General features: G+C 42.1%; 3 protein-coding genes and 1 long non-coding RNA gene across 7 annotated transcripts; 3 read left to right on the forward strand and 1 right to left on the reverse strand.

Annotated features, from left to right (window-relative positions):
* Positions 1 to 1,750: 1,750 nt before the first annotated feature.
* ZBTB48 (zinc finger and BTB domain containing 48) lies at positions 1,751 to 13,289 on the forward strand. 2 transcript variants are annotated; one of them, XR_011856477.1, is made up of 12 exons: positions 1,751 to 1,871; positions 3,855 to 4,553; positions 5,584 to 5,858; positions 6,016 to 6,127; positions 8,504 to 8,596; positions 9,512 to 9,598; positions 10,210 to 10,364; positions 11,307 to 11,443; positions 11,696 to 11,860; positions 12,292 to 12,380; positions 12,509 to 12,861; positions 12,994 to 13,289. XR_011856477.1 is itself a non-coding variant. In XM_072156275.1 (11 exons), the coding sequence occupies exons 2-11, from the start codon at positions 3,858 to 3,860 to the stop codon at positions 12,806 to 12,808; spliced, it is 2,109 nt and encodes a 702-aa protein (XP_072012376.1). In that variant the 5' UTR covers positions 1,751 to 1,871; positions 3,855 to 3,857; the 3' UTR covers positions 12,809 to 13,289. The 2 variants fall into 2 exon arrangements, 1 of the variants encoding a protein (XP_072012376.1); XM_072156275.1 differs by having other exon boundaries at positions 12,509 to 13,289.
* A 174-nt stretch (positions 13,290 to 13,463) lies between these two features.
* Positions 13,464 to 41,565, reverse strand: KLHL21 (kelch like family member 21). Of its 3 annotated transcripts, none has more exons than XM_072156279.1 (5): positions 41,432 to 41,565; positions 23,263 to 24,333; positions 19,810 to 20,215; positions 18,015 to 18,087; positions 13,464 to 16,572 (listed from the first exon to the last, which is right to left on the reverse strand). In XM_072156279.1, the coding sequence occupies exons 2-5, from the start codon at positions 24,314 to 24,316 to the stop codon at positions 16,255 to 16,257; spliced, it is 1,851 nt and encodes a 616-aa protein (XP_072012380.1). In that variant the 5' UTR covers positions 24,317 to 24,333; positions 41,432 to 41,565; the 3' UTR covers positions 13,464 to 16,254. The 3 variants fall into 3 exon arrangements, with proteins under 3 accessions (XP_072012380.1, XP_072012379.1, XP_072012377.1); XM_072156278.1 differs by lacking the exon at positions 41,432 to 41,565 and adding an exon at positions 26,690 to 26,834; XM_072156276.1 differs by lacking the exon at positions 41,432 to 41,565 and having other exon boundaries at positions 23,263 to 24,428.
* On the forward strand, positions 26,991 to 33,033 carry LOC140135161 (uncharacterized). The gene is made up of 3 exons (XR_011856478.1): positions 26,991 to 27,113; positions 31,512 to 31,567; positions 31,681 to 33,033. It is a non-coding gene; the product is annotated as an uncharacterized lncRNA (long non-coding RNA).
* Positions 41,566 to 57,986: 16,421 nt separating the features above from the next.
* PHF13 (PHD finger protein 13) lies at positions 57,987 to 68,828 on the forward strand. Its single transcript, XM_072156280.1, has 4 exons — positions 57,987 to 58,580; positions 64,397 to 64,498; positions 65,056 to 65,644; positions 66,894 to 68,828. Exons 1-4 carry the CDS (start codon positions 58,545 to 58,547, stop codon positions 67,118 to 67,120), a joined length of 954 nt encoding a protein of 317 aa, XP_072012381.1. The 5' UTR covers positions 57,987 to 58,544; the 3' UTR covers positions 67,121 to 68,828.
* Positions 68,829 to 72,089: the final 3,261 nt, after the last annotated feature.

The raw sequence follows: 72,089 nt of genomic DNA on the forward strand, positions 1-72,089 counted from the left end.
ATGTTGTAAATGCAAGGAGAAAAACTGAGATATTATCCACATGTTTTGGAACTGTAAGCCAATTATGGCTTTTTGGGAAGAGGTACATGTTAGGATAAGAGAGATTACACAGATTGATAAACCAGATACCCCTGATGTAATGATCCTCAGCAACTTGTCTGATGTAAAGGGTGCCTTATATAAAATGAAATGGATAGTAAGGGCGCTATAATAGCAAGGTATGTAATAGTCAGAAAATGGATACTTAAAGCACCGCCAAAAATGAAGAAGTGGGAACTTGGAAGTATAAAAAAATTTGAAGAGATTAAATATTGTAATATGGGTAAAATGCAGATATGGAACCAAAGATGGCTCTTAGAAAAAGAAATTGTTGAAAAAGATTTTTTATTTTGTTTTGGACCGTGCCTGGAGGGAGGGGTGGGGGTTAATTGGGGGGGATAAACAATGTTTACTGATATGTAATCAATATTTGTAAAATGTGTTTAACTTTTGAAAGAAACGAAAGAAGAGATTTAAAAAAAAAAGAGAAAATAGAAAAAAAAGAGAAAAAAAAGGCAGTTTGTATGATCTGGGACACCAAACTATCCATATTGAACTGCTTCCAGGCACTCAAATATGCCCTAGAATGGTATCTGGCACGTGACCGTGGCAGCTACGGAGCACCGCACCAGGTAATTTTTAGTGCACCAACAGAATTTACAGGAGGCAGCCTCTGGCACCCATTAGCTGGTGCTGGGTGGTTGCCTCCCAAAGAACAAAGACTGTTCCGCACAGACATATAGCATGGGCCTCACATGTGAGAGACTGTACCACACAGATATACAGCATAGTCCCCCAAGTGACAGACTAAAGACATACAGCATGGACACCCCCCCCCCTCCACCACCCCATATAGCAAACTGTACCCCACGCACATACAGCATGGACCCCACCCCCATATAGCAAACTGTACCCCACACACATACAGCATGGACACCCCCATGAGACAGACTGCACCCCACACAGACATATAGCATGAATCCCACATGTGACAGACTGTACCCCACAGACATAGAGCATAGACTGCGTATGTAACCGAATGTACCCCACAGACGTACAGCATGGACCCCACATGTGACAGACTGTACCCCACAGATACATAGAATGGACCCCACAGATACATAGAATGGATCCGACATGTGACAGACTGTACCCAACAGACATACAGCATAGACTGCATATGTAACGGACTGTTCCCCACAGACATACAGAATGGACCCCCCCATGTGACAAACTGTACCCCACAGACATACAGCATGGACCCCCCATATGGCAGACTGTACCCCACACACATACAGCATAGACACCCCCCATGTGACAGACTGTACCCCACACACATACAGCATAGACATCCCCCATGTGACAGGCTGTACCCCACACACATACAGCCACTGCAGGCATTAGGCCCCTTAAGATTCTCCCCCACCACAACCACAGCCTGCACCTGACACATGTACACCAGGCTTTTCTATGTTCCATAGCGCCCCCTTTGGAGCCCCGAGTGTTCTGCATGTGACCCTCCACCGCCCTCGCTTGCAGGCTGCAGTGCAGACACATATGTGAAGAATATAGCCCCCGCACACACAGCTCCACAGAGCAGATGTACTCACCACCATATTCTCTCTACACACAGCAGTGACAAGCTGCACACCAGACCCCCTCTACACACTGCATGCGGCAGGAAACAGGAAGCCCTGCCCACATAACATCGGTCACATGATCTCCAGTGACACGTGACCAGTGACATCACACCTACTTCTGGTAACTCCATTCTATCATCTTCCATCGTCCTGTGTATTGCGGCTGCTGGAGCTGCGGGGACGGGAGAGCAGGTAACGCATCGTCTTATCCTGAGAGGCGGCCCCCACATCATACCAGTACCCTGGGGAACTACAAGTACCAGCAGGCCGCAGCTCCACCTTCTGATCCCTTATACGGGACATAATGCACCCATGTACGCCCCATCTCTAACATATATAATGTATATGCATGCACACTCATATGCAGCACACATAGGAGCATCCTGATCATATACTTGTCTATAACAGCAGGCTGCTATGTGCCATACACTACACTATCCCACACATAGATCTATACAGTAATTGTATAATGGGGTTTACATGACATAACAGTGGGATTCTATTAGTGACATATTTGTTTGTAGGGGCTTCACTCTTCTTTCTGTGGTACAGCTCTGACCCTCATGTGAACAGGGTCTTATATTAAACATATATAATATAACAACTCATAGGAAAAGCTGTGTCTAAGCGTGGGTTCCCTACACGGCACTAAGGGGCAGTAACTTCTATCCATCTTTACTTTGCAATGTGCAAAGGGTTTGCACAGTGCACAATTTCTCATGGATTGCAAGCTCCTGCGAGCAAGGTATCACCCCTATTCTTCCATAGGACTAGTTTTTTACTCTGTAATGTCTTATTTTATTTGTTTATGTCGTTGACACTTTGTAAAGCACTACAGAATATGATGGCGCTATATAAAAAAAAAAATTATTGTAATAAGGGGTTAAAAGGTTTTTTTGGGTTATCTTTTTTTTTTTTTGCTCCAAATCATTAAAACAACACCCAGCAGGTATCCAGCACTGTAGCTCCGAGTGCAGTTGTCTAGGTGCCTCCCACACCATGACAGAGAACAGGAGCCACAGTCCTGGTTTTCCCTGGCTAAAACAAGGGAAATATGCAAATACCGTATATATACCCAAGTATAAGCCGAAGTAACTGATTTTAACACAAAAAACTGTGAAAACCTATTGACTCGAATATAAACCTAGGGTGGGAAATGCATTGGTCAAAGCCTCCAGCCAGTATATAGCTAACCAGTCCCCTTCCCCCCAGTATATAACTAGCCAGCGAATCACCCAGTATATATTAATAGTCCCCAGCCCCCCAAGTATATAGCTAGTCAGTCCCCTTCACCCCCCCCCCCCCACTTTATAGCTAGCCAGGACCCTCCCCCCCCCCCCAGTATATAACTAGCCAGCCCATAACCACAGAATATAAGCAGCCACCCCCCTGCCCCCCCCCCCACTATGTATAGCTAGCCTGTCCCATTGCCTCCTAGTATATAGCAAGCCAGCCCATGCCCTCTAGCATATAGCAATATATAACCCAGCCAGTCCATACCCCCCAGTTCTTCCGGTCTTAGGGTCCCTGTGCTGCCGGCACACAAACTATGATGTCAGTCGCTTGCCAATGTCATTCTGTGTGCGCTGCTAGCACCTCAGTCTTTATAGACTTGAGTATAAGCCGAGTTAGGTTTTTTTTTAGCACATTTTTTATGCTGAAAAACTTGGCTTATACTGAAGTATATACAGAATGTTTTTCAGGATGGGATAAGGGTAGCATTGCCTCATAGCTATCTTTTAAGGCAGCCCCCCTTGGCATCAAGCATGATTTGTTACAAAGTTGACATGATGCAGGATAATAGCCAAGCCAGGATATCTATTCTATAAGGAACCGATTCCCAGTAGATGTACTGGTTTGGCTATTATCCCACATAATATCATTAGACTTTCTTAGTAGTGAATCCAGGGTGTGCTACGCCGGCTTAAATTGCAGCATCACACAGGTGGCAAGAGCTCTGCACTGAGGTGAGTATAAACCTTATATTTTTAGTGTGCCCACGACAGAGCTTATATAGGTTGATTTGGGACACTAAACCACTGGTCCATATGAGCCTGTGGGTGTTTTAGTGTCCCAAATCAACAGATCCCATTAAAAAAAATTAGAACCCGGAGAAGCCCTGTAAGATATTATACAGTGCATCCCTGATACCTGTAATGTGCTTCCTTCCTGCAGACCATGGACAATGCCTTTATCCAGCACAGTGTTAAAGTCCTCCAGGCACTCAATAAGCAAAGGGAAGATGGCCGATACTGTGATGTCACGCTAGTCGTAGGCAATCTCCAGTTCAAAGCCCATTGGAGCATACTGGCTTGTAGCAGTCACTTCTTTCAGAGCCTGTATGGGGATGGAGGTTCCCCCAGCATCATCCTCCATGAACGCTTCTCTGAGGTTATTGGTCTTCTCCTGGACTTCCTTTACACTGGAGAGTTGGGTCTTTCACAGAACAATGTGGAGAAAGTTCTCCAGGCATCCAAGGAACTTGCCATGTTTGAAGCGGTTGAAGCCTGTGAGAGGTTCCAGCCGAAGTGTTTCCAAAGTGAAGATTATTTTCAAGGGTCTGGTACAATGGAGACCTTAAATGGACACCTGAAGGAGGCAGGGGAGTCTGACGGGGAGGAGGCTTTAAAGGGAATCTCTGAACTCACTAATGACTTGGCTGATACAGGCCCCACTGAACAAAATAATGGTCGGGACAGTGGTCTGTCCCTGCTGCAGGAGACTGTGGAGACAACACCACCTTCCCCGTTCCAGGATGCAGTCTTAAAAAATCCAGATATAAACACAGACAATGTGGAAAGGAGAGAGTTCAAACGACCAAAAAGAGGGCAGAAGAGTGAGCAGTGTGTCAGTGCCGAAGGAGGATGCATGACGGTAGTATGATATGTCTTCACCATTTGTATAGATCCAGAGGTTTCCAATAAAGCCTCCAAGTGTGCAGGTTGTCACATCTGATGAAAGTGCAGCAATTTTCTCCAAGATTACAGTTTTGCACCAATTTTAAAATCTCAGATTTACTTATGTACTGAAAGCTGCGGGTTTGTCATATTCTACACCACACGCTGGACTGTCAGTGGAGACACTTGACTTGCAAAGATACGATGTAGTAAACTATTACTACTTCAGTCTCACTCCTCTTGTAGTAGTGTGCTATAAGGTATCACAGTAGGTGAAATATATCAGGGTGAATTCATACGATGCGTGGCGTTTTTGACGCATTCCACTGACCTCAGCCTTGATTACATGCTAAGGTTACATTGGGTTTTAGCAGATGCAGTGGAAATCAAGGCTGAAGCCAGTGGCATGCGCCCTCAGTCTGAAGTCAAGACTGTTTTTTTAACTACTAGCTCCCTCAGGTAGGTTATGAAATTTTCTTTTCTAGAATTCCTTGTTTTAGGTGAAATGATACCCGTTACCTTTAAAAAAAAAAAAAAAACTCCTCCAAAGGCATGTGAGCAGAGAAGAGTCATGTTTTACCTGACATGAGTCAAGTTTAGAGACTGGAATTCAGATGCCTTTATCTTCAGTCCTAAAGTATCCTAATACTTTTTTGGTGTCATATTAAAGATAAGAATCTCATATTTCAGATCTCATCAGGCTTGTAATTTGGAATAATCAGGCGCCTCAAGCAAAATATGACACTATTCTGCACAATTTCATATGACTATGAAGGGGATTTTTTTTATACGTTTACGGGTGAAACTTTACATACTTACAAAGGGAATTCTAGAAGGAACATTTCATACCCTTCCTAAGGGGGCCAGTAGTTTAATTGGGAACCTGTCACCAGATTTTACCTTTTAATGCTGGCTAAGCTGCTGCCTCTTCTGTATTGGAAGATTGAACAGTTTAGATCATGAATATGGTTGGGAACTAAAAACAAGTGTCATTTATTCTGTTGTAGTGGGATTTGGAGGTGGACCATATCCATGATGTAATAACAGAGGAGACTGATTACATTGAGAATGATCTAGATGAAGACTATGTCCTAGAGAAAAAGACCCCAAACCCAAAGAAGAACTGTGTGCTCAAGAAGATCATTCCCTTAGAATCCACTGCTAATGACTCTGCACTGGATGAGGGAGATTTGAAGAGCAAGAAAAATGTCAACGCACCTGTGGAATGTCCTATATGTCACAAGAAATTTCTTAGCAAATACTATTTGAAGGTCCACAACAGGTAAAAATGGGGCATGTCCCAAAATCCCCCAAAAAATGGGGCATGTCCGTGTGAATAGTCTACTATTGGGATGCTATCAATAAAAAGGGGGTCACTGAATGGACTGGAGCAGACATACTATCATTAAGTCAAATGTCTTCTATCCATATTCCTGCAGGAAGCACACAGGAGAGAAGCCATTTGAATGTCAAAAGTGTGGCAAATGTTACTTCAGAAAAGAGAACTTAGTGGAGCATCAGGCCCGAAACTGTATGAGCCGCTCAGAGCAGGTAAGCCCAAACCAGTCCTTGTGAGAATGTGATGTCCTAGAATGACTTAATACACCTCACATATCTCCTGTGGCTCCCATTCTAACCTTGAGTTAGCCCCCTATGGTCTCTGATTTGTGATTGCTCTTCACAAACAGGACATGACATAAAGCAGGTTACTGCTTACATACTTTTGTATGCTGAAGGGGACCCGGAAGACATGAGAAAATGAGTTATGTCATTCTGAGTCCATTAAAAAATAAAATAAATATGGTTTGGACTGTGGCTGTGGATTGGGTAAGTGTTAGGGATTTTTATGCAGGGCCCCAACAGCCCTCTTGACTTTTTGTAAGGTGAGTCCTAATTAACCCTTTCATGATTGAACATAAAGACCAAGACATACGTCAATCTCTTAGTCAAGATCTTCCCTCCTTTAATAATCAAAATGCATAATATATAACAGAAGAATCATCAAAGAGGCGTGAATAGTATACTCCAAAGCTATTGGTCATCAGCACATTCTGGGAAAAACAATTAATTAATTGTGCTCAGTTCTCAGAGACCTTGTACACAGATATTGTTTATACTGATGCTGAGAAGAAGGTGATAAGTGGCTCCAGAATCCTAATATCATGCAGCATCGAGGACAGACTGGCTTCTCATTAAATGCCACAGGGTATTAGCTGACAGGCGAGCAAACAGGTTACATAAAATGAAGTTTGAATCATGACATTAACTTGACAATGGTCAGGGAACATGGCCGCTGTATCTAAGATGGCGGACAGTAGTCAAGATGGCGTCCGAAACCAGTGCCACCTCCTTAACAGTAAGCCAAACTGCCTCCTCATTTTCCATAACCTCGACACAGATAGCTCCATAAAAATGTGCAGTCCTGTCTTCCTGGTCTAGCAGTGCTGATATAACTTGCAGACCTTTCTTCGCAGTTCCTGATTTCTCTGGTCTATAACAGAGGAGCTTCACTGCTGAGCATATACATATAGTGCAGCACACATTCATCTCAACTACAAGAGTGATCAGGGGTGCACAACCTGCACTCACAGGTCACATGCAGCATGTGAAGCCATGAGTTGCGCTCAACACCTTGCTGACAGCCATAATCAAATAGGTTCTTCAATAACTGATGGAAGCATTCATTGGTGCAGTAGGCTGGGTAGGGGTGATTGTAGCTGAAAAGCCCTCACTCCTCCCTGGTCCTCTCCCCCCGGTCCACTCGTGTGTCCCGACTCCTTATTCTGGCTGTTCCTTAAGGGAACAGAGTAGAACAGCTTCAGGATAGGAGCAAGGAGTGTTAAGTACTTGCCAGCTGTACTGATCCAGGGTCCTCTCCAGTTCCTGGGGTTGCTGTGCCCCGGGTCCTGATGCCAGCGCATACAATAGGCACAGGACACAGAGCAGAGCACCACATGGAGGAGAGAAGAAGCTGCACTGTGCTGCAGGAAGAAGAGGAGCCTGGAAACTAGAGGATTTTTTAAATCTGGTCTTGGGGCTTCGCTATTATTATTAGGTTTTTCCTCTAAGGGTCTCCAGTATTATCTGTTGTGGGGTTCTACATTATTAGTTTTTGTTTACTCTGGGGGTCTCCAATATTTTTGTTATGCTATAGGGTCTCCACTTTATCTTTCACCAAAGAAAAAGACTTGGGTCAAATCAATGTAATTTTTTTGTGCGGAATCTGAATCTGCAATAAAAAAAAATGCGGATTTAAGATTGTAAATTTAGCAAGTTTGGCATTATTGGAAAATATATTCCACCAACCCGACCTTTTTGTTAAATCCCTGTATATTTATTAACTAATATGTCCAGTATGTTGCATGGTTTTTGTTTTAGCATTTTTGGGAGTTTAAATTCTTGTTGAGGTTGAGTATTGTGGTAAATATATCTGCTCACTTATTATTTTTACATCCCTATATGTGTTTAAATCTTCGCTTTCATGTGAGTTTCATGTGAAAATGTATGATTTCATGTAACTTATTTTAATAATTTGTGTTACAAAGTTACATGATGGTGGTACGGGTTGTCAATTTTTAATAAAGACATATACAATCCCTAGGTTGTCTGCTTTAAATATATAATATATATATATATATATATATATATATATATATATATATATATATATATATATATATATATTTGGGTTACATTTTCTGTGATCAACGTCAGTTTTTATTAATTTTTTTTTTACAAAATTTTACACTCAAAATTGCATGTAAACAAAAATGGCTGCTGTAAAAACCTGATGTGGTTGTTAAAGGATATTTTACATTAACTTTTAATATTTTATATTTAGCATCATCAGCTGCATTGATGCCTCCCTTTACAGGTTACAGATTTGAAGAGGCTTCTGAATATCTGATATTTTGATATTTTTTTAAGGTTTTCAACTGTCCTTCTTGCAATGAGGTTTTCAAAAGAAAGATGGAGCTGCGGTTACATTTGGTGTCACACACAGGAGTAATGCCTTATAGGGTAAGTGGACATATAATAAAATGCTTGGCTCTGATATGCTGGTGTATAGGCTAGGACAGTGATGGCGAACCTTTTGGAGACAGAGTGCCCAAGCTACAACCGAAACCCACTTATATGTCGCAAAGTGTCAACATGACAATTTAAGCAGTAACTTATTGATCCCAGCTGTAAGGGTTTTAATCGTATTGGCATCCTGAGTTCACCAATACAATAGAAAGATGGAGAAATTTCAGTGTCCCCTGAAGGGGAAGGATCAGGGGACCCAGAGCAGGAACTCCAATGACAATCCATCTCTATCCACAACTTCTGGCTCCTCCTGTAGTCCTGGCAGCAAATGATGTTGCTTTAAAATAGTGCTGAGCATGGCGCGTCCTGGGCTGTATTGGAACACAGAAGAAAGCCTTGAGTCTTAGCTTGCAAACTATGTGTTGGGGTGAAAGCCTGAGTGCCCACAGAAAGGGCTCTGAGTGCCACCTCTGGCACCCGTGCCATAGGATCGCCACCACTGGGCTAGGATAATTCATGCCAGGATTCCTAATGACATGTACTATTATAATGTATGTTAGTACCGCTGGTTCCCCAGTAGATGGCACTAGTGCTATTGTTGTTTATGATGTTTGTCATATTGTAGTGCTTGTGTCAAAGACAGCTAAAAGTTGGAAAGAATGTACAGTATAACATGGGCCACAAGGAATGGAGCAGCTATGTGTCATCGACATGTGAGGTCGGTTCTTAGGCCGATGACAGTAGAAATAGGACCTGCTCTGAGTTTTGGGGTTCAGGTATCAGTCATGGGCATGAAAACACACTGTTTCTAGGAAGTTGCTTCAAGAATGATATTTCCAGACTGTAATTATCAATTTATTTTCAGTTAACCCTTTTTTTTTAATCTAATGTATTCTCTCTTTTTATCAGTGCACAACATGTCCTCAACAGTTTATGCAGAAGAAGCATCTTCAAAGCCACATGATAAAAATGCACGGAGAACCCAAACCACATGCAGTGAGTACAGTAGTGTGATATTATTTTTCACCATCAGAAAAATATGCAGTAACCTGCAGATCACAATGAGGTCCCTGATATCAGGCGCTTGATTATGATCTCCAAAAACAGATCACTGGGTGCTATGGCTCAAGTAAATTGTAGGGCATGTGTGTTGTGTAGATGTCAGAAAAGCCATCTAGAATTATAGAAAGCGCTCGAGGTGTTCTCATGATAGGAGAATTAATCCAGTTGTAATCCTGATTATGGATGTAAACTTCATACACGGCCTGCTTTGTATTCAATATTGTACAGCTCAGTCCTTGAAACTGCTGCATTCACTCTGTAGGCTATGGTTACACGGTTATCCTCACTCATGATTGTCTCCTTATATGGCAAAGTAAATGTAGGTTTCCAAAACTGTGATTCTACAAGCACAGTTCACCAGAGGGCAGCAGTGAGCACCATCTGAAAACCAGTTCAGAAACTCTTATGTAGTTATTCATGGCATAACTCCTTGCAACCTGACCAAGTTTGCTGGGAGTAGTAATTAAACCACAGGTTGGAGTCACTGCCATGTATCATAGTCTATACGGTTGAAAAATGTGATTAAGGTTTTGCTTCTGTTGTAGTGTCCAACTTGCGGCAAATGCTTCTTCACACGGACAGAACTGCGCCTGCATGAAGCCTTTAAGCATCGGGGGGAGAAGCTTTTTGTCTGTGAAGAGTGTGGTCATCGAGCCTCAAGCAGAAGTGGATTACAGATGCATATCAAAGCCAAACACAGGTCAGCATGCTTATAGTGGCTTATGGTAATGTACAGGACAGTCTAATACAAGTATTCCTAGCTTAGTAGTGTCTACCTTGGCCAGATAATATAATGGGAACATGCTTTACAGAGGTTGCCCAAGTATCTAAGTAATGTTATATCAATAAGATAGGGATAACTAGCAAATTGGTGATGTCCGACTGCTGGCAAGCCTACTAATCACAAGAATGGGAATCCCGTTCTCACCACTGGGCAGGACAAGCACTTGTCCCGCCACTTCATTTAATGATATGGGAATGATGGAACCATAGACAGTGAGCAGAGCAGGAGGGTGCATGCTTGTTCTGCTTCTCCCATCACTGAGAATGCGATCCCCGTTCTCTGGAGAGATGGGGGTCCCATTTGTATGATCCATGGGCGTGCCAACAGTCAGACCCTCAAACAGGTAGTTATCCCCAATCGTAAGGATAGGGTAAAAAAAAATATTTGGCACAACCCCTTTTTGACATGGAAAGAACTAATTAATATGTTCTTTTGCTGGTAAAAGTGCCAAATACAAGGTGATTCTCATGCATGTTAGGAAGTAGGTTTACACAGCTGCTTATTTTACATGTTGACCCAATACAACATCACCACTGGGAAACTGCTTCTATCTATAGAACATGTGTTTAAGGACCCCCTCCCCATAGTCACCGTATGGAGAGGTGGCAGCACATGCACTTTTCTATCCATCCATTTCTATTGGAGTTATGAAAACTGGACCCAGAGGTTGAAAATGCAATAAACTTCTTAAACTACTTTAAAGGGACATGATGAACTGAATACATTGGTTCTTGATGGACTGGTGGTCATTCCCAACCCCTAATCTAGAAAAAACAGCAGCATTGTATATAGCAGTATTCTAAATGGGTATATAAGATATTGCTGGTCTATTAAAGCTTCTTCTCCTCTTTACTATAGAAACGAACGGCCATTTGTATGTGAATTTTGTCACCATGCCTTCACGCAGAAAACCAACTTAAACATGCACCTGAAGACACACACCGGGGAGAAGCCTTTCCAGTGTCACCTGTGCGGCAAGACGTTCAGAACACAAGGTATTAGGAGACAGACTGAGACGGAAGCCACTGCTTTTTGTTTTTGGCAGGATGTTATGAGTTTGGTGGAAACTGCACATCCCAGTTTGCCAAAGCTGGCAGTAGTAGTTTTACATCAGGCGGTGAGCAGCTGGTTGCAGTCCCTTTTTCTATATGTTTACTTTTCCTTACGTTATAGAAACAGATACTTTGATATCATGCAGCATAGTAATTATGCACTGTGTTTTCTTTTTTTATACTTTGTGCCTTAAGCCAGTCTACTAAAGCACAACCGGACACACACAGGGGAGCGACCATTCAGTTGTGAGTTCTGTGACCAACGCTTTACAGATAAGACTCCGCTCTTACGGCATATCGCCAGTCGGCACCAAGAAGGGAGACCGTACTACTGCCAAGTGTGTGGCAAGACATTTAAAGGTAAAATTACAATAAATTCATGTAGTTTGACATCCACAGATGAGTTATCAAAGGGTTCCTTCCAGCAATAGGAAGTGTGATCCCTTATCAATTGATATCGAGGGGTCCAAACTCCAGTTCTGAGCATGAATGTGCTACACAATTGTCCTCTTGTCTAGCTGTGCTGGGAAAGGCAACATCGTTCCCTTCTTGCAAGCAGCTGTCAAGGTGAAAATAGCGTTACTTCTGTGCCAAGGGCCCTCCAGTCTAAAGTTCAGTGGGGTTCCTAGTGGTGCTTGCAATAGGCTCCTGTCCACTCCCTGGCAGGGGTATATGTGCCATAGATGTTAGCAGTAAGCTGGTATAGACAAGAGGAACATATCATGTTACATTTAGTTTGAAATGACAGCTCTTTCACTTTTCTCACTGTGCTCTATCCTCTCCCCATGCAGCGGCTGAGCAGTTACGTGTTCATGTGGCGCGACATCGTGGTGTTCGGAAGTTCGAGTGCACAGAGTGTGGTTACAAGTTCACCCGGCAGGTACGTTCTGTATGGTACCAGAAACTGTATGAAATTCCATTTTATATAAGCTGTCAGAAGTGCAACCTCAGGCTTGGAGTCTTTGAATTGAGCAAAACTATTTTTTTTTTTAATTTATTTTTTTTAAGGCTCACCTCCGACGACACATGGAAATTCACAACCGAATCGAGAACTATAATCCACGTCAAAGGAAACTTCGTAATCTAATAATCGATGAGGAGAAAGGCATGCTCATTGGGTTACAGAACCCCCATGAGCTGGATGTCGGGTCCACAGAGATCATTGTGGAGTCAATTACTTCTAGCACTTTGCCGGAAGAGGTCACAGAGCAAAGACTGTGCACAGATGACGGATTCCCAGCTGAAGTCATGGGACAGTCTATAATAATTACCAGCACCGACATCCCTATAGATGAGTGCGAGACGTGATGTGACCCCACAAAACCATGAGTTTGTTTTTTTTTAATTTATTTATTCATTAGGTTAGTGCATTTTATTACCAAATAAATACAATAATATGGAAATATAAAGTTTATGCAAATTATATAAACTTCTGTCACTGCAATTTAGTTCCTTTTGAAGGGAACCTTTTTTTTTTTTTTCTCTTCCCATAGACAATGATTAGCACATTCCCAGAAAGGTGGCACCCGGCTCCACTTCATCTGTGCATGTCCACAAGAACAAGCTGACCGCACAGGAGTGAGAAATGGAGTGAAGGGGCAGTTTGGTTGTTATCATGTAGCAAGGGAAGAATTGAGGAGGTAGATGGGAGTATTTTTGTTTTTTAACTGATGACTGAGCGGGTTCACAAGGGTGGGGTCACAGAGCACATTGTATTGTAACTTCTTTATATATAACTTTTCAGTAAAACAGATTTTTCCGTGGCCGTGTATGTACAACGCTCTATGGGGACAGGAGGGGGGGGGGGGGTGCTAAAAATGGGGCAACAGGTTCCCCTTAAGGGCACATTCACATTCGTATATACGTCCCCCATTTGATAATGTGAATAGGGCCTTAGTCAGATTTTATTCTTATAGAAGATCCTTCCTTCGAGAAGAGCTCGGGTAACCACAAAAAACGAAAGTTTGTTTCTATTCAACTTTATTTAAAATTTATAACAAACAATATAATGGTGTAAAATAACTAAAATACTGCAAACATCCTACAAAAAAAGCAAACGTAACAGCAAAAACATTTGATGTCTATGGTAGTTAATGAAAAACCCATCTAAGTGCAAATCTAAAGCAGCAAATATTCTGTGTGTGTGTCTGTCTGTCAAGTAATCCTCGGCTGACTGATTACTAGGGAATACATTAAGTACCCATCTTGTGGGAAATTCAAATGTTCACCAGGACCAGCTTATGCTCCAGAGAGACTGCACAGCACAAAAATGGCTGCCTTCATTGCATGTTATAGCAGGTTCTACAGTACAACTTCTTAATCTTCCCAGTAATTATACAGAAAGCAGTAGCTGTGGACCAGAGATCAGACACAATGGTAGCATTAAAAAAGTTGGCCTGCATAACGCAATAACCGTTAGCACCCTGGTCGGTCCTGGGTGTTAAGCTTCATAGCCCACTAATATACTTCATAGTCACCTTTTAAAGGGGTTGTTTGGAGGTTGAAAAACATGGCAGCTTTCTTCCAAAAACAGAGTCACTCCTGCCCATGGGTAGCGTAGGGTATTGCAATGAATTCATCCCTATACCGAGTTGGGACACCAGCAAAAAAAACATTGTTAGGTGTAGCACCATTTATGGAAGAAAACCATTGACCAAGGAGATTGCCGAGAGGTCATGTTTTCCTGTTCCAGGACCAACCATTTAAAAATGAACATTTGTACAAGACAGGCCGCCTATATTGTGAGACTTCATTAGCTCTCAACTTGGGGCTCACAATTATTCTGAGGCTGGCATAACATGGTGCTTTGCAGCTCTCACCATAGCCGATGGGTGACAGAACTGGAAACTGGCCCTTATACACAGGGTAAAAACTAATACATTGCAATAAAAAAAAACTCCTTTATCTAAAAGGATTATGGTTTCAGGTTTCTTTTGTAGGCGTTATCATATTTGTCACCAGTCTGCGAGGGAGCAATCTTATATCATGACTATACAGCAGCTGGTTTGATGGCCGTCAAATATAAAGCATCCACACTAGGTCTTCATACATGGAAGCGTAACAAACACTTCTCACAAATCCTCTGTGCCAATAACTAGTAGAATGAGGAAAGAGCCACCATGGACTATAGCTGAGGGGATAAGCCCACCGGGTCTAGGTTTCTCCCCATTTAGAGGATGTAAGTGCCTTGGTTGTGTAAGAGTCTGCCATATGTACAGCTAACCAAAAATTCTGGAATACAAAAGTGTCCCTTGTGACAAACAAGAAATCCCCTGGGCCTGGTTGTCTCTAACACATACACCAGTAGCATCAAGTGATGTGTACATGACAAGCTGCACCTACTTCTGTTAAATAATTCATAAACCTGCTGTCTACAAGCTTATAGAATATGCCCTCACCAGACAATACTGTAGGTTTGTATATGCAATTTAAACCTTAAGTTACTAAATCTATCATTAACCAGGTGTGAGTGATCTTGAGGTCTTGCAATTCCGTACACCATCCTGGAAAACATATTTGCATATTTATAGTAATGTAACAGTGAGAAGTCCCCAATGTGTCCATTCATATAGAAGGACATTCTATTTTGACAGGTACAGGCCCTCTCCCTACTTGTCATCTACCTTCAGTGCAGAGAATCCAACAAAAAAGGGTTAAAGTAGTTAATTTAATATTGGATCAAATCAATGGGATCAGCCTGTTGAAGGTAGTGTGTTAACATATTGCAACATCTTCATCACACCAAGCACAGTGCTTTACCATTAGTAATGGCCATCCTTAGTACTGCCAATAACTCCGTCCCAGTCACTTGGACAAGATATAACTATGTAGTACCATACACAGCCACTACAAAAGGCAGGGCACTATGCCCGATTTGTTGTGGCTCCTTCAAACAGCTTACAAATTAAATGGGAAAGTTGAGAGCCTACTAAATCTCAACCTTTTCAAGTTTTTGAAACTAACCTGTAAACACTCCAGGTATATTCAACTGATATAATGCAGCACATTTATCAATTTGTTTACAACAAAAATCTGTTGTAATATTTATAAATAGTTTAAGTCCTTTTTTACATTTTTAGGAACAGCATAGAAGAATGGATGGATTCGTTTTAAGCCGTAAACTAAATTACCTTATAGGAGGTGCAAAAGTCCATTTACTGAAATAAACTGAAAACGGATGCAACGAACACTCCTGTGTGAATTAGCCCTTACTCTGAGAGCATTTTTATAAATCTGCCCCATTGTGCGCCTGAGGGCACAGCGTTCCTCAGGCGTCTCACTTTGCAGAAGCATAGAAACAAAACATTACATTAGATGTAAAAAGAAATGACATTTTAAAGCAAAATGCTTCTTCAGAATATTAAAAAGTTTTAAATATGCAAGTAAAAAACCTTGGTGGAGGCCGCTATTGTGTGTACTCATACATAGGTTAGGAAAGATGCTCTCTTCCGGCACATTGGATAAATGCATTTCATACACAAGTGGCTGTATCCACTATAAAGCAGAGGGATTGCATTTTTTTTATAATTATTTTTGTTTTCTAGAAAAAATAAACTTCACCTGAATCCTAAAATTCTCTGCTGTAAGCCTTCAAAAAGCCTTCAGGATACATATAGGGGAGGATTTATAAATATATATTATTAAAATAGAAAAACAATTCATAAACCACACTTCTAAAGTCCTTCTCTCAATACTGACCCATCATTGGCCCTCTGTCCATCTGGTCACTACATGAAATAAACCTACACCGGATCCTATCGCCGGTGTAGTTCATTGAGGTTGTGGTTGTGCAAATTCTGTCTTCGTCTGTTCAGGTTGACCGTGTTCCTCTCGTGGTTAGCGTTGTCTAGTGTGACGCGGTCATAGCTGTACTGCGTGTAAGGCATGAACTGTCTGAAGATGCTGACGCTGCCGTGCCAGAATGTTGGTTGTGGCAGATGTCCCACAATGCTCCACTCTTTGGTTTGGGGATCAAAAGCCTCCACCACATCAGAGAGTTCAAATGTGTTGTCGTAACCACCAGACACGTAAAGTTTTCCACCAAGTGCAGCCAGGCTTCCTCCAACATGTACCTGTGAACAGATCATTGCAGTATTAATACACAATTAGGCCCCATGCACACAAGCACATCATGGCCCCTGTAGAGGTCTATGGCACCCAGTCACAGTGCGGAGAGCACTGCCTCTGCCCCCCCCAATTTGTAATCTGCAGCCCCTGCCCTCCCAGTATACAGACCCTCATGAGGAATGCCCCTCCTATAAAGGAAAAAAAATAATAAAAACAATAAAAAGTATACTGACCTTCCATCGTTGTTCCGGCTACCCTTCTCCGTGTGGTGCCATCAGTATAAGGCGAGTTAGGGTTTCTCAGCAAATTTTTTTGTGCTGAAAAATTCGGCTTATACTCGAGAATATATGTAATTTAGCTGCCAGACCAGGATGTTGGAGTTAAGAATTTTTGGGGGATATCCTTTTGGGCTGCAGTATCAGGAAGTGATGTGCGTCAATTAATATACAGAGATTTAACATAATGTGCATGTGTTAGCAGCATCTTTACTTATTAAATCGTTTTACTCTGTTCCCTTATAAACAATGGCTGGACCATTATACAAGCTCTTATACCTCTCGTGTCACCCCCTCATCCTCATAGACTGAAAGCTCTTGCGAGCAGGGCCCTCAATCCTTTTGTTCCACATGATGGTTTGTACTCTGCAGGGACATAACTAGGAGAGGCTGGGCAGACACAAAGCAAACTTCTGAATGCTTTACACAAACATATTACACTCTTACATACACACAAACGTATATATCTATACAAGTAATGATATTTCCTTTATTTATATAGCGCCACAAATTACACAGCACTGTACAAATCTGTCCCCAATCTAATCAACCTACCAGTATGTTTTGGAGTGTGTGAGGAAACCGGAGGACCCAGAGGAAACCCATGCAAAAACGGAGAGAAAATACAAACTCTTTGCAGATGTTGACCTGGGACTTGAATCCAGTTCCCCAGCGCTGCAAGGCCATAGTGCTAACAATTGAGCCACCGTGCTGCCCCATAAACATACAGTTCTTCACTCATACACACACATTTATACACTTGCGCGCACACATATACACACAGTGCCATATACAGATGTACAGCATATATACACAAACAGTATATACATACCATATACACCACAGATACAGCATGAGATTAATATATACATATTCATAATTATGCTGTACAATGTGCTGCACATCCTCCATTCTTTAGTGTCAAGTCAGATGACGGGGCCCCCTCACACTAAAGGCCCCATTGCGGCTGTTACCACTGTAGTTATGCCCCTGGTACTCCAATGTATTATTTTATTTGTACGTGTCCCCATTGAGTTGTAAAGCGCTACGGAATATATGTTGACACTATATAAATAAAGATTATTATTGTTGTTATGACAAGTATTTGACCATCTGCTAGTGGAAGTGTATATCCATCTTCTAGAGCCTTCTAGTGATGAGGAATACATTACCTGCTTCATGGGAGGTATTTTGTTCCATTCATTCTCCAGCGGACTATATACATCCACTTCTGAGGAGTCATCTCTGCAAAGGAAACAAACAGGTCAGAAAAAGACCAACAAACAAGAAAAACAAAACTAAGAAATAAGGACAATCCTCCAGCAGCTCTGCATCTACCACTGGAGACCATGCAATTTTAAGGTCTTAACACAGACATTAAGCAACTGTTGGCTCTACTCGACTCCTCCAGTATATTTGGCTCAGCCGAACATTCATGTTATTTTCATAAAGTGGGGGATGAGCTGCTGCCAGACACCACCAATCTCTACAGAAAGTAAGAAACTGCCTCTACAAGAAGTTTTGAATGGAGAAACCCACTCAGTGATGCTGGTAATGCAAAATCCTGGTAATGCTTAGGCCCTTAGATTCTTCCCATCTCTTTCCCTTTTCTGTTCTTCCTGTTCCTTCAGGACTTAAGCCAGGGCAGAAGTGTATGTGCCCAATTTAGGAGACTGGACTCTAAGCTGTCATAATAGTCTTGAACAGGTTTGAAGCCTTTGGGTGAAGACACACATGGCGTTTTTGGGCCGTTTTTACTAAGTGCGTTTTCAGATAGTTAAAAACGCATGCGTTTTTTGAAACCGCATGCAGTTTTGTCAGTTTTTCCGAAATTGCGCAATGAAAAACGGACAAAAACGCATGCGTTCTCAAAAAACTGATGCGTTTTTTAATGCATGCGTTTTTAACGATCTGAAAACGCACTTAGTAAAAACGGCACAAAAACGCCATGTGTGTCTTCACCCTTTGGATTTAAACTAAATTTTTTATTCACCGACTGCAAGCAGAGATCATGAAATGGGCAAATACAGTGCCCCATCCAGGATCGGCAAGTAACAGGTATATTTACGACCCTAGACGCTGTATAAAGCAATGCTGGTGCTTTAGTAGTCGCTACTGTCTGACAGGTTCCCTTTAAAGCTGCCCATTTCCTGAGGAAGAAAATAGAATGTTATGTGATATCTTTAACATGTGGCAATAAGGGGGAGGTTAAGTCTATGCTGGCACATAACACTAGAGTTGCCAAGGGAATTATAATTCCACTTTTGGAAGAGAGAGTGACAGACCTGAACAAAACGGGGGCAGGGAGCTGATCCTGCAAATATCTCTCCTGGTTTTATTATAGGAGGAGATCACTGTGTGGCAGGAACAGGTGAGGAGCATTAGCTGTTACTGGCTGAAGGCTCGGCAGCTGTCGTCTTAAGAATACGTACCCAAGAATGACATTCAGTGGTAAAGGGGGGAGGAGAAAAATATGAAGCATGTGATTTAGTTCCACGTCTTGAAAGACCTTGTCCAGATCACAGCCCTCAGACATTATATTTAGTGGGATTGTCATGCTCTACGTTGTTTATGTTCTGGGTGTTTAAGGGAACGCTATGTTCTCATAAGTGAGAGCGTTGCCAAAGTGGCGTTTTTAGCTCCTTCGGGCCACTATATTTATATTCTAAAAACAGGCAGTGGCACAAGATTTGTTCAAAAGACACAAAAAAAAAAATAAAAAGTTATTAGAACTGTGGAAGGTACAAGATGGACAAAGTAGCTGTCATATCAGACATGTTCCTTAACATAGACAACAACCCAGTTTAGGTTTCATGAGGAGCCATTTGTGTTTTAGGGTGAATGCACATATTTTAATGACATAATAGTTTCGCTCTGCAAGAACAGAGAACACACTGGATATATGTAACTCATGTAAACCATATTTTATCTTTTCATATTTCATTCAAGATTTCAATTGTCACTCACCTGACAAAATAAATGAATCCGTTTAGTGTCACAGTTTTCGGTGCAAAGGACCATGGGGGCAGCCGCCCACAGTTCACCATTGACCACAAGTCACTTTCTGGGTCATAGCATTGCATGACCATGGTCTCTTTGCCTTCCAATGATCCAATAGCATAGAGTCTGCCCCGGCAAGAGGTGGTGGAGCAGTTATCCATGGGGTACAACATTGGCCGCAAGGATTCCCAAGAATCAATGGTGTGGTCATAGCGCTCTGTGCTGTCTGAGGCAATGACGTAAAGTAGACCCTTCAGTACCGTCGAACTGTGGTATTCTCGAGGTTTTAGCATTGGAGACACCTCCGTCCATTCATTGACACTGGAATTGTATCTCCAAACACAGTCATAAAGCCTTGAGCCGTCAGATCCTCCTGAAAAACAGGGTAAAAAAAAAAATATATATATATATAAAAAGTTATTCTCTGTTGGGTCCTGGATGAAGCTTCCAATATTCATGAGGGTAATAGGTCATCAACTCCACCTCCTCCAATCTATATCGCCCTACCGATTAGTTGACTTACTTTAAGCTCTCAGTCTTATCCCATTTCCAGCAAACCATACATTGTTTATGGCATACAAAATGCAGGGTAGGCCACACAAAAACCGCTGAAGACTTCAATAACTTCTCAGGGATGCACAATAATCGCAAAATAAAACTCCAACCAACCTGGCCTATTCCTGACATTAGATCTCATAAAAGAGAAGGACTTGCAGCACCCACCATCATTATATTACAGTATTGGCTTATAAATATATAATGTGTACCTGCCTTTCATTATATGTGCCAAGCACAGCTTTACCACGACTGTCCTGGAACTCCACTTTGGAGTCCGGAATCCTTGTGTGCGGATATACAGAAGGTCTATGGTTGAAGAGCCTAATATGACAATGGTGAAGCTGCTGAACTATGAGATGTAAAGTGCCACATCTACATGTTAGGGAACTGTTGTCACTATCTACAGTACATTCCTATTACATAACGCTATATATTCTAGAAACATAATAGATGGCAGCTGTATAACAGCCAAGCAAGAAAAAGAGGTTTGTTCTACAGAAGAATTGAGACATTGTGATGGAAACAGTGGCTGCGCCCCATCACCTCCATATCGGGTGTTTACAAGAAAAGCGTATGTATCCTCAGTGTCCCCGCACCTGCTGCTGCTCCTCTCCGGGGAGACGTCACTTTCTACAAGTCATATTGTTATAAATAGACCCTGGTTGGGGGGGCAACCACAGTCCGTAAGGTAGGATTACACACAATGCTAAGCCCTGAACACCACCAAGTCTCAACACAGAAAATACAGCAATGCAAAATAAGACATATGACACAATACATAAGGATTCTCAATAAACCAAAGTCTTTCCTAGATTGGGTGCAAATAACACCTACTCCTATACAACCTGCAGTCCACTTATTGTCACAGGTAATGGATGTCCTATTGGGAGCCTCCTGGGGTCAAGTCATGACCGGGATGTTGGTTGTTTGAAAACTTGTGATAAATCCAACCGTTAACTCAAAGAGCCAAAGCTGGTAAACATTAACCACAGTGCCACCCTCTGAAAGGTTTGACCCATTCATACTGCAGTACATGTATTCAGGAGAGTATGTCAAGACAGGAGTGCCAAAAATGCAACCTTCCTTTCACATGTATGTGCCATGTTTTGGTGGACCACTGAAAAAAAAAAATATCTGGATTTATGACTAATGATTAAGGATTAATGAGTAAATGTACAACTGCTACAAGGCTGCAAAATAAAATGTCAGTGACTTAAAGTATCTCTAGGACACTAGTTATTATTGCTTCCATCAGAATAAGGGAAGATTGAGTTCAAGGCCTACACACAGCACAAGACTTTCTTGAGGGTCAGACTCATGAAGATGTGATATCTGGTCATGTTATGTCTGGTAATGCATCCTTTTTCTGAAGGTTGCCCTAAGGTTGAAAAAACATGGCTGCAGAAACAAATGCCACAAAAGGCTACGAGTAGTGCAACCAAGTTACATTTCTTTAAAGCGGAGCTGCAATAACAGCACAGATATGGAAACCTCTGTCATCATGATAAATCTGGCACATTTTCAAAATCCCTGGTCTACGTTTATACTGTCCACCTACTGGTAAATGTGGGCCAATATCTCTGGATCAGGCAACTGCCAACAACAAGATACAAGTCTCCTGTCATATGAATCTCAGGTCCCTCTGTCTTTAACCAACTTGTTTTATGATTCAAAGTCTGAAAATGTTCCTAAAGCTGCACATAAAATGATGTATTTACATCTCACTTAAGCTGTGTATTCAATAGTTTAGGCCTTCTGGGCTATTAATATTCCAGCGCGTGATCAAGAGGATGTGTATGTGTGCAGAGTGTGAACCCATCTACCCCAATATGGACTCCAGCCAATAACAAATGAAATGCTGGAACATGTCAGAAGACACGGTTTCGAGACAAAAGGTGCAAAATGGCTGCAATCCAGGAGGTTAAAGGGGTTTTATAAGTAACGGGAGTCCATGTATCTATTGGGAGTATTTATGAAAAAACCATCAGTTTGGCAAAATTTTAAAAGATACATAGCACTGCTGAAGTATGTCAACTTCAACCAAATTTAAAAAGGCAAAACAAAAACAAATGATATTTGTGCCCCAATGAGTTTTGGCCATACAACAACACTTCAGAGGGTTACGTATTAACCCTAGAGAGTAGGGTCCTCAATCCAATTGTCTCATCTGATTAGGTTGTCATCATGTAACGTCTAGTTTTAAGTTTATATGTACCACATTATCTGTACATAACTGTGGAATATGATGATTCAATATAAATAAAGCTTTATTATTATTTTTATATTCAAGGATTGTAGCTGGACTAGGACCACTGGGAAGTCTTCTCACGCTTCTTTGATCCCTGTATTAAAACTGCACCACAGCCCTATCCTCTGAAGAAAGGAAAAACCCTCCCTATCCAGCTCTATCCTCTGCTGCAATATCAAACCAGAAGCCACATACAGCTGAGGTGAGGAACTGAGCAAGTTTGCTGTGTTCAGTGATGACATCTATACCACCAGTACAGCTACAATCCTGTCATATAAATGTTTTTTCCCCCACAGCCCTGCTGCTACTAATACTAATAGAGATAAGGTAACACAGATCTCCAGGGTCAGTACCTAACACTAACTGTATGATCAAACTGCTGGTGGACCCTCTTTATAAAAAAAATGCACAGTGCGACTGTGGCTCCATAATTGAAAGTTACAGGGGCTCTGTGTGTATGAGTCCTAATGCACATAGGCATCGGTGGGAAGCACTATAACAATATACATATTACAGGTGTTATTTACAGGGTAAAGTATAATTATTATTGGGGATGGAGGCGTGTTCTCGGCTACCACCATATAATTAGGATTTCATGTTAGAGGACACTTCACCTGTGACATAGATGTCATTGCCCAGCGCGGCAATGCTGTAGCCACCACCCAGGTGATCAGGGAACTCGGCCAGGTACCTCCACTGCCCACTGTGTGGGTTATAGCAGTCCACAGTGACCAGCTCATCACAGTCCTGGTCACAGCCGCCAACAACCACCAGGATTTCGGCCATGCCTGTGGACGGCCGAGGCCTCATACGTTCGCAGGGCAGGTCATGGCGGTCGTACTCGCTGGACTGGAAGGCTCGGGCTTCTCCGATGAGTCTGAGGCAGGATGGGCTGTAGTAGACCAGTGGGTCACTCTCCACATGAGCCAACAGGTAAAAGCGGCGGATGAAGGGCAGGCGGACATGCTGGAAGAGCTCCGGCCAGCGGTGTTGTCTGTGGGGCAGGTCAGCCCGTACCCAGCGCAGGATCATCTGGTACGCTGTCTCCTCCTTGTCCACACATAGCCGGTCATCCATGATGTATTCCAGCATCCTTTGCCATGGCAGCCGCTCCAGCTCCCGGGCTTGTGCCAGCTGGGCCATGTGTGCCAGGATAAAGCGCTTGGTGCTCTCTGCCAGGCCCCGGCAGGCATAGGCCTCAGCGAAGTCCTGGATCTCCAAGCAGTTGCTGACATCCAGCTGCCGCTCCAGGTAGGCGCAGCACGCGTCTTTCACTGACGGGAACTGCAGGAGGTCTGCGGCCTGGAGCAGCGGCTCCACGTTCTCCCGGGTCACCGTCACCCGCCCGGTGTAACAGAAGTCCAGCAGCAGGCCCAGGATAGGCCCGGTAACGTGGTGCAGCTCCACCCGCTCGGCCTGGCTCTCCTTCAGCCTCCCGGCGAACATGGCGCGGAAGTAGGTGCTCGCAGCGGCCAGGACCGTGCGGTGACACGGGAAGTCGTGGCCGCCGGCGCTCAGCGTCATGTCGAAGAACTTCTGCTCCGTCCGGAGCTCGTTAATGCCGCGGAGAAGGTGCAGGGCGTGAGAGGAGTCAAAGAAGGGAAGAGAGGCCTCAGCCGAGCCCGGGGAGCCCGGGGGGGAGGACGAGGAGAGGAGCGCTCTGTCCATGGTCAGCGCCGGAGCATCTGCGGAGAACCAGAGAGACAACATGAGATGAAGAAGGGCTCACCGCCTGCACATCACCGCCATGTCTACCCTCATATCTATTTTAAGTGTGATGTTTACCATGGCAACCAATCACAGATCACATTACATCTGAACCCCGTCCTGAAAGATTTAGAGCTACATTGCCATTGGCTGCTCAGAAAAACTAACACCTATGGGAAACATTCACAGATCAGCCAACATCTGAACAAGGGATTAAAGACAGCTTTTGATTGGCTGCTGGTCTCAACACTAAATACCTTTATGACTTGGTGGTTTATGTACAAAACTATCCTAAAGCAAATGAAAATCAATGGACATTTTAATTGATCACTTAGGCTAATTTCACACTACCAATCAAACCTCTGGTAAAAAAAATTTAAAAAGTACGGAGGTTTAAGGTGTCAGTTAAAAATTCCATTGACATCAATTTATATTTTATCCCATCTGTTATGGTCAGTTAGGCAAGCATCCGTGAAAAAACTGAGAAAAAGTACTTCAGCCACCATTATTTTTTTTCCCGTCCAAAAAACACATGCATAACGAATGACTAAGTTTACATTAATGTCAATGGGATTTTTAATTCAAATGTTCAAACTCGGTTCTTTACACTTTTTTAACACAGGTAAGGAACAAAGGTTTGTATGGTAGCGTAAACTCACACGTGGCGTTTTGAGCCCATTTTTAGTCATGCTGTTTCAGTCCGTTAAAAACCGCATGCGTTTTTGTCCGTTTTAAATTAAGATAAGTGGGAAAAATCAGGCAAAAACGGGTACTTTTTCAAAAAACCGCATGCGTTTAAAACACTTAACTAAAAACATGTTCAAAATGCCAAGAGTGACGCCACCCTTAGGCTACATTTACACAGACGTGTACACGCTGTACCGTAGCACGGCGAGCACACATCGGCGCCAGGGGGAGAAGGAGGACGCCCCTCTCTATAGCAATATATGGCGCAAGGCGCCGTATTGCTGCGAAAGATAGGACATGTGTTATCTTTCTCCCGGCTATGGAGCGGTACAGTGCCGCGCGTGTGTGGCTCCCTGTGCCCATTGTCGCCTATGGGGGACGCCCCAAAACAATAAATGTTTGTGATTGTTAATGAAAAAAAGTTATGTTATAGGTCTGCGTTCACATTGGAGTTGGAGGCTGCAAAATCCGTCCAATGGTGAACAACATGCCCTGTTTGGTAAAATAATAAGCACCATGACAGGAACACGTCAGTTCCCATTACAGCCAGCGAGGTTGTGAGACAACATGTGACAGTCATGGGATATTTCATGTCATTCTGCTTCTATAACAAAGCCCAAGAATAAAAATGAACAACCTAGGTATTCAACAGAGATTCTGTCAAGGTAAGGACCCTTTCCCATCTGCGTTTTGGCTTCCGTTTTTTTAAAAAACAGATGATGGCTGGACGGATACATTAATAGCAAAGTATTTTTTTCTATTGCCTTTTAAATATGGATACCTTGTTTTCGCTAGTGTCAGTTTTTCATAAATTTATAGCCATCCTTTTTTATGCATACTATGCGCTCAAATAATACAAGGTCTAACGGAAGAAAATACTGATCCATTATTCATCCGTTTTTAAAAGGAAACTGCAATATGGAAGCCAAAACAGATGGGAACTGGCCCTAAGAGGGTAATATGTCATCCTTGAATCCCAAAATGTAACCGAAAAAAAGAAGAAGTACTAGCGGTGAATCACAGTCCTCTCCATTACAGAATTATGGATAGTTACGGACCAGTGGTTTGCGCCTTTTACTATGCCAAATTAGTGTTGATAAATTCTTTGCAATGGCTCTATATTTAAGTGAATGGACCCTCGAACAATTGTGTAGACAGCAAGTTTAGGATCCCAGCATGCTGGAGGTTTAGTGACCCCCAAACCAGCTGACAAAATTGAGTCTTCAATTTGCATCTCTTATTCTATTTTTCTCATCCTCATCCTTTTCTCATTAGATATTAACCAATTCTAGCCATAAAATACATCCTATAATAAGTTATATATTAATGTATTAGAACTTGTGTCTGAATATCCATGCTCCCTGAAACAGATTTTACAGATATGTCTACTGCATTAGTCTTAACGAACAATGTAATCTATTATTTACATATTTATCATTTACATAATCCCCTTTTACTATACTGACACATGCACTTGCTCCCGTGATGTGTTCTCTAGCATGGCATGCTGGGAGTTGTAGTTCTACACACATTGCATGAGTATTTTTCAGGTATATAAAGTGTGGTTCATAGACCCTGAGACTGCTCCAGGCTCATTACTACTCTAGTAGAAGAGCACTGCTAGTGGTAGACGATTACAGCACTGACCTGTAGATGGTAGGATATAGAAGGGAGAGCTGTGTACACGGCTCCTGCAGACCTCTGCCCGGATACTAAGTATGACTGGCTGCTGCCTCTGCTCACATTACATTACAAGGGAGGCTTTGTCATCACAGGGTCCGCCCAGTGGGCGCAGCCCGGGCACACGCGTCCCCAGCCGCAGACAGGCGATGACCCCACACTGCTGCCAGCCAGCGCCGGGAACATGCGCCCAGGCATGGAGAGGGTTAAAAGGACGTCCTAATGTCCTCTCCACCCCGAATATCTGCTCAGGGATTAGGACATGTTATGTGAGCACGCACACCTGACGGCAGGGGGCAGCACATACACCCTGCAGGCCTGATTACAGGAAGCTTAGAAGATGAATTTACATGTGACTGACCATTCATATGAATCAGGGTCACATTCTGAGGTAAGGAGAAACAGCCGTCACAAATAGTCTCATATCTAAGGCCATCTCATACCAGACCTCCCAGCTTTCCTAGCAGAGAAAGAGGGACAAGACATGTGATGTGCAGCAAGGACATTTTATCTGCCCTAACCCACATCTTTTACTCACCCCCGCACAATATTATTTCCGTAAATCTCCCCCTCACATTGTGTCCTACAGACTGCTGTTATATTGTAGCCCCTTTAATATTGTGCCCCCAGTTCCCTCTCGTATTAAAGCATTTTGTGTTCCTCAGCATATAATCTGTCCCCCTTCTACTGTGCCTTCAGCAGCTCCTCCCTTTTTTGCCTCCAATTGCAGCTCCAACCCCCTAATAAGGCTTCAACACCTTACTTTGCCTCCCCCCTGCCTCCCACAGCATTTCTCTTTGTTTTGCCTCTTCCCCCTTCTACTGTGGCTTCAGCAGAATCGACCCTTGTTTTGCCACCACCCCCAACATTCCCCTTTTTACTGTGCTCCTGCAGCAGCTCCCCCTCTTATTGTGCCCCCACAGTAATAGAATAAACACACATACTCACCTTTACCCATTCCCAGCAGCTCCACTTTCCTGACGTTGATGTCCCAGCACATACCTCCCACCGAATAGGAAAGAGGCCAATAACCGGGACTGTCGTGATGGATTTTGTACAGTTGAGAGCTATGTCTAGTAAATGCATTATTGGAAGCCTTATTAAAATTTCATTGAGGCCACATTTACTTGCTAAACGGCATCCTCACAAAATGGATAACACTCCATCCCCAATCTCCACTGTAGAGCTTTCTACAAATGACACAATAGAACAGGAAAGCAACAGAAACCAGATGAACTCAGCAAGTCTCTGAGGTTGTATTCACATGTAGCATTTGTATTGCGTTTTGAAATGCAATTCAAAGTCTTCAAAGGGGGTCAAGATTGCATTTACGTTAACTCAATGTTAACGCAAAGCAGTTAGGGCAAGCTCCTCCCCACAGCCTTTGAATAATCACAAGTTCTTGTGCAGTGCTAGAAGTTGCAATTAAAATAGTGAATACACCACCTCCCCCCATGTGGGCATGGAGGGGGTGTAGAAGGGCGCAGCGGCCAGTGGATGGGCCTTAGCCCCTTGATGTAAACAGAACTACAAAGGGGGGGTGTGGCCGATATAGTCGCAAAAGCGTTGGCGTATGCTAAATCTCCCTGTGTGTGAATGCGGACCGTCTGCATGCTGTGTTAGGGCAGTGCAAACGTTGAATCGTATTCCGTAATGTGCTGCATTGTAAATCCCCAGCGGAAAAAGATTTCCACTGCATGTGATTTATTACAGTGGAAAAATATGCAAAGTTTTCGAGGATGGAAAAAGGAGAACCACGCCTCTTTTAGCTACCTTGTAAGGCAGCCCCCTTGACATCAAGCAAGACCTACAAGAGGCCTTTGAAATGATGCGGGATTAAAACCAAACCAGTATATCTATTCCAGAAGGAACAGACTCCCAACTGTAGACAGCACTGTTTTGACCTGAATGCTGTCTACAGTTGGAGTCTGACATTGTAGTCTATGATTCACAAAAACGACCACAGGAGTCTGAAACTGCACGTACACTGCAGGGTTTCCAAACCGAAAAAGTCCATAGGGCACATTTATCAATACTTTTTGCACATATCAGGTGCCCCCACGTGTATAATGCACAACCTAACCATGCATGCTGGAATTTCTTCTCCACAGCCTGAACTGCAGCATACATTACTTTATATACATGTGCAGTCTGCTGTTCTTAGAGAGCAAATATACACCAAAAATAGTGCTGTGTAAGGGATGGAGATGATCACATGATATGCCTGCCTTTAGACATATCAGAGTACAAGTACTTGTGAGTTAGTTGAACCTAATTATGGTGGGTGCAGAGTATCCAGACCAGAGTAATGATGGAGGCTTCAGGACACGTCACACTCAGGATATGCATGGCACCGTCTCAGAATACTGTCTGTAGTGCCAGGACACTGATTATATGGTCCAGTGCCAGTTCACTGCATGACAAATCCTTCATAGGTTCAGTCACATTCACTACATAATGAACTTCGCTCATTACAAATTTTCAGCAATTCATTGGGGGGGGATTTACTAATTCTGGCACAAGCACGACTGTCGGCATCGGAGATCAGTCTCCGGAAAGCACAGCCAGATGTTTTAAAGTGGCGCATGGCTGTAAGTAAATAATGGGTAGACGGTAATAATCTGTCATGCGCCATAAAAATGCCGATATCAAGGAGATGTGCGCCAAAATCTTAGATGGACTGCGCCTTAATTTTGCTCTCAGACCAATTTCTTCCTGGTTTATTGTGCCAAAATTTGCACCAAAATATGCAGACAAAATACACATAAATGTGACAAATAATGTGGAGGAGGAGTCGGGATAGTCGGAAACATCTGTTCTTTCTGGCGCAAACTCATTATAAATGACACAATACACTTTTGCGCCAAAATAACCCACAAAACCAACAATTTTTGGGCGCAAGTATAAAATACATCTGCCCCATTGTGTTGCTTAAGGTGAACTAAGGACAGAGCTCTTCTTGTTCATTGTAAGGCCCCTTCCACACTTGCAGATCACGTCAGAGCCTGATGAGGGTACGATCAGGGTTTGGTCAGTGAAAATCTGACATTTTGCATCAGAGTGCAATCAGTTTTCAGTCAGAATTTGTTCAGTGTCTCAGTTTTTCAGGGCTCAGGACTGAGCTTTATCTTTTCTATGGCAATTGATGCGTGAAAAACACATTGCACTTGCATGTGTCTCAGAGTGCAGTGCGTTTTTGATGCGTCTCCATAGACTTGTGTGGTGCGTTTTTCAAGTCTGAAAAAGCCCATTGATTACAATGGGTCAGAGTGCAATGCAAGTTCTGCACGTCAAAAGCACGCGCCGAAAACACGCGTGAAAAATGCAAGTGTTGAAGGGGCCTAAAGGTTGAATTCCACACCTGGAATCTGCTGCAATAACCGACATGCAGTGCAACTAAGGTGGAGGATATGTGAATCATACAAGACATTGACGATAAAGACAAACTGAGTAAGTAGAGTCACCCTACTATATAAAGTAGCAGTAACCGGACATGCTGGGATGTGAGCCTGGAATCCATCTTATGTAACCGTTGATATTTCCAGTTGAAGACATTCTTCACCTGTGACCTGTCAGATGGCAGCCTGTGCAGGCTCAGCGTCAGCTCTGTGACACTGAAGACAGTCACCCTGACAGTAATAAGCTGTAAAATGACAAGGGTGTTCCTTGAGTAACTTGCTGCTGCTCCTCAAACTTTTAGCAATGATAAGAATGATCTTGGCTCTATACTGCCATCTAGTTTGTGTTTAGGTTTTACATGCAGAACATATACTAAATCATAAATCAAGGTTATGGTGTGTCAAGATATTTGTGTCTAGCCCTGCATACAGTAAACTTATATATAAATCAGGACCACCACATGAACACTTGAGGCTTTTTCTTAAGACGGTCAGAGGTCAGGATATTTTGGGGTTTGTCGAAGCTGAGATGTCTGAACAAGGGAGCCTATTCAGATAGTTTTGAGCACTTATGTAGAACCCCCCCTCCCCACTGACTCTACAAACATTGTGGTCTACTCCCCATCACAGGAACATATTGAACATTTAAAGTAGAGCTGCTAAGTAATTCACACTGTAATGTCTGGAGAATGAATAATGAGGACTTTTACACAGTGTGAATGCGAACGAGGAGCAATCAAATTGTAAAGCCATCTTACACGGTCCAAAATGTACCATTTTTTTTTTTAAAACCTTGTGTGGAATTTGACAGCTTGGCTCTCTGGAACAAGTGTGGTTGGTATAAGGCTATATAAGGGCTCATTCACATGGCGGTTATGCGGTTAGTGATCTGGTCGAATGATTTGCGGCCAAATCATGGCCCCCATAGACCTCTATAGCACCTAGTCATGATACGGTGAAGACACGGTGTGTCACTGCATCGTGACCCAGTTGGGCGCAAAATATGGGGCATCTCCTATATATTGGCAGATTTGCGGAGTTGTCATAAGTCTTCCTATGGAGGAAGGAGGGGTGAGCACCTCCCCTGGCCTTGTGGTTGCCTGGGATCTGTTCCGAGCAAGCACACTGCCCTCTGAATAAGCCCTTAGGTTGAGACAACAAGTGATAGTATACTCTTTGGCACAGTCATTCACCCACAATCCAGCTTTCTGTATAAGGATCCTCAATTTTTTTTAACCAAAGCATGAGTATGAAATGTCCTTTCCAGAATTCCCTATTTTATGTGAAATCTCATATGTTTAGTGGTTACACTTGTCACTTCAGAAACCTCTCTCTTCTGTTCTACAGTAACTAGAAACACACATATTCAAGATATGAATCTAATTTTTCAGATCCCATCAAGGTTCTGTAAGCTATAGAACTGGACATACCGGCAGTTAAAAAATAGGTGGGAACTGGATCTTTATCTACAACTTACATTTCTAACTCTGTCTTTATCTGTTCTTATATTTGGTTCTGTAGCTCACAGTACCTGATTTTATCTCAATTCTATGTTTCTAGGTACTATACAACAGAAGATAGGGGCTTCTGAAGTATGACGATCCGTGCAACCACGAAACTTGACTCATCCCACATAAAAATCAGAAAAGAAAAGTCATATTTGCTGGACTTTAGGGGATATTTTTATGTAGTAAATGGGTGAGATTTCACGTAAGAGTGAATTTCAGAAAGGGGGGGGGGCTAGTAGTTTAGGGAAAAAACTGGTGACAAGTTTACTAACTTCTTCTGCCAATATAATGTGCACATAGATGTTCGTCCACCTAAATATCCCTCTACCACCCCTGAACCCTCTCCCTCCCCAATTCATGCTCTTTGTTATTACTCCCTGTTTTGTTTTTTCTGTCCCCTCTTATATGGTTTGGTGTTCTCCAGGGGTGGATTAAGACTGCCGTGGGCCCCGAGTTGTGTGGATATTATAGCCCCTACCAGTCTGAAAGTCACTTCCTACATGTGGTACCGGAATCAAACTTCTTGGGGAATGGGGGATGCACCGCTTTTGCCTGCTTTCAATCTGCAATTTCAGGATCTTTGGAGGTTTGGGTCACCAAGGGCCCCTTAGATGGTTTGGGCCCAGGCTACCACCCCAACTGCCTATATTATTAATCCACTACTGGTGGACACCACTATGTTTGTAAAAATTGGATGAATTTGGAACACCCCCAGGGGGCCAGGAATACATACTTACCACATTCCAGTTCCCAGTTCCTGTACTTCCAGTTTTTAAGCCTGTAACTTTCTCAGATCAGGGAAGAACAGAAGTGAAGTCCCCCTCCTCCCCCCTGGATCTTGCAAGCAGGTGCATCCCGAAGTAACAGAGCAATGCAGGAAGTTCGACTTTGATGGGGTTAAGTAAGTGTTCTTTCCCGATCCCTTGTTCCATATTTTATATTTTCATATTTATGTAAAACCCCTACTGTATCCAAATCAGCAAAACACTGATGCCCTATTGTGTAACTAGGTTTTGTAGAAAGCTGTTATCACTTACTATATCTTACCTACTATATACCCTTCATATAATATTATACTGTAATACCACAGTCTCTTTTACTCTAAGTATTATAACACGCTTTGTAATATAAGAACACATCCATTCGGCTTCCTGCTGTGAAGAATCAGGGCTAATTATGTGGACTATTATCTCTGTGCTCAAATTTCTGATCCAACTTTCATAAAAGTCACGTGTAATAAAGAGACATTAAGAAACGTTTTCACGCTGTGAAATGTTAGAGTGGGCCTTTCCTTTCACAAAAGCTCAGGAATTATTAAAGGATCAAAAGTCATTTTGATAATGGCCTCATAAAATGGTGGCAGGTACATAATACAATCTCCTCCTGACAAATGAGGATTATACAGCCAGGGGATGTAAATGTGTCAAATATTAATACATGGTGTAATAGCAAATATTACTGTCCAGGTTTATTCACATAAATAAAACCTTCCATATCATTACAAAAGGCAGCATTATCTGTGCAAATATTACTAATGTTATTTAGTTACAAATATACATTTCTATCATACAAGAAGGAATCAAAGGCATCAAACAGGATGTTTCACCACCAAATTCTGGTGGGCCCATGCTCTGACCTACTAGTGGACCCAGAGACACAGCAGATGATAACCAAATTAAGTAGCTAATAGGATGGGCTCTGAGAATAGTTATATCTGGAGGTCTCAATGAACCACAATCCAACAGATTGTACTATTCAGGGCCGGATTATAGGGGGGTGCAAGCCCTGGGGCCCCCATTACTTTGACCTTAAAGGGCCCCCACCAAATGTGGTCAAGCCAACAGTTTTTAGCTCCGAATCGCGCTGATCAGTCTATGGCAGAACGAGGGAACAATAAGTTCTCTGCTCTGCCATAGACGATCGGATGTAAATAAATATGGCAGCGCCACCTGTAGCAGGGCGCCCCCATCTTTGTTTACATCCACCCTGACACCGCGATGGAAGGCAAGTAGGTTGACGCACATCGGGGAAACGATGGAAGGTGAGTACAATTTTATTTTACCTATAATTGTATATAGTTATTATAGGAGGATTGTATATATTTATTATGGGGGTGTATATAGTTGTTATAGGGGGACTGTATGTAGTTATTATAGGAGGCATATATATAGTATATAGTTATTATAGGATGACTATATATATAGTATATAGTTATTATAGGGGGACTGTATATAGTTATAGGGGGACTGAATACAGTTATTATAGGGAGTGTATATATAGTTATTATATGGGACTATATAGTTATAGGGAGGCTGTATATAGTTATTATAGTTATAGTATATAATATTTTGATAGATCGGGAATTTTCGGACACGGCGATACCTAACGTGTTTATGATTTTTACTGTTTATTTATATCAGTTCTAGGGAAATGGGGGATTTAAATTTTTTGGGTTTTTTTATTATATTTTTTTTTAAACTTTTTATTTTTACTATTTTTCAGACTCCATAAGGGTACTTTAACCCTAGGTTGTCCGATTGATCCTACCATATACTCCCATACTATTGTATGACAGTATATGGGGATATTCCTCCTCATTCATTACAATATGCTGATAGCTGATATGAGGACAGCCTCCGGTCTTCGGAAGACCCAAGCTTGTCATGGCGACGGATCGCCGCTCCCAGATGATGTCAAGGGCAGCGACGATCCTCGGCTTTTTGAAGCCGCCACCAGCGTTGCTAGCACCGATTGCGGGTGCTCCCGGTAAGTCTTTGATGCAATATGCAGTAAAGAATAACCGGCTATGGAGAGGGCTCAGCCTGATAAAAGACCAGAGGCTTCGATTCATATCTCAAAAAAGCAGTGAAGAAATAGTAATAGATGTAAATTGCCTAATATACTGCCCCCCCCCCCCACACACACACACACTTATACAAACATTACAAAAAGTGTATGATATTTATTTTTCTGGCGCCATCTGGTGTTCAAAGGGTATAGCAATGTGCATGTCCACTCACTGAGCCATGATGGACATGCATGTTCCCTCACTTTCCCCCTAAACATGTCTACATATTCTTCCTTTGTCCACTGCACAGCAGTACAAACAAAGTGCTTTCTGTTTGTTTGGGAAAGAACTTTTACAGTAACATTGAAGCTTCTGGAAGGGTGTAAGGAAATATACTGTTTGCATCCAGAATGGAGACAGTCCAGAGCCTACACCCAGAAAGAATGAATTACCAGCTGCAACAAGAAAGACACATGGATGCAAAACAAGATGGAAAGGGTTTTTTTCCTTTCTAGAAACACTGCAAACAAGCTTTCCTTCTTCCATCCCAAATTCTGTAACTGGGCAAATTTAAGGCCCAAATGATTGTATACCGTGTAGTTTCTCAATACCAACCAATTGCAAAGGAAATAACAAATTTATGTTAGACCCCCACCTTCCTGGGGCTCATTGCAGCAGCCTGGCCTGTCCCTACGGTATATGTCCTTTGCCAAAACATATAATAGGTATCTCCTAGCATGGATTAAGCAAAAAACTTAAAATACACAAAGAACAAAACTTACATGTCATGTATGGAGAGGGAAGCAAGGATGAAAGCATTGGAAGTAGTGTATAACTACAAAAGTGGCTCAGTTTTGTGGGCAGCATTTATCCCGCACAGCCTTTTAGCTCATTTTCTATTTACCATGAATGTCCCTTTTACGGCCTGCCTGTAGAGCTCATGTTGTGCTGTTGCTATGGAGAAGCCTTCTGAAATATCCCCGGCGTGAAGTAAAATATTCTAATATGTCTGAAACACAATCTCATCAGATCTGACTCATCCGCTCGCACTACTACAGAAGGTGAGAAGCGACAATCAGAAAGACGTGTGGGAAGCACAGGAAGCAGCATCTTTCTATTGGCCATATACAGTTACTACAAGCTGAGCGTAATAGGGGAAATACATCATCACAGGGCAATAGAAAGGAAATGATTTATGGTGTACAAAGTCCACCCTGAATGAGATATTTGTGAGCTTTCAGGGGGTGGGTGTGAATACAAGGAGTGTGACGACTGATGGCATCATATATCCTAACACAGTAGGAATTACATTACATTTGGATCTGTAAAGGAGCACAAACTGCTGTCACACAGTGCATTTCATATGATTCACAATTATGTTTATGTTCTATTACTTGTCTGGTTTAAGAAAACTTCCCAAAGCAGTAGATAGAATTGGGGGAATTCATTAATGTGTCGCTGGCTACAACCGTGCAGAGCTCAACAAATAGTCCAGCTCTGTGACAGATTCATCATTGTGAGAATGAATCTGCCGTAGTTAAAGACTGTCGAGGTCTACTTTTGAACCTGCTTTTAACAGATCTAAACTGTGCGCCACATTCTTAATTTTTTTGGCAAACTATATCCTGTCTGACCACACCCCCTTTTCTAGAGACCATGCCCCCGTTCTTGAGGCCACACCCCACTTTGTCGGACGATGAGTTGGAAAAGTGTAAAAATGTGTTGGGGGGCATTCTTTGGTGCTAATTATGCCACAGTGGCATCAATTCCTTATGAATTCCTCCGGATGTCTTGAGTTAAATGCTCACAGACCTAAATTTTGGATCCATCAACAAACTACCTCCATTAAGACATAAACATTAAGGATGTATCAGCTGAAAATAGTGATTTTGTTGGTGTCATTCCAAGATGGCACATAATTCCTGTTGGCACATATACACGCTGGTGGTTTCCACAGAACCATATTACCCGATTGCTCGTGGCTGCATTCACACTTGGTGTTTATTGCATTTTGAAATGCAATGATACAGCTAAGGAAAGGAAATTTGCCAAATTACACTGCTATTAACATTTGCCTTTACAAAATGCAATATTACCATAATGGGCTAACATGTTAACATTATGTTAACAAAATAAATATTAACACAATGTTTACATATATGTTTACATAGCATTTTGTAAATGTAAATATTAACAGCAACGTAATTAGGCAGATCCCCTCTCCTCTGGGTTGTATTTCTTTTAAAAACGCTAAGTAAACGCCACTTGTGAAAGAAGCCTCAGCTGGAAAGCTCAGAGCAGACCCTATTCCTGCCTGTTTTTGTGGCTTGGACTGTCCTTGTAGCGCTCATTGCCACATAAGCGGACCTCACACACAAATGAGCTACGGGCTGCATTCACAGGACCTTGGATCTATTGATTGTGGCCAGTGAAATGTTAGAATGGTGTGATGAAGTTGATCATGCACTTTACCTTTGGGATACTTAGTGGATGTATCTGGTTTACAGTTACGAAGGCATTTGACAAAGTCTTAATAATGGACAATCAAGACTGGTAAGTAAATCCATATGCTTTTATTCATTAGAGGTTACAAGTGCAGTTTTCAGAACTTCCACAAGGGACAGTCAAGATACACAGATTTCCAACAGAATAGAACAGAGCAATGTCCAGACAAGTTTACAACCTGTGCCTTTGGGAGCTGTCACACCATGCATTCTTGTTTCTTCATTTCTGGTATTGTAAGCAGCTGTATTAACATTTTTACAGCTGCTCACACTTCCATAAATGAAGAAAAATGGTTTCAAACCAGCTAAATGCATAGTAAAAAAAAATGCATGTGTTTTAAAACGCCTCCGTTTTCAGTGCATATAAAAGCACACCAACAACGTACCATGTGACAGCACCCTTACTGTATTATTTTTCTAGTTTACTCATTTCCAAGTAATCACAGAGAGTAACGTCATGAAAAACGGCTCTTCAAGGGCAATAGGTTTTTTCTCAAAAAGCATAGTTTGGGACAAATGTTGCAATCTGATGGGGAAAAATGTAATCTTTCTAAAACTGAACTTCTTGTCTTTCTGCCATCCATTAGAGGTGTTTTCCCACGAATACAAGTTAGGTCCTATCTACAGGATAGGGCCTAGCTTGCTGATCGGTAGGAATCTCAGTAATGAGACCCCCACTGATCACAAAAACGAGGGGTCCAAGCACTCGGCGATTTCCATCAGCTCCATAGAGCTGAATGGTCATGCACGGCCATCATCGGACCACTCATTTTTGTGATCTGTCTCATCACTGAGAGCCTAACTTGTATTCGTGGGAAAACCCCTTTAACTAACCTAACCCTGGACTCTCCTTTTCCATCTGTGGTATAGGCATAACCCAAAGGCAGCAGGCCCGCTGTCTTGAGGTTGTTCTGACCTCTGTCACTGCACTGGTTGCCCGTCTCTCTCCGAATACAGTTAAATCCTCCAAAAAAGCTCAGTATAATGCTTCATCTCCCTACCTCTTCTCCCTTATTTTAGTCTATCTATTTGATCTTCGATCTTCCAGCAATGTAAGATTACTCTTTTCTTTAATTCAAACCCCTCACTCACGTCTCCAAGTCTACTCCTGAGCTACACCAATTCTCTGGAATGCCCAGACTAATAATTGAACATCAAAGCTACTTCTTAAAACCCATCTTTTCAGATAGGTCTCTCGTCTATGTTATCCCTCAGCACTCTGTAGTCCTATGCACTTTGGAGACTGTATATAAGATGGCGGCTGATGACTGGTTTATAAAACAGAATTATTTATCTATTTTATTTATTCTGAAACTTTTTAAAGAATGATTGGACCATTGTACAAGGTCCTCATAGATTGCAAACTCTTGCAAACTGGGCCCCACTCCTATTGTTATTACGCTGTAATTTATTATTCTGTGTGCACATGTACCCCATGATTTGTAAAGCGCTGCACACTGATGGTGCTTTAGAATTAAAATTTATACAAATTTTATACTATATATAGTATATAATATATATATATATATATATATATATATATATATATATATATATATACTATATTATACTAATTTATATTTTGCAAAATATATATACATTTTATTTTGTTAGGAATTGCATTTTGTTTCTGCTGATTAGCTTAAATGAGTGGGATTGGTAGCAAATATTTTACTGAATATTTGCGTCCTGTTTCATATCAAAAATTGGCCCCTTACAAAATTTATTACCAGTGCAGAAACCACAAAACGGAAACCTAACGGGTCTCAGCAGAGCTGGGCAAAATGAGAAGTTACTGCATCTACATCCCTGATCTTCTATTTTGGTAGAATACAGAGGATGAATTACACCGAATGTTGTATATACAGACACATATACACATGTATACTGTATGTATATACTGTAAACATATAAACAAACATTTCTTCAGAACATCCCCCAGTTGTTGAATTGATTATAGATTTGGTGGACTAACCAACACCTAAAACTATTTGGGTGGAACGTCTCAAAAACTGGCCCATTGTGCGCAAGATCTGGATATTCCCCCTACTCTGCAGGTTGAGGCAGATATAATTAGAAGTTCCAGCGTCTTAGTACTGCACAGACAGATAAATTCTACAGCAACCTACAGGACCAATGGGGGGGTCCTGCTTTGCACAGGACCTACAGTCTGGCATGACCCATTCCTTGCCACTCACCACCCACTTCCTGAAGCCCAGACATAGTTAGGAATTAAAGACTGACGTTTTTTTTTACCACACCACTTCCAACCTTGTAAGATTTAACAGTTACATCTCTAACCTTGGATTCTTATTTATGGACAACATGGAGTGTTTATGGACTGATAACTGGAGGATTTTTAATTTTTTGAACATAAAGACATGACAGTCCCTATTATGTGGGTGAAAGGAGCTTAGAATATTGGTCATGCCGATCAGCGGATTCTCACTTGGTATATTAAGTGCCACTGTATACACAATATATATGGTTTTACAACTGAAATCTGGGATTCAAATGTTTATTTTCAGTAAAAAAGATAATGTTGGTCTAAAGAGGTTGATGCCTGGTGGCATTGGTGACAGTTCAGTAAAATATGGCCAATTGTCAGCTGGATTTACCAGCCCAAACCACTTGCAGCAAAAATAAACTGTCATTTAAAAATGTATTTACCCAAATTGTATCCCGTGGAACTGCGTGAGGACCCTTAATAATAATAAGCTTTATTTATATAGTGCCATTAAGTTCCGTAGCACTTTACAACTCAACCTTTCAAAGCCTTCACCAACCCCAACTATCTTTGATTCTGGGATAGTTGGAAATTTCTCTCCAGTCCCTTCTGATCTTCTGATCTCTACTGTCAGTTGCTTAAGCTGCATAATGTGAAGGTGTGAAACCTCTTTGTAATGTCACTGCAGAAATGACAAAACCATAGATTATATAATGCAATCATGATGCACTGTCCTCTCCCCTACAAGAATGATTTTAGAGAATTACTTCACATTATAGCTTCATAATAATCACTTGGTGCCATATACAGTAGTCTATAGACACCATATTATGGATCCATATTATAAAACGGATATTTAATACAAATATGTGCACAGACTCAATAATAATGCTATTTGGTTTAAAATAATATAACTTTAAACCCATAGGCCTGATGAAGAATTTGTTTCCCCTCCAAATAGTATGTGCAATGCACTGCTGTCCTTTTAGGAAACAGAGGAATCTTTGAGCCTCATAGGCACCAGGTCCTAGCAACTGCAAGCTTTACTTATACTTAAGCTTTGCTGTTGCTAACACAATGGTTGGCACTAAGCTTCATTTTCCAGGCTGTTATTGATTTAATTCTACAGTTTTAGCAACTTATAAGTTATCATCTTATAAAATACATGTAAATTGGCCTGAGGGTAAATTATCAACATGAAAACAGAAAATCAACACAAATTACAAAATAAAATGTTAATATAAATGTATGTCTTGAAAACTGTTTAAAACATGAGCATATTGTATGTCTCCGTTTTGTAGTTGGAGGTTCCCAAATATGGAAGTAATGGGACAATTAAGTACATGTTGCTTCCTTAATGAGGTTGTCCACACAATAAGTTAGCCCCTAACCACAGAAGTGGGAGGTATCAGTGCTGGGATCCCCAAAGATCACGAAAACGGACATCAAACCCCCATTGCATTCCAATTCCCCAAGTGTGTTACAACACCCTTTGTCAAACGACATGGTTCCTACACACTGACGGGAAGCGCTGAGTAGACAATGTCAGAGTATGTAAGGACAACAAAGGTCAATTTATTCATACATTTCTAGTAAAAGTACCTGAGTAACAGAAAAACATTCTAAAAAATAAGATCTACAAATGTTATTTTATAGGGATTATTCATAATACACACAGGTGCACTTTTAATACAAACTATGATTCTCTGTTATCAGCTCTCTGCGACAAGAAGCTCACAATCTAAAAAAGACATAAGTGAACTTCTATGACAGTTCTCGCCCTGCCGTCTCGCAGTCTCTTGTTGCCTTTGGCCGTCAACTAAAAAGTCTTTGGTTAGGAGCCAGTGTATTAGCAGCGAAGTCTCACACACAAACTGAACATGCACTGTATGATGTATGCCTAACAAACTGAGAAAATAGCAAGACAGGTCCCAAATAGAAGCTTAATGTCCCAAAATAATGATCCGTCTGCTCGAATTTCAAATCCTGACACGTGACAAACCCTTGGCTCAAGGGAATCGATACACAAGCGCTGATAACCTGGCTCAGTGAGCAAAGACTCAAAGTAGCAGTTATAGTGTTATAAACTTTGAAAAATGGAAAATGCACCCGCAGGTGGTTTAGATGGTAAGCTCTGTGACGAAGAGACACCTCTACTTTTGCTTGATTATTAGTAGATGTTTTTGGTTATTGTTGTTATGTGTTGTTTTGATGTCCCGTGTCTGTTGTTTCCTGTGGCCATAAAGGGCACTATATACATAAGAGATATGATTATAATACTTACACAGGATACGTGCACAGCAATCCCACTTCACCTTAGGAGCAGCGTGTGTGCTAGGCGTCCTCACATTCCTCTCCCTGAGCTATTTCTGCTGCAGCCAGCTAGTGCAGCTAAACCAGGGACAATGTACTGCTAAATGGGGTAGGGGGGGTCAGCTGTTTATTCTGCAGAATTTCTCAAAACTTCTAAATATAACGCATCTCTGTGCTTTCCTAGTGTTGCGTAAAACCACACATAATGGCGCAAATAGTGCTTAAGCTTTAAGTGTATTTATATTTACAAGATGTAAGCTGAGCCTCCCCCCTCAGCATGGTGATGGTATAATCCGACCTGAATGAATAGCATTGTCCTGGTATGCAGGCTGCGCTGTGCTGGTGTCAGCCCTGTCTGTCTGTTCTTATAATTCAGGAGCACCATCTCTGACAGCTCAAAGGAGGAGCCACAGGGCAGGAGAAGGTTCATTTTACACCATGGGGCCATATGTCTCATGTATATATTTGTTTACTGAGACATTACATCATGTAACGTAACATTCCTAAAAGTTCCTATTGTGGAATTTTTTGTGAATGAGCATTGTTTAGCTTACTTAGGTCCACTTAAACATGAAATAACCTTATGTCATACAATAGTAATAAATAACGAGGTGGAACCATCTTAGGAAAAAAGTCATATCAAGGTCTGTTAGGCCTGGTTTACATCCCATTATTGCACCCCATCTAAATAATAAAAAGGTACCAAACAACATTCAACAGGAAGGCTATCCAATTGCATCCTGCTATAGTGCAAAAGACAAAATCCTGACAGAAAAGGGAACAGAAAGTAAAAAAACCTGAAACAAATACTTTTTAACAGAATGCAAGATTACTGTATTTTTCAGACTATAAGGCGCACAAAAAATCCTTTGATTTTCTCAGAAATCAAAGGTGCGCCTTATAGTCCAGTGCGCCTTATATATGAACCATACTTACAGACAACAGCTGCCTTGAACTGTGTTCAGGTTTGCCATCTGCTGGCCATTCATCCTTATAATCAGATGCACCTTATAGTCCAGTGCGCCTTACATATGAACCTAGACGTTGTAGCAGGCATTTATTGATGGTGCGCCTTATACTCCGGTGTGCCTTATAGTGCGAAAAATACTGTAGACAGAAAGTGTATACAGTATCATACATAGGGCTAGCCAATATTATCAAATTGTCTGTAATTTAGCTTGTCATGGCCCAAAGAACAATCAGTTTTTTTACATTAGAGCAGAAATTTATAATATCAAAAATATGTGATAAGATAAATGGATATACACTCGAGTTTAACCCCTTAACGCTCTGCGCCGTAGCTCTACGGCGCAGAGGTATAAGGGATGTATGAAGAGGGCTCACGGGCTGAGTCCTCTTCATAGAAAGGTGGGGGTTTTTGCATTTGGCAGAAAACCCCCACCGCTAATAACCGCGGTCGGTGCTTGCAACGATCACGGCTATTAACCCTCTCAACGCCGCTGGCAAAGTCGCCGGCGGCGTTTAAAAGACAGCGGCGCGCGGGCGCCGCCATTTTTTTTACGATCGCCACGCCCCCGAACGTCATCAGGGGGCGGCGATCGGTTACCATGGTAGCCTCGGGTCTTCTTTTGACACGATGCTACATGGCTCATTGTAATGTATGACCTGCAAAAATGCCATATATTGCAATACTGTAGTATTGCAGTATATGGTAGGAGCGATCTGACCATCTAGGGTTAATGTACCCTAGATCAGAGGTCCCCAACCGCCGGTCCGCGGACCAGGACGGGGCCGTTGGAGTCTATCAGCCGGTCCGCGCAGGGGCGAGCGCCTCCTGCTGTACGAGGGGGCGGCACCGTGCTCCCGCCAGCCGGCCCGCATCCTACTCCCACCCGCCCTCCGGCCCGGAAAGCGACGAGTTCCCGCCGGCCGCCCGGAACCGAGCTCCCGTTTGAACGCCCTCCGGCCATCATCATTCTCCCGTCCGCGCTCTGGTCCCTGCCTGCCGAAACCAAGCTGCCCGCCCCCAGGCACCGAGCTAACACCCGCGCGCACCATGTAACCGGCCGTCGGCCATGACCATGCGACCGCCTGCAGACCGGCACGACGAGCTCTCAAGTGCCTGGCAGGCATGCACCGATCTTCCACCCGCCGACCACCTGGCACCGAGCTCCTGTCCGTATGCCAGTTGGCCGGCACCATGCTGCGGCAGCCCACTGGACAGCACCGGGTGCCCGGCTCTTCCACTCCTCGCATACCTGTCAGGACCATAAAAAAAGGTAATGTAACTTTATCTGTGCATGTATATATTTATGTGTTCGTGTATGTATATATGTGTGTATATGTGTATGTGTGTGTGTATATAAGTGCATATGCTGTATGAGTGTTTATGTATATTCTGTATATGTATGTGTGTATGTATGTGCAGTGTGTGCATATGCTGTATATACTGTTTGTATATGTGTGTATATATGCTGTATGTATATGTAGTATTTGTGATATTTATCAGAGTTTCTATTTTGTACTACATGGTGATACGCTGGATGCATTTTATACTACATGGCGATACGCTGTATGCATTTTATACTACATGGGGGTATTCTGTATGCATTTTATACTACATGGCGGTATTCTGTATGCATTTTATACTACATGGTGATACGCTGGATGCATTTTATACTACATGGCGATACGCTGTATGCATTTTATACTACATGGGGGTATTCTGTATGCATTTTATACTACATGGCGATACGCTGTATGCATTTTATACTACATGGCGATACCCTGTATGCATTTTATACTACATGGCGATACGCTGTATGCATTTTATACTACATGGCGATACCCTGTATGCATTTTATACTACATGGCGATACGCTGTATGCATTTTATACTACATGGCGATACCCTGTATGCATTTTATACTACATGGCGATACGCTGTATGCATTTTATACTACATGGCGATGCGCTGTATGCATTTTATACTACATGGCGATACGCTGTATGCATTTTATACTACATGGCGATACGCTGTATGCATTTTATACTACATGGCGATACGCTGTATGCATTTTATACTACATGGCGATACGCTGTATGCATTTTATACTACATGGCGATACGCTGTATGCATTTTATACTACATGGCGATACCCTGTATGCATTTTATACTACATGGCGATACGCTGTATGCATTTTGCATTGCTTTATTTTTACACCAAACCAATATGATGGATCTGGTCCGGACACTCCCTGATATCTTATATTATAAGCTCCACCCCTCCATAACCCCACCCCATATGACCAAAGCCCCGCCCCCACCCCCACCGGGCCATGGAAAACTTGTCTAGCTTAAAGCCGGTCCCTGGTGCAAAAAAGGTTGGGGACCTCTGCCCTAGATGGTCTAAAAAATAGTGAAAAAAAAAAAGTAAAAAAAAAAAAATATATATATAAAATATTAAAAGTTCAAATCACCCCCCTTTCCCTAGAACGGATATAAAACATAATAAACAGTAAAAATCGCAAACATATTAGGTATCGCCACGTCCCAAAATGCCCAATCTATCAAAATATAAAAACGGTTACGGGCGGCGGTGACCTCCGAGGCGGGAAATGGCGCCCAAATGTCCGAAATGCGACTTTTACACCTTTTTACGTAACATAAAAAATGAAATAAAAATTGATCAAAATGTCGCACAGACCTCAAAATGGTAGCAATGAAAACGTTGCCTCATTTCGCAAAAAATGACCCCTCACACATCTCCGTGCGCCAAAGTATGAAAAAGTTATTAGCGTCAGAAGATGGCAAAAACATTTTTTTCTTTTTTGTACACATTCGTTTAATTTTTGAAAATGTATTAAAACACAATAAAACCTGTATAAATTTAGTTTCACCGCGATCGCACCGAACCAAAGAATAAAGTAGGCGTGTTATTTGGAGCGAAGAGTGAAAGTCGTAAAAACTGAGCCCACAAGAACGCACGTGCGTTTTTTTTTCAATTTTTCCACATTTGGAATTTTTTTTCAGCTTCGCAGTACACGGCATGTTAAAATAAATAACGTTACGGGAAAGTAAAATTTGTTACGCACAAAATAAGCCCTCACACAGGTCTGTACACGTAAAAATGAAAAAGTTATGGATTTTTGAAGTTGGAGAGCGAGAAATGAGCCGAAAAACCCTGCGTCCTTAAGGGGTTAAAATTAAAGCACAGCACACGAATGTCAAGGTAAATGTGTAGTTCTATGTAAATATATCCTCACATGAGCAGAATAGCAGTATTTTAAGCTTACCGTATATACTCAAGTATAAGACAATTTTTTTTAGCATAATTAATGTGCATAAAAAACTAAACTCGGGCTATACAAAACATAAAATCAATACTCACCTTTCCGACGCCCCCTGTTCGTCCTGCCGGCGACAGGTCCTTGTGCGCTGATGGTGCACACACTATGACGTCATAGTAATATAATGTAACAAGAATGCTGAAAAGGGCATTTTAAATTCACCATGTAAGTTATTGGAACCTGTCACCAGCTAAAAATGACATTCCTAGTGACAGGTTCGCTTTAAAGGACATCCACCACCAAGATGAAGGATAGTAAATCAAGCACACTGATATACAGGTGGGTGAATCTATGACAGAATCTACTCTACTTTAAGCTTCCTATGCCCTTTAAATGAATAAAAAGCTTTAAAGTTTAAAGATTTTTTTTTTAAAGACCAGGGCCTAAGAAGCTAAAAAAAAGAGCAGAATCTGCAAGAGGGGACACATATCATTATGTCAGTGGGCTTGGTTTATAATCCTCGATCCTGGTGATATAAATCTTTCATCAAAATCAAGTAAGATAAACCAGCGACATTTACTCATAGATCTGTAACTGTTTATATTTGTTATTCAGGTCTTCTTCCTTATAAAATCAATTTCTCAGCCAGAGGAAGAAGAAAGAAGGAAGCCATGAGTAACAAATATAAGAAGATGACCACAGTGACAGTGTCTCAATCTATGAGCAAGTGTCCTTGGTTTATAATGCTGGATTTTGATTTCCTTTAACCCCTTAAGGATGTTGACGTTGTATAACTACGCGTCAGCTGCGGGGTGTGAGTGGGCACTGGGGGCTGTGGTAAAATTTATTACCAGGGTCTGTGGGGTCATTTCTTATTGTTGGCTGTGGAAGCATTAGTAGGGCTGAAGGGGACATTACAGGGGAATGTGGGCTCATTACTTAGTGAGGACTGTGGGCACATTACTGGGAATTGTGGGGACATTCCTTAGTGTCAGTTGTGGGAACCTTACTTATTGTAGGTATTATGGTGGAGGGGGGGCAGTAATTGACAGGTTCATTATAAAGTTTGGGGACCTTGTACTGAGTGTAATCTATAATGTGTGTGTATAGATAATAGGTTTTATGGCATTTACATTTTTTGTTACTTTGTTATATTTTTTGTTACTATAAGGGTCAGGAGGACTTTCTGTGTAACTCTATACGGCTGTGTTCACAAGTTTCCATAGAAATGCATTCAATCAGTAACAAGCACCCACAGTCTTGCATTGTTTAAATGCAAGGCAAATGCCATGTGTGAATGCAGTGTTATAGTATTTTGGGAAGAGTGTTATGGGTAGCAGCAGGAAAACAAAGGCAAGGGATCAAGATGTAGGGACAGTGAAGAACGTAAAACATATGTGTGAGTAACATGTAGGGATTTCTGTAGTGTTGTCTGTAGCTCAGGGCCGCATCTGCCATGAGGCGGGATGAAAATTCTGCCTCAGGCGGCAGATGCAGAGCCCTGAAGGAGGCGGCGAAACAGCTGTGGGTGATTTGGGCACTTGCCTGAAAACACCCACCAGCAGTACGGACGTGCGGCTGGTTGTCAGTACTGCCAGATTACCCGTGGTACAGCACAGTAAAGGTCTGGATGCAAGCAGCATTTGATGACATCATGCTGCCTGCATCCATGCACAGCAGCGCTGCCCGGCAGAAGTGGCAAGAGGAGAGGACCTCGGTGTGGGAGGAGGTAAATAAAAGTTTTATTATTTTTAAACTGGACATATTATTAATAGAAAACTGATTTGCAGGGGTCTGTATATAATAAAAAAGGTGAAAAAAGGGAGATTTGAAAATTGAAGCCAAATAACAAATAAATTGTGGTATTGTGGGGATATTATTGGGCTCTATACATAACCAAACTGGGGGTGGTGGGGACTTTTTATTCGGGGTGGATTACTGATGGGTTACTGTATATAGCTTAATTGGGGGGGTGTACTGAATATGGGGGGGGGGTCAGATCTTAAATAAAAAGGAATTTATGGGGAGTATGTGAATGTAAATTCAGTGGGCTGAATAAAGTAGGAGATAAGAGCTAGGGTCAAGACAGCCACATGTACCAACCCCATACCTTACTCATTCACTTCTATGAACTCAAGCACAAACTTGTGGATTCAGAGGTCCTGTGCATGTGATTCGGAGATTCTGCATGGACCCGACTGCCCAAGATGCAAATGATTGAGAAAGTCCTATTCCTTTTTGTGTTTGTGTCTCGGGTAGTCACCCGCCAGTCCAAGGCACTGATATTGGAATCTCGTATAACTGCACATGTTGTGTGCATGTAGGCTATGTCTGCTATAACCACTAAGCACTTTTCCACTTATAACAACACTGTTGTAACCAAGAAGCTTGGAATCCAGCAAAAGGCTATTTGGTCACCTTAATGGCTCTTACATTATTGCACCCAAACTCTGAATAACCACTGAATATTCTGAGTAACATACAGTAAGGCCCCTTTCACACGAGCATTTGAGATCACGTCAGAGTTTGATCAGGGTGCGATCAGGGTTTGGTCAGTGAAAAACATTTTTTTGGCAATTTCAATGTGTTTTTCAGGCACAGAAAACGCACGTGAGAAGGACTCAGGACTGTAGTCAAGCTTTTCGATGGCAATTGATGCGGTTCGTGTGAATGCGCTTCAGAGTGCAATGCAAGTTCAGCATGTCAAAAACGCCCACAGAACACCAGCATGAAAAAAACGCAAGTGCGAAAGGGGCGAAAGGGAAGATCAAATGAGCCTGGCACTGTGTTGTCCTCTGCTCTTATCCTTAAAGAAGTTGTCCACTTTCATCAAATAATTGATATAGTTTGTGTCAGGAAAATATATATTTTTTTGGATATAAGTTTTCCAATAAATTCCTCTGTCCATTGTCTTGTGATGGACACGCTGCTGCACAAGTCGTTAGTATCATAGTTAGTAATTAGAGCTGCATGATTCTAAGCCCTCTTTTACATTAGCATTGGTTCTCACTCTCAGTTGCGCATGCGTTGCGTTTTGTCCTTGTTGCGTCTCTTTTTTTCTTACGTTTTGTCTCTGTGTCTACCAAAAAACTGAAGGTTTAACATTGATTTGAGTTTTTTAGCCTCATTTTTTTTTTTTGCAGACCCAAAGACTTCTATTATTGTCTTTCGTTATCCGCATCACTGAAAAAATAGGACACGTTTCATTTTTTTTTTTCACGGACAACAGATCAGCCAATGAGAAAATACCCATGGAAATCAATGGCTTTCTGAGGCATCCGTGGAAATCACTGAACCACGGACGTGAAAAACAACACCAACGTGAAAGAGCCCTAACAGTTTGTGAACCTGCGTGAAGCACAGATTTGTATTCACTGAAAGTAAACATAGAAGCTTTTTATAGAAGGACAGCAAGTAGAGATCTAGAAAACTGTTAGGAGTACATTTTTTTAAAATTAGTAGTGGATTATAATATAGGCGTTTTGGGTGGTAACCTGGGGCTCAAGCCTTCTATGGGGCCCAAGACCACCCAAACTACCCACCAAATTTTATACTGACCTTCACCCATTAAAATCCTCATACATATGTTCCTGCTCTCAATACACATGTATACAAGAGCCATTTTCAGGACCTTTGAAGGTCCTCAAAAGGCCCTCAAACCGCATGTTAAAAGCAGACAGAAGGGACCCGTCCTCCGTTCCCCAAGAAACTTGAATCTAGTACCATATGGAGGAAGTGAATTCCTGACTTGTAGGTGCTATAATATTCATCCACACCAGGATCCATGGCAGTCTTAATCCTCCCCTGTTGGCTACACCAAGGGAACAGTAGTGTGATAACTTGGCAGCCTCATAATTCACTTATTTTTCAGAAATCCTATAATCAATGAAAGAGAGAAGCTGATTGGTTGCAGACAACTGCTTAAACTGCACACCAGTTTTAATAACTTATCTCCAGTGCATTAATATGGATTACAGTTGCCACATTGACATAAGAAGGGAATAGACAAACCTCATGGAAAGAAGTGCAGTGGCATACAAAATTTGCTATTTTTATCCTTTGGTAAGACTTTGTTGGTGTGAAACCTCCATAAAATAATAATAATGCGTGGAAGTCTGAGTAGCAATTATTGTGTCCTCCTTGCACCTTGCACTAGTTTCTTGACTTGCTTGTTAGGTCACACCCATTGTGCAGCCATGTAACAGGATGTTTGAGCGGTCGGGGACTCCTATGTGTTTACACAATATTCCACATCACGCTCATCATGGAGTCAGCCAGACCCAAAACGCCTGGGGGAAGTGTCGTGTATTCACCTTTATTTATACAGTGACATTTACTTTTTGCAGAAAGCCAAAGGCAGAAGTACAGTAAGCCGGGTGAAATGTGGTCTTCAACCGGTAGTTTTGCATCTTTTTAGGAAAATACAAGTGCGGCTGTCATGGAGAGTAGTATCCAAACAGATAGGTAACCAGTAGTTGGTGACAGCTACTTACACTAATGATTGCAAACATTGTTGTTGAACTAGAAGTATACAGATGTCTTTCCTAAGTGATTGTTGCAAACCTTCTGCCAAAAATCTACAATCTAATTATTGTACTATTCTAATTATTAAGAAGCATTTGTACTTGTGATTGCTGATATAAGTAGTCTTATATAAAGGGATGATTATTTGTGTTATATCTTATTCCTTATACAGCAGCTCAGTAATTATAAAATAACATTCACATGAAGTGGTGTTTTTAAAACAAATCCGTTTTTGACCTTTTTTTTTATTTATTAATAGATAAACAGGTTCTAAGCAGCCAAACAAATGGTAAAAGGTCAAAAACGGATATGTTTTAAAAAACGCATGCATTTTTAAACGGAATGAAAACGCATGCTCGAAAATGTACCAAAAACTCCACGTGTGGCAACACCCTTAGAGGTGCACAACCTTTTCCAATCCAAGGGCCGTACTATTAACCAAAACTAACATAGAACCCAAAGCAGACTACAATGCAGTACAGACAATAATAATGATGATGATGAGAATTGTCTGAACCCATGCAGCAGGTACTAATTGTGAATAACTGGCTAAACACAGGGGCTCCACACATGCCCCAGCAGTATAACTGCAGCACAGCCATATTTTTCAAAAATTAGAAAAAATAAATACTTGCCTGCCTCCGCTCCCTTCAGCCACCTCTTCCACACTCCCGGAGTCTTCTAATCCAGACGCCAATGGCGAAACTTCATATAGGTGGTATGGGCTTGGGCCACTCCAAAGCCAAAGGCGCCCATACCGCCTATATCTATACTCACCTCCGTCTTCAGGCCTGGGCGCATCACTATGACGCGGCGGTGATGCCGCTATAACATCAGGGGACATGTTGGTTTTGACACTGGGGGGGCCCTAGTCAGGGGGGTCCCTAGTCGTGTGAACAGCCCGGGACCCATGGGACACTTAATCCGCCACCACCAGCTGCCGCCGTCCTTGCTTAGGTGCCTGGGTCATAGTGATGATTCCTCAAAGAGAGTCCTCATCAGCAACTGCTGATCACTAAGTGGGCTCCCTAAAGAGGGCTGCAACCTGTGGCTCTACGGGCCGTAGCTTGTCCACCCCTGATCTGAGACCATTTATTTGAGAAGACCACATGTATTTAGACTTCAAATTTCCTGCCACCATATATATAGTGGTTATTTTATTTGAATTAACTAAATTTAGGCATGGGCGGGTTAAGATTGCCATGGGCCCTGGGCTGGAGGAATATTATCACCCATACAAGTCTGGAATTCTCTTCCTACATATGATACTTGAATCATGGTTCTTGGGGAATGGAGGGTGTGTCCCTTCTGCCTGCCTTCAACATGCATTTTAAAAGGTCCTGAAATGGCTCTTGTATACTTGTGTATTAAGAGCAGGAACAGATGTATGAGGATTGCATGGGTGCAGGTCCTTCTCCGTATAAAATTTGGTCAGAGTTTTGGGTGCTCGTGGGCCCCATATAAGACTTAGGCCCTGTGCTACCGCCCAACTCGGCTGTATTATAATCCACTAGTGGTAGCCTAAGCTAGGCACTGATGTTAAGGGAATTGTAACATCGTTCATCCCATGGTACCTTTTTCATGAAAATACTACTAGAACTGCCTAATTGTTCACATTATAATTATTTTTTAGCATTCCTTTATTATTTAACAAGTAACAGAAAAAGGACAAAACCGTAATCATAGAAAAAAATAGACACAACATATTTAGGTTCATGCCAGTTCACAATACAGTAATATGGAAAAACATCATTGGATCGACTCAATAAGGTACAGAGAGCAATAACTGCCAATACAAGAAGGAAGCTGGTCACAGTAAAAAATAAGATGTTGGTAGGGATCCACTTGTAGCACTTAATGCATATCAGCAGGCATTTAAGTAGGAGCGAGCAACTGCCACCTGACCTGAAAAAAAAGTCCAAAAAGTGTCTAACTTTTACCAGTTACATTTGGCCAAGGAAGTTTGGCTGCACATCTGATGTAAATGGGGGCAGATGTCTGAAGTGATAAATGATCCAGCAGTTGGATTTTTAACTGCCCAGTCCTTTTGTTCTCTGGGAGATAAGCACGCCTATGGGTGAGTTGGGAAAAGTAGAAAGTTTGTTATGTGTATGTCTGGCTTTTGAACAGGTCATCGATATTGGATTGGTCTGAGTTCAACATCCATCACCCTCTCCAGTCAACTTTCCAGGCTCCAGCAAAAGCACAGTGTGAGGCCGCGGTCTCACATGCTTCTAGCGTTGCGCTCATGCAAATGTATGCGATCGGTAACCAGCATCTGTTGTCTTGCATTGTTTAAATGCTAGTAAACAATCGCATGCGTTTCCCTGGAAAGATATATGCGAGCAGGTGGAGGCCCATCCCCTGTGCGCTAGCGCTGTATTATGAATGCTAGCATGTGTGACAGAAGCGGAAGTCTGCATATACTGAGGGGCATGTGTCATGGCTCAAACCATATGTTTTAAAATACAAACCCGATTCATGCAGCTCAATTCCCATCATAAAATGTCAGAATCAGATTTCTGGCCTATTTTTTGAAAAAATATTGGCTGCTGGCATGTAAAGAACTCTACCTTTAAAATAAAGTATGATAAACCAGGTCACTTACTCATAGATACTGTAATCTTTTATATTTGTTTTTCAAAGGCCTACTTCCTTCTAAAATCAACTTTTAAAATTATACTAATGAGCCAGACGGGCACTGGAGCCATTACACACCCATGCTCTGGCTTCACAGACTGTTACACTGTCCCCCCCCCCCCCCCCCATAACTTTCCCCATCCCTCTGCATGATTAAATCTTGTGCAGCAGAGGAAGTTTAAGCACACCATGGGAGGCTGGAAGTGATCCTGCAGTGTAACAGCCTGTAGCACAAATACACAAAGATTACTAGATTCAAAGTGTGTGGATCAATGAATGAGTGGCCATTGTTTATCATGCTTTATTTTGATGGTAGATTTTCTTTAACGGAATGGAGTAAGGCAAGCAGAAATTCCCAAAGATTGTTCATTGGAGAATGGGGCTTCTGGCTTGGCACTCGTGATCATGGAGGATCGTTCTCTTAAAATGGCTATGTATATGCTAGATTGGCAGATCTCTGCATGCTTTTTTATAGGAAAACAAAACTCAATCAAGTATACAAACCCCATTAGCCTTAGAGTCAGTACAGAGGCATGTGCATGGACATACACAAACACAGTGTTAATCATACATGCGCCGATCTTATTACATTACATATCTCTAGCAGTTAACAGCAGACTTGTGACCAATATAGATTAACTCGTGTGTTATACTTGTCCTCGCTATTCAGGTTAACATGGCTTTTTTTTTGCCGGAGTATACTGTGTAATTACTAAAGGATTACAGAACAACAATAACATAGTGTTAGCAGGAGAAATCTACAATGTGTAGTTGTAAAGTGATTGGGCAGTCTGGTGGGCAGTACATTTATTGGGCATTCGTCCCTTACCTGGTGCCCTTGTCACTGCTGACCTGGAACTGTATTCAACATGAATATGTTGAAACACGAGGACTGTGAAAATGTGAAGCACCTGTGCCAACACGGATTTCACAGAAGCCAAACTGAGCTTAAGATGCTGCTGGATGATGTGGGTCAATGGGATCCCAAAATGAAACGTGCAACAGGCACTGGTAAGTTCAGTTTTTATGGGTTCAGTCAGTGTGGTGTTGATCTCTCTAATCCAGAATACTAATAATAATAATTCCTTTATTTATATAGCGCACACAGATTCAGCAGCGCTGCACAGAGCTTGCCAAATCGGTCCCTGTTCCAGTGGGCTCACAATCTAATCAACCTACCAGTATGTTTTGGAGTGTGGGAGGAAACTGGAGGACCTGGAGGAAACCCACACAAACATGGAGAGAATATATAAATTCTTTGCAGATGTTGACCTGGATGAGACTTGAACCCAGGACCCCAGCTCTGCAAAGCTGAAGGTCTTAAATCCCCATACAAATTATTGCCCTTAAAGGCAACCTACCACCATGGATCTACCTATTAGAACTTTGGCCCAGAACTTTTATAAATTTGAATTCCCCCAATATGCAAATTTCCTAAAGAGGCTACTGGAGCATGGAGTAGCCGGAGCTGAGGCTGCACGGCACGGCTACTCCATGCCGCAGTAGACTCTTGCGTTCCGCCTATCAATGCATCTTCAGCGTGCAGTCACGAAGAGCTGCGTGCACTCGTCTGCGAAGCTGGGTTGCATGCGCAGTAGCTCCGAATCGAGACTGCGCAGCCGGCGGCCTGTGTTCTGTGGAGAACCCAGCTTCGCTGACCAGTGTGTGCAACTCCTTGTAGCTGTGCACTGAAGATACATTGGTAGGAGGCAGGGCCAGGTCAAGGTTTTAGTGGGCCCCTGGGCGACAGAGCCTTAGTGGGCCCCTCCGTGGGCCGCCCTCCAGTGGCCACACTGCCCCCCCTCCCCTGCGGACACACTGACTACCCCCCTTCCACCTGCGGACACACTGACCCCCTCTCCCCCCTGCGGACACACTGAACCCCCTCTCCCCCTCCGGACACACTGAACCCCCCCCCCTGCGGACACACTGACCCCCACCTCTAGACACAGTGAACCCCCCCTGCGGACACACTGACCCCCTCCCTCCCCCTGCGGACACACTGACCCCCTCCCTCACCCTGCGGACACACTGAACCCCCCCTGCTGACACAATGACCCCCTCTCCCTGATGACACACTGACCCCCTCCCTCCTCTCCCTGATGACACACTGAACCCCTCCCCCCTCCCCTCCGGGAAAGAAAAAGGAAAAAATAATTTACCTTTCCTGGTTCCCCGGAGCAGCTCCTGCAGCTGTCTTCGGCCCGGGCCTCCCGTACGCGCAGGCTCTGAAGCCGGCACACGTGATCCGATGACGTCATCATGTGCTCCGGCTTCAGAGCCGTCGCATACCCTGCGGAGCGCCGCATCCTGGGAACCGGGACAGGTGAGATTCTGCCTCTATGCTGCGGTCCCGACCAGCGCAGCATAGAGGCAGAAACGTGATCGATCCGGATGGTGATCAATTGTACCAGTGTCTTATAGCGACACTGGTACAATTGATCCGGGGGCCCGAGTGGGCCCCTCCAGTACCCCGGCACTTGGCCGGGTGCTGGCGCCGGGCCTGATAGAAGGAATGCAAGAGGCAGTAGCCTTTTTATGAAATTTGCATATTTGGGGAATTAAAATTTATAAAAGTTCTGGGCTTTGAAAAAAATTAGCCCTAAAATGGGCTAGACTACTATACATTAGAGCAGTGATGGGCAACCTTTTGAGCTTGGCGTGTCAAAATTCGCCAAAAAACCGAGCATAACTCGGGTGGTGTGTCACCTTGACAAAAAAACATAATTTTGTGATATTTATAGTTTAAATAACAAATATGTATACTATTTAACTTCTAGGGTACTTTAACCGTAGGTTGTCTGATTGATCCTACCATGTACTGCCATACTACAGTATGGCAGTATATGGGGATTTTCCCAATCATCTATTACTATGTGCAAATCGCACATTGTAATAGATCGGTTACAATCAGACAGGTGTGGAAATGCTTAGTAACCTGTGAACTTTCTGTCATGAAAGTTCACAGGTTATAGCGAGAGCGCAGGCGCCGCTGTCTGCATCTCCCTCATGAGGAGCAAAATAATCGCAATGTCTGGCTATTTGCAAGGCGTTGCGATTATTTCAGGGCTTGTACATCACAAAACTGACACACAAGACCTGATGACTGTCTTCTATCATACAGTGCACTGACCTTACTCACTGTATGATGGGAGTTGTTGTCCTCCCTGGTCCCTGCTGTGAAGCTGGTCAGTGTAGAGATGGCAGCTGCTGGGACATCACACAAGGCAGCAGCGATGTGGCCTCTGACAGTGCTGCCATCCTCCCCCCACCACAACTATCAGGAGCTGCAGAGGAGCCTCCTGGATGTATGGCCGGGTCACCTCTCCTGCTGTGCCCCGTGCTGATACCTGTGCTGACTGGAGACACTAGGCACAGCTCACACATGGGGAGGGGCCGGCCCGGGGGAGGAGAAGGAGGGGGGAGTGCTGGAAGCTCAGTGCAATCTCTCAGCCTCCCGGCTACTGCACCTGGTCATGTAGGATGAAACTTAACTCTCAGACAGCCGCGTGTCAGTGAAAATGGCTACGCGTGTCAGCACTGACACGCGTGTCATAGGTTAGCCATCACTGCATTAGAGGAACCTGGTTAGGTCCTTGGTGGAAGGTTTCCTTTAAGAACAGATCTTGAAAACAATTCCAAGCAAGGAGTCCTTTTTTTTCATTGCCTCTTTTTTATGTTACATACTCTCCAATGTATTTTTGTTCCATTTTCTTTATAGCTTTCTATTGCCTTTTAGTTGTGCAAGTGCATGATCAGTTTACAACCCCCCCAGCATAGCATGGAGCAGAAGTATGCTTACTCAACTGCTTTACCTCAGCAGCTGTTCTGGTGGGTAGTTATCTTTTCTGGCTATCAGGAGGGTCTCACTGGTTTGACTCCCACCAGCCTAAGGCCCTTGCACATGAACATATATTTTTTGGATTTGTGCTAACCGTACCATAACTGTTTTATGCGGCTAGCACACGGCCTCATTGACTTTAATGGGAAATATGATCATTCATTTGAATGGCTGTATTTCCCATCACAGGACTTGTCAGCTGGGAAGCCGCATTGCAAAAAATAGAGCATATCCTATCTATGGAATAGCGATGTGTCGTTCGCAAACGAGCTGGCTCTAAGAGCGTTCACGAAAAGGAGCCGGCTCCACGGAATCCACGGCCTTGTGCACGAGCCCATATAAAGTGAATGGGGATGTTTGCTAGCTGTAAATATACAAGTAGCACAAATCCGTAAAACCTCGTTGTGAGCAGGAGGCTGATAGATGAAGTAGTAACAAGATGGATCACATGGTGTATGGGCTCATTCCCATGTGATTGCACCCAGTCTGCAATTTATAAAAAGCTTTTTACCGAGCTTTTGTTGTTGCAGAATCGCTATGTTGTCAGAGATTTTCCCGCTTTGCATTATAAATGCTGCAAACAGCATTCACGTGGATCGCATTTACGTAAAAACAATTAAACCGCAGCATGTGAATGCGGCCTGGCGTGTCAATGTTCGCAGTAGACTTTTTATCAGGACCGATTTGCTTTGCTGCTACTAGGGTACACTGCGAATTTGGGGCACACAATTTCGCAGCAGAAAATCTACAGGGTGTGAAAAGACGCCACAAAATTTTCAGACTTTTGATATTTCAACCATGCGAGCAGACTTTCTTCCTCTCTTGCACTCCAGCATGCCTCCCTGGATCACTTCCCTCTCAGAGGAGGAAACCCCTCACCCACCTCCTACTCCCACTTCTATTGATGTGACCTAGCAGCACATGGCAACACAGACATGCCCAGCACAGCACTCCAGCCTTCACCCTATTATCTGATTTATGACAGCCACGCCCACATCGCTCACGTGATTCATGCTTTTCGTCAAGACACACACATATACATATATATCATGTATACCATGCAGCAAAAATCCCTTACAAAACAAACACGGCCTTTGCAATAAAGTTTTAATGAAAACACAACCTCACTAGATCAAACCACCGCCAACTCCACCTCCTTTGACCAAAGCAGACCGTTTCCTGCGCCAATAACGCACTTTTAACACCCCCTCTATAAACTTTTGTTCGTTTCGAATAAAGCTAATTGAAAAAAAAATAGAAAAAAGGGCAGAGATAAAACTACAAGTCCCGGCATTCTCTGCGATGTGGGTGATTTCCTCCAGAGACTGACCAATCCTACCAAGGAGGAGAGATTAACAAAAGCAAATTGTCAGTGACATCAGAAGAGACTAGGAGGGTGAGAGGGAGAGAGGAGAGCAAAGAAAACGAGAGATCCATTGAAAGCTGGAGGAGTTGGCTGGGGCTGTTGCACGGCAGAGCGAGCCTTTTTTTTGGGGGGTGGCAGTTTGGGATCTGTAGTGGGGTGGTCTGCTCCTGGGGATGATATGGTGCTTGCTCGGTGTGAAGATATGAACTGACTCACACCCGGAGACGGTTTGGAGAGCTTGGATGTGCCTGGGCTGGACACCTGACCCTCCCTAGGATTGCACCCCAACTTTTGCAAGAGCACCCCCTTCCCCATCGAAGGAGACCTCCTACTGATCAAAGGATTGACCTCCCCTCTTGCTACCTTGTTCAGCACACTCCCTGGATCCCCTACATTCTGAGGGTCACCCACTCCTCCCTTGGACTGCCTTTCCTTGCTTCTGTTTCTCCCCTGCCCCCCACTCATGGACACTGCATCAACCTCAACTTTTGATTCAGAGGTAAGGTTATTTTATTTTGCTGTATAGGGATCGATGTACTCTCCCCCCCCCTCTCCACAGCACCCCTTATGTGTGTGTACCCCAAGCTCCGCTCACCCACCACCTCCACACCAGCCATGTCTCTGTACCTCAGAGCTGTGCTGTCTAATAGATCAGTCCTGTTACACTCACTCCTGACCCATCTCTCATTACAACTTGCGCCATCTTGTCCTTGCAACAAAAAAAAGTATTTCTGTGGCCCCTCAGAGGAGCCCCCCATGTGCTTGCCCGTGCCCTTTACTAGGCATTGGTAGCCCCCCTCTTTCTTATAGGACAATTGTAGATAATTTTTATTGTCTGTGGGGTAAACTGTGCTCTCCAGGTATCTATGCCTGGCAGTGTGATCACCAGAAAATCACCATCTTGAATGCACTTCTCAGTCAGGACTATGAGGCGTGACTGGGGTACAGAGGGCATTTGTATGGTTAGTAACCCCCTGTTTTAGTGGATTGATCAGAATAAAGTGAGTGTGTAAGGTAGTGTGGACATAGTGGGGGATGGGGCTGGAGGAGGTGAAGCAGCTCTCTCCATGCAGACGATCACCCCACTTCTGTGATCCCGACTCCACTGTTATGGGGGTGTTTCTGTGTTTGCCCCCCACAAATAGCTTGATTATATTTTACTTTAACATTTTCCAACCCAGACAGTGAAGCCCACCACTGTTTAGGTCTTGGTAAGCAGCTGCCAGTCTGCCAGCTTTGTAATATTCAATTATAATGGCAAATTATCTGCATTACTCTCCAATAGAGGCAATTTGTGGGTGCTGTAGAGGTGGATGGGTATGTGGGGACCCCCTATTCATAAACCTGGTGTTCACTTGCCCACCTTTTAAAATAAAGATAGGATGTCACTCTAAAGTGTTAATAGAGGGTCTAAGGGTTGTTAACTTACTTCAAATTCGGTATTTCTGAGTGTGAACCTCCTTATTGAAGTGCTTAAAGCCCCCCTGGAGGTGTCCCCTGGTTATGGTGAAATGCAGGCGGATGGGAGATCAGGGTAGCTAGATAATCCAGACTACACCCACTCCCTCTAGTATTCCTTATCTGCTTTGTTTGTGGGTTAGTATGAAAACGGTTGGGGGTTCTTGTCCTTGGGGGTGCTGACATTTGATAGGGGGTGCCCTCATCTGTGTTACAAAGTAGGGGGGTGTCTGTGCAGGAAATAGGGGGACCCCTCCCCCCTTCTTTATCATTCCCCTTGTCTCAGCCTTTGCTTAATGTTACTTATTAAATATATCCTTCCTATAGATATAATAAATTGTACATTTCTGTGTGATATAAAAACCCCACAACGTGTTAGTGGCTGCTGGAGGTGGGGGGAGGGGGGCAGCTCCTGCTGTGACCATTTTTAATCTTAATCTTAGTCTGACCAGTCGTTGTAGAACCCCCTCACTACTTTACAGGACAAGGGTCAACTGTATAAAGGCACTTCTCCCCCGATTCCAGCCTCATTTGTGCTACTATCAAACATTAAAATGGTTATTGTGTGTCTGGACAGCAGCCAAGAGGAGGAGTTGCTTGTTACATTGTATCACTGAGGCTCCCAGTCTACAGGGCAGGGGTGAGGGGGGGGGGAGTTAATAAGAAGCCCCCCCTCCAGTATTTGGATGCTTATACACTGGGACATTGTGGGGTTTAAGGGTTGTGCTTAGGATCTTTTTTAGAACCCAGATATCACATACTTCCCTGGGTTGTTACAATGTATCTAAATGATATTGTTACATTGAAGATTAGGGATCTCAAGTGGGATGAGACTCTTTACCCCATGAATTTTAACTAGTGTTTGGTCATGCAAGTCATTTGGGATCTCTTGGTTTTCTCTATGCCTTGTCTCAGCCTTTACCCAAAAAACAGAAGGGTTGCATGGGTTAACTGTCAGTCACAGTCAGGCTCCTCCCTTGGGCTCTCCTTCAGTCTCCTCCTATAGTGTCACTAGGGCTAGGGATGTCCCTGAAGGCTGCAGTTCCAGTGTTCACCATATAACCCCTCCCCTGCCCCAGCACCTGAGACTGCAACATGTACCCCCTGATCAGGACCCTTCTGATAGTAGTCTGGCAGGGCAAAAGGTTAAGTGTAGCTGAGCCACATCCAATATGTTATATGTATCAATATTTATATTTCATTTACCAGTATAGCAGTCCCTAGTTATAGATTGCAGTTATTGAACATTAGCCTGCTGTATCCAAGGTCAGTCTTAAAGTAACCACATACCTTTTAGGGTAAGTTGGTAGTGATACTAGTTGTCTCCTAGATACTACTATTTGACATAAAATGAATAAGACTTTATGTATTTCTCAGATTATGAGATATTAGCAGTCTGCTTGGTAGCATTGTATGACAAGCTCACAGTAATCCGTGCTCCCATTGTATGCATACAGTCCTGCTATGTAGATGGGACTTGTATACCAGACATAATGTCCAGATGGTGTAAAACGCTAAGGAATCCCGGTCTGGCAAGGTCTCTGCCAGTGTCTGGACAGCATAAGGCTGGCCCCATACATCATTCTACTATATACACCCACTGTTTTACTGCACCCCATCATAATTATAATCTTTATTGTATAGCACTATCATATTCTGCAGCGCTTTACAGATTCTGGGGAACATGTATACAAATAAAATAGACATAAAGAGTAATAACAGTCAAATGGAACAATAGTAGTCAGGGCCCTGTTCACAAGAGCTTAGTCTATGAGGATCAGGGGGTCACACATATAGGTAAACGAGCTTGTATAATTGTCCAGCCATTCTTTATCATACCCCAGAATATAAGATTATCCTATAGGCAATGGCGTCTCTATGCAGTGCCTGGTACACTTGTATGTATACACAAATGGTGCTGTGTAATTACATGTATAGCAGGTGGCGCATCCCTAGTTGTATAGAAACTGTATATGTGCTGTGTATGATTCACAAATATGTGAACTGTACAAGAACTGTGTGCTGTATACATTAAGTATGGATAGAAACTGTGTGGCACTATATACATATGGATGTGTCATAGACATATGTGCTGTATATTTAAGACTTTGTATGTCTATGTGTGCATACATCATATATGTGCTGTCTACATACGTGTATAACCTTCCTGTCCTTGGTCACCAACCGTATTTAACCCTTGTAAGATCCATAGCGATAAAGCAAGCTCTCTTTGTATGGGATCTGACAATGGCACCATTCTTGTAGACCTCCATCAAGTCTTTGCACACCCACTTAAGGGCTGTAGACCAATAAATACCACCATGTAAGGTTGGGAAAGGTGTGAAGGATTTAAATGACATAGATGGAAGGGTCACTAGCTAAAGAGCCAGTTGAGTTTGCATAGGTGGGGGCATTAAATCTGTTTTGGATCTCTTGAAGCCTACTGAGCTTTAGGTGATTTTGATCCATGGAGAATTAAAGGGGCACTATATCTAATCTGTGCAGCTAAATATGTATTGTTGCCTGTTATCAACCATTGTAAGCAGAGGGGGATGTTGTTCTTCGGTGGGATGTCCCTGTGATTGGTTGTGTTGCATATATCCAGCCCTCAGAACCTCCTGGAACATTTACATCTCTCTATGTGACTGACATCAGCCATTCCTCTTATGGCTCATCGCCTCATATACATGTAGGTGGTTTATGAAGGGCTGCTGCTATAAGTCGCCCATATGGGAATTTCTTTCTTTTAACTATTCTTTATCATTGTGATTGCAATCCCTACTTTGGCATATTGCATATAGCTGTCCTCTGCCTCCCCTATAGATATAGATGTTTGTATGTATTAAGCGGCTGTCTGAGAAACATGATACTGCTTTAGGATACTGTCCTGTGCCCCCCATTTCTGTTGGGCTGCCCCCAACCATTTCCAGCTGATCCTGTTGGAAACTGCTGAGAAATCTCCTGTCTCTTGCTAGCATGATCATGTATTTCAGATAGCAGTAAGAACATGACCTCCTTTCCAGTCTGTCTTGTCTCTTGTGTGTGCACCATGTATGGTGACATGCAATAGGCATTTCTGTGATGTTGTTCGTTCCACCATTTTGCCTTTGCTGTAAGCAGTAAGGAGTGGGGTTTCCTATACAACTTCTTCTGGTAAAGATCCAAACATCTTTTCAGAGCTGGTGACAAATGCAATAGATACACCCCCCATTAATGCATGCAACTAGTTCTACTGGCCAAGATGGAGGTGGTAGTCTTGGCCCGCCCAGCATTTAAGTAAACCCAGTGCTATAGATTAAGATAATTCTTAGTATCGAGGGATTGCCTATTGTTCCATATGACCATTTGAACTCTAATGTAGTATTTTATTTGTACTACAGAAAATAATGGTATTAAATTATATAAAGATAATAATAATAATAATAATAATAATTATAATAAAAGGTTTTAAAATTATATAAATTATTAACTAGGTATACAACTAGAAAAGTTAGTTTAGCCTTAACCCAGCTTTACCATAAAACCGATGAAGACCTTGACAAAAGAGGAAAACTTGTATTATTATAATATTTAAATTTATTCCGATCCTTGTATACATTTTGTGCTTGTCAGGAACAGGTGTGGATATCGCAACAAAGGGTTAAATGCCGCCCTGCTTGCAGATTCAGCATTTGGCTTCTGCTGCAGTACTACATTTGTCCACCAGGGGATCTGGTGATCTATGCTTAGTGTTCATAAAGGATCCTTGTGATTGTGTTTTCATAAGCTCCTATAATATGTTCATTGCTGTGTAAATATTATTCAGTGCATATGTTAATAAGGGTGTGGTTTTTATATGCATGAACACAAAAATTTGGCAGGTTTATCCTGTGGTTTGACTAGATTACTCGATGGTGCACATATGTATGCATATATTGTGTGTATTACATATATTATTTAACATATAGGTAGTTCATAACAGCATTATTTAAAGGGTGGTCCAGGTTTTAAATTACTTTAACTATATACCTTTTTTTTATGGGGGGGCGGGGATGCTTAAAAATAAAATGCATATGCTTGCCTTTCACTCCTATCCCAATGAGGTTCTGGCAGTTACTGCCATGTTTTAACCTTAATGGGGTCGTCCACTTTCAGCAAATAATTGATATGGTTTGTGTAAGGAAAAGCTATACAATTTTCCAATATACTTTCTGTTCAATTCCTCAGTTTTTCTAGATCTCTGCTTGCTGACATCCTATAGAAAGCTTCATAGTTTACTATACTTCCAATGGATAGAAGTCTGTCCATGGTCACACAGGTGCACGTTATATCACACAGCTCTGATTACGTCTGTGATACTAACGAGCCGTGCAACTGTGTGAAGATGGACAGATTTCTATCCACTGTAAGTAAACAGACACTTTTCTATAGCAGGACAGCAATCAGAGATCTAGAAAACCGTGAGGAATTGATACTGAAAGTAAAGTGGTAAATTGTATAACTTTTCATTACACAAACCATGTCAATTATTTGCTGAAAGTGGACAACCCCTTTAATTACAATGGGTGATGGGATCGAGAAGCTCCCCCAGGAGGCTTGTCCTGGTATTGCATCTACTTGGCTTTGAGACTCAGAAGTGCACACATTACAGTTGGCTCAGCTGTCACACATCTGAAAACAGTCTACGATTTGGCTCTACCCTATTGTAGGTTATCCTGGTTGTGAATGGAGAAAATGGTAAAGAAAAAATTTCAGTTTCTAAACTGGAATTGGCACCGTCTGCTGTAGGCTGCTTGATGGTTAAGTCGTAGCTATTTAACTGCTGTCTGACATGGGGCTAAAATTCTAAACTGTAAGCAATATTTTATTATATTTTAGGATGGAACGCCAAACTACAGACGGAGGAGGACTGTGGAGGATTTCAATAAATTCTGTACGTTTGTGCTGGCATATGCTGGCTACATACCATATCCAGAAGAGGTAAGTTGTCACATACTGCTGCATTTACAGAGAACCTTTCTCCTCCATTCTTTCAATAGATGTTGCTCTTTAGACCCCAATATTCCCAAACAATATCATTGATTTCCGGGCGGTGCTGTCAGCCAAGCTAGCATTGTTTTTTTTGTTGTTGTTTGTTTTTTCAATATGCTAATTAGGTTCTCTACTGTAAGATGGGTGGTCCTGGGCTACAGCAGATAGCGTGGCTCCACCCATTTTGACAGTGGAGTTCAAAATGTAGTGAAAATTCCGAATGGGGACATTGTCCAATTTACCAGGGTTGACAGGAAAGGAAATAAAATCCAACTTTTTTTTTTTTCTTTAAAAAATATTTTTTTTTGTATTTTTAATAGTACTAATTATTGATTAGTCAGTAGCTCTAGCTGTTGTGGTGGTAACAATATCTTGGTATATACCACCAATGACGTCACAAAGATTACATTTTTAGTCCCTGATATTTACTAGCAGATGGGAAAAATTTGGTTTGGCCAACAAAATGGCTGCTGCCACTGAATTTTTATGTGATATTTATTTTTCAGGAGTCTCCTCTTAGAGCTGGATCCAGCCCTCCAAACAGCACAGGAAGCACCATAGACAGTGATAGCTGGGATTCCAGATTTCAGGATGTCTCCTCTACTGGAGCTTTGCCGATCAAAAAACGACGAAGCTTTGGAGAGCTGAAGCATGATCGTTCTTATCCATCCATGCTGAAGCGGCCCAAACTCAGCAGCTTCCTACTGGACCGCAAGAAACTGGACAAAATAAAAAAGAAGAAAAAGTTAAAGAAAAAGGAGCAACAGGTTATGAAGGAGGAAGAATACCTGAAGACCTTTATAAAAATAGAGCCAGAGGACCCGATGCCTGAAGAGAGCATGCCCGCTCCTGTGCTAGACCACGCACTGGATCTTAAAATGTCTCCAAAGCATGAGGCCCCAGACCCGGTATTTGAGAGCTGTAATAACAGTATGGACAGCACCTCTGTCACCATGATCTCTGAGACAGAGGACATAAAGACTGAGTACTCTGAGGTAAACCTGGGGAAACGAACAGTGATACGGCAGGGCAAGCAGGTGGTGTTCCGGGATGAAGACAGCACAGGGAATGATGAGGACATCATGGTAGACTCAGGTAAGATGGGTGATATGCTCCTGGTTGCCATAGGTCTTATAAGGTCATGAGTTGACATAACCAAGCTCATTTGGAGCCCTTATTTAAAGGCATCTGTCAGAATAACTTTCAAATCTTTAAATTAGTAACATTGACATGACTGACTATTTGTTCAGTGCACAAAATGGCTGCCACTTCTATCATAGTTCTGACTTACAATGGAATCTTAAATAGAAGACTTGTGACAGGTATTTATAGCCAGTTTAAGCATTAATTATTATACTCATTTATTTGTATATTCTACAAAACATTGCTTTGGTTTGTGGTAAGCTGCCATCTCATGTTTATGGCATTCCACAAAATGGCTGCCGCATTGAGCCGTCTGTATTAAATGTAGTGTGCACAATTTTTTTTTTTTTTTTTTAATGACTGCTTATGCTGTTGCCTTCAGGAACATTAGTAAAAGTCCTTTCAAACATCCAAACTGGGCCACTGTTTGTTTGCTAAATAAAAAAATTCAGTCTGTTTGGCTACTTTCCATACAGCATGGGCTTCGGTACTGTCGGCCATTTTGTTTACTGTAGACAATCCGTACAGTTTCTGGTGAGCATTTCTTAATTGTCCAGGGAAGGGATTATGATATTATTCTGTTCCAAAATTTGATCCCAAAATGTATTAGGAGTTTTTGTTTAGAGCACCCCGTTGACTATAGCCTTTGGGTCCTAATGAATTCTTTGTCTCCCTTAGCCCCCTCCTTTATCAGCACACCACCCAGCATGTGAATGAAGTCCCTAGGAATTTCCTAATCCCTCATTTTGCTCTTTCCAGCAACGTCTTGTGTCGCATTAATTAAAACTGAGTCCATTTTTGGAATCAGTACATTGTTACAGCACTACGCGGCTCTTCCAATCAGTATTTTTTTTTTTTTGGGGGGGGGGGGGGTGTCCCTATTTTTTATTTTTCTCCCTGGTAAAATGCAATCATCAACACCTCAATAGGCCTCAATAAGCTTTCGTTGGATTGTGGAATTTAATTACATTGATGGATTGGGATTTATGTTGCATTCATGCTTCATTGTGTCACTGGCATCAGTGGGAGGCATAATTCTTAAAGGGGACATAAAACTGTTTCTGGATTCTGAATATAGGTTCATATGTGACTACTTTCTCTTGGTGCCACTTTCTATAAACTATTGCTACCTGTTATCGATGATGTGTTGAAAAAAAAAAGTAATGTTTCATATATCATATCTGAGTGTTATTTATTGCAGATGATGAATCTTGGCATCTTGTCACCTGCTTCTGCATGAAGCCATTCGCAGGCCGGCCGATGATCGAATGCAACGAATGCAATACTTGGATTCACCTGTCCTGTGCCAAAATCCGCAAGTCCAATGTTCCAGAAATCTATGTTTGCCAAAAGTGCCGAGACACAAAATTTGACATCCGGCGATCAAACCGCTCACGTATGGGCTGTAGGAAGCTGTTCTTGGACTGAACCAAAAAAAGACAGTAAAAGTGGAATAGCCGATGCGTGCACACAAAGAAACAAAGCAACCACGGCTACACAACTGCGCGTTAAAAGACAATACAATTTCAGTAAACAATTTTTTTTCCCGTGGATTGGCACATTTATAGACTAGAAAGTTTTTTTTGTTTTTTGTTTTTTTTTTGGATACCCCATCAGGGTCTATTTCAAGTCAGCCATAAAAAGTTCCATAATTTTATTTGATTACAGTTCCTTTGACCACCTGGCAGCATTGGGGTTAAATGTATACATTTACAACTTTAAAACATTGATCCTCTTCTACCAGCAAGACCAAAATAATAATAAATGGTTTAAAGATGAAAGTATATCTAAATGCTGCGGTTCGACAGCAATACGTTGTAGATGTAACAATTATTTCTGGTCATGTATGAAAGATTGGGAGCAAAGTGTGTGTGTTGTGTGGGGTTTTTTATGTTTATTACTTTCGCCTGCTTGTGTGTTATTTAATTTTATCAATAAATCGTAAATAAAAAAAAAAAAACTTTGAATTTTCTGGTATGAATAGTTATGAATAACACACATGCATGTGAAAGAATAATTCCACATGGGAGCTTCCTAATGCATTGCTTTATCTACCTCTGTCTGTACTATTTCAGTCATGGAACACTGTCTTAAGATAAGCAGATTTTCTTTTTTGAAGGGGGTGGTATGGGAGTTTTTAGAGAATTAAAAAAAAAATGTTATGTTCTTAATGTCTTTTTCGTTAGCTTCACACTTTTTTACTTGCTAGCCACAATTTTTTTTTTTTTTTTTTACGCCTTGTGAACCTTATGGTAAAATATCCTGTCCTGTCATAGTGTAGATGGTGCGCCATGAATGTAATAACCACCTTGTCCACAGCAGTCACTCCAATTACATCCTGTGAAAAGTTTTTTGCAAACCTTTTGGTTGCTATGGGACATTCCCCTTATTCACAAGCATGGGTACCGAAAATGTATTTTAAAAGGATACTTTAAGGATTCTTCACTTTGCAAAGCGGCAGCCATTTTGTGGTTAGTATAACATGTTTATATGAATACAAAATGGCTGCTGTGGACTGTAGTGGTGGACTGTTGTGTGGGTTATATAAATCCAAGGACTTTTTGTATGAGTATAAAACTGATTTCATAGATTTAGGTCCCAGAAGGAGAAATCAACACAATGATTTACTCCCATACCTGTAATGGCCGTCCTTCTTATAATGGAGAACACACATGGGTTATGTTATAGGCTCTATGCTAGTTAGCCATCTTTTATAGGAAGTGGGATTGCAGTATTTTAATAGAATTTACACTAATTGACAGAACCAGCAACATTTTTTACTTTTGGCGCAAGGAGAGTTGCAATTGGCAGCCAATCGAATGCAAGCTGGTTGTAGCACAATGTGGATGTACACTTGGATTGGTTGTTGTGGTTGACCAGGCATTTTCACAATATCCTGTGGATAATATATAGGTCATTTTACCTCCTCTTACCAATATCAATAAAGGCAATAAAAAATAAAAAATTTTTGTGCGTCCTAGATGGCATATGATCCCTGTTTACTGAGAGATATTAAATATTTAAAGACGTTTCTAAACAAAAGCCTTAGCTGCTGCATAATTGGTGAAAAAAATTATCTAACCATTTAAACCCTTTGCTGCCATTGTACAAGAGTTTTTTTTTTTTTTTTTTTTTTCTTAAATCTAGTTTTTGTTCATCACTTATTTTTGTAATCACTTCTTGATGACTTCATGCTCTACACTTTTGAAGTACATACTTTATGTAGACAAATTTAAAAGAAAAACTATTACACCAGAGACCAAACCAAGAGGTTGTGATATATGCGATGCCTGTCTAGTCTTCTACGCACATATCTATGTATATTGTCCGCCTAATGTGTATATGGCCATGTGTCTTAATGTGATATTTTCTGTAAGGATACAGAGAGGGCTTAATTATCTTGAATCACATGTTTGTTAAGGCACATTTGAACCATTGACCAGTAATAACTATTTTTGAAGATGGTCTTACCAAACGACCAAGATTTATTTCACCTTCATGTGTTTGGCACTGTCTAAAGTAGGTGTCTTTGGAATAATTTTATGGAGCTATTACTTAAGTTCTTACTAAAGTGCATTTTTTTCGCCTCCCCAAAAGTAAAGGAACAAAACATTGGTGAGCATACATGGATATACATATATTATTTTTTTTTTTTATAATATAAAAAGTGCGCTGGTTATGACTTGTTCTTTCCTGTCTTTTAGGGTGTTTTGGTCTTGCATTGTTTCAGGTTACTCTCAGTTATCTCGAACTACATTGGAAGTTTTTGTATATATAAATATAGATATATAAATATCTCATTTTTGTAGGTTATATTCTGTTGTATTAGACTGAGAGAAGCATTGAACATGCTATATATAGAGCACAGATCGGAAAACATTATGTGATGTACAAGACTTGTGTATTTGCAAGGAGAATGTTTCTGTGAAACTCTGTACATTTGTAAATAAAGATATCAATATTTTAATTTCATTTGGGTGTTGATCATTTTGTGTTAAATAAAACCCTAAAAATCAGTGAGTGGGTTTCTTAAAACAGGCAGACAACACATTAAGTGGTGGAAAAACCTTGAATACCTCACGGACACCAGCAACATTGTTAGGCTACATGCACACTACCGTTGCCCGCTGTACCATAGCACAGCGGGCACACGGCAGCGCGGGGGGAGAGGAGGAGGTGGTGAGCGCAGCTCACCCTCGCCCATCTCCATAGGAACATATTGGGCACGGCGCCTTAACACGGGAAAAGATAGGACATGTCTTATCTTTTCCCGGGCTTCTGAGCGGTAAGGTGCTGCCCGTACTGTGCCGGGAGCCCATAGAAGTGTATGGGGGACATATATCGGCCGTATATACGTTCCCATACGTGTGTGTGAATGTAGCCTTAAACATTAATATATACTGCTTCCTCAGTGGTCTTCCAGAGTGGGTTTTTATGGCAGTCATTAAAGGTACTTCTGATGCAGTCTCCTGCACGTGTTGGTACTGGGCTGTGCTATCACTAACACCCGGGATTGGAGTTATTTATTTTTTAACTTTTTTTTTTTTTTTTTTTTTACATGCCACAGTCAAGCACGTCCATGGCTTATAAGGGTATTCCCCCTGGATTGGACCCCCCCCCCTCTCTTTCCCTGGTGAGCTTACTGGGGGGATCCATCTAGCCTTGGGGTGTTCCCCTAGGCTTCCAGGTCCTCTGTTCACCATGCTCAGCCTTGACCCGACAGCATGCTCAGTTATTTGCATTACACACTGCCATAAGATAGGACGAATGCCAAGTCTAGGGGAAAAAAAATGTGTGTGGGGGGGGGGGGGGTGTTCATTTTTATAAAATGTTCACTAATCACCACACTTGTATATAAAAACCAAATAAAGTTTAAAATACAGACCCCTAGATATCACCACGTACAATAAATCTAAAGCCATATTCAAACTACACCCGGTGAACAGCGTAAAAAAAAAACCCGCTAAACTTCCCTACATGTAATTTTTTTTTTGACAACAAATATTCTAAATGATCAAAAATGCCCCAAAATGATACCATTAAAGTTACTTTTCACAAAAAATAAGCCCTCAACCAGCTCTGTCAAAAATAAAAGAATATACAGAAGTTATGCTTCAGATGCAGCGCTGCACAGAGCTGCCAAATCAGTCCCCATGGGGCTCACAATCTAATCAACCTATCAGAATGTTTTAGCGTGTGGGAGGAAACCCACGCAAACTAAAACAAATATGATTTTCTCCAATATTGGTTTTGCTCAGAAAATTGAGCAATATTAAGAAAAATTAATGAGGTATTGCCGAGAATAAAAATGAAATATTATTTTTATGTTACGGTGAGTGGGCAAAAAAGTGCTTGAAATAGTTAATAAAATCTCATTAAGCTATAGACCCCCAGAATGAATTATCTATACAGTGTATCTCATCCCGCAAATAAGCCCAAATATGTTCGCATTACCAAAAAGTGTTTTAAATTTTCTAGCCTGTTCATTGTGACAATACATATCTGCTCTGAATGGCGCTGCTTTTATTCCATGCCTGGTCATGTCCTGATACCCCAGAATGGATGGATTTTACATACTTTGAGGGTTGTAGTTTTTATAGTGGGGTAATTTACAGGGTTTTATTATTATTTTACCCTCTCAAATTCACTTGCAAGCAGAGTTGCCCCTCAATACACGAGTCCTGGCAATTTTTATCAAAAAGAGAAAAATATCATCTATGTTTCTAAGCCTAATATTATCCTAGAAAAATGAGAGGATGCATAAAAAACTCATCATAGAACAGACATTGTAGAAATGTTAGTTATCAAGGTATATGGGTGGGTGGGACTACCTAGAAATCAGAACATTTCAAACTTTTAACATTTTTGCTAAATTTTCATTTTCAAAAAATTTTACCACTTAAATTTTTCAACCAACATGAAGTACAATGTGTCACGAGAAAATCTCATATTCACCAGGATATGGTAAAGCCGTTCCAAAGTTACAACCACTTATTGGGGATCCACGCGGCGCTGACATCTCCCTTCAACGCTTCTCCGGGATAACTTCACAGTATCACTCTGCCAATCCGCCTACTGGAACGGACACTGCAGACCTGAAGGGACTACTAGCTGCCGATGCATGGTATCCTCCAAAGCGCATTACCCGATGCCCCCAGGTGAGCGGCCACTTTTCACTGCATATAATTAACCCCTTCACGACTACTTCACGAGGTCAGCGCACCTCTCCTCCTCTTCTTTCCAGTATCTCTCCAACCACTTATGATGACACAAGCCAGATTCTTAATAGTCTGGGCATTAAACTAAAAATGAGCATCGGTGATAAGGGGTTAAATGCCTGTGTTTTGCTTTGTCCACTTAGGCCCCACAATAAAAGTAACAAGTGGCACATTTACTT

The sequence above is a fragment of the Engystomops pustulosus genome, chromosome 6, assembly GCF_040894005.1.
Source record: "Engystomops pustulosus chromosome 6, aEngPut4.maternal, whole genome shotgun sequence".
NCBI classification, from domain to species: domain Eukaryota; kingdom Metazoa; phylum Chordata; class Amphibia; order Anura; family Leptodactylidae; genus Engystomops; species Engystomops pustulosus.

Bases quoted from the DNA above. Each gene is read 5' to 3' on its own strand.
- ZBTB48 (XM_072156275.1), top strand. From the start codon at position 3,858: ATGGACAATGCCTTTATCCAGCACAGTGTTAAAGTCCTCCAGGCACTC. The intron at 10,365-11,306 runs GTCAGCATGCTT...TCTTTACTATAG, and splicing joins CATATCAAAGCCAAACACAG to AAACGAACGGCCATTTGTAT. The intron at 11,444-11,695 runs GTATTAGGAGAC...TTGTGCCTTAAG, and splicing joins CAAGACGTTCAGAACACAAG to CCAGTCTACTAAAGCACAAC.
- KLHL21 (XM_072156276.1), bottom strand. From the start codon at position 24,358: ATGTTGTCTCTCTGGTTCTCCGCAGATGCTCCGGCGCTGACCATGGAC. The intron at 20,216-23,262 runs GTGAAGTGTCCT...CCTGTTTTTCAG, and splicing joins CAATGACATCTATGTCACAG to GAGGATCTGACGGCTCAAGG. The intron at 18,088-19,809 runs GTGAGTGACAAT...TTTCCTTTGCAG, and splicing joins GGATTCATTTATTTTGTCAG to AGATGACTCCTCAGAAGTGG.
- PHF13 (XM_072156280.1), top strand. From the start codon at position 58,545: ATGGACACTGCATCAACCTCAACTTTTGATTCAGAG. The intron at 64,499-65,055 runs GTAAGTTGTCAC...TTTATTTTTCAG, and splicing joins ACATACCATATCCAGAAGAG to GAGTCTCCTCTTAGAGCTGG. The intron at 65,645-66,893 runs GTAAGATGGGTG...TATTTATTGCAG, and splicing joins GGACATCATGGTAGACTCAG to ATGATGAATCTTGGCATCTT.